This window comes from Furipterus horrens, unplaced genomic scaffold (genome assembly GCF_987537825.1).
Source record: "Furipterus horrens unplaced genomic scaffold, mFurHor1.1.pri manual_scaffold_8, whole genome shotgun sequence".
Taxonomy (NCBI): Eukaryota; Metazoa; Chordata; class Mammalia; order Chiroptera; family Furipteridae; genus Furipterus; species Furipterus horrens.
The window spans coordinates 91534851-91590351 of NW_028327178.1; the positions used below are offsets into that span (position 1 = coordinate 91534851).

The window sequence follows — 55501 nt, forward strand, 5'->3', positions numbered from 1 at the left end:
ATGGGTTGATATTGAATCAGAAATCCTTGGATGTTGGGTTAAGGAATTTGGACTTTATTCTCTACATAATGGATGAGTCATGGAAGGCATTAAACATTTTAAAAATTGTGATATTAAAGGAAATGTTAAAAAAACACATTTTCATCCTGATACAACTATTTAAATTATATTTCTGCCACTTCCTGTCAGTGTACACATGCATGCACATTTACCAGAATCATGAGGATTACATTTATTAGGCACTTAACGCTGTGCTTGGCATATCCTAAACACTTCGAGGTAGGTGATGTGCTTAATCCCATTTTACAGCTGAGATGAGGCAACAGACTCAGTGAGGTTAAGCAACCCCAAGTCATGAAGCAGTAAGTGACAGAGCCAGGTCATTGAACAGATCAAAATCAGCTTTGATATTTAATAGATGCAGAGCTGGACTACAGGGGAGGAGGCTAGGAAATTTTGGGGTTACCATAGCTGAACCTCTCCTAAGTTGACAGATGGGGATACTGAGGCCCAAGAAGGGAAAGCCCTTAGTCAAGGGTCACTCAGGACCCCATGGTTCCTTATAGAGCTCCGAGGACAGAATATAGTGTAAAAGGGCTTTCCTGGGCATCCAGGGTCCCACAGATTTTGGCATCAGGAAGAGCTAGGTTTGAATCCTGGGTCTGCCCCTTCCTAGCTGTGTGACTGTGGCAAGTCACTTCACCTCTCTGAACCTCCCTGTCCTCATATGTCAAATGGGGAGAATAAATAGTATCTACCCAATGAAGTCGTTACAATTCTGAGAGAGAATTCAGTTAAAGATCACAAAATTGGCAGCTCATAAGTTGATTCAAGCCTACAGAGAAACTTTGTTTAGCTTTCACAGTGTTTTTAAAAATGAGCCAACATTTAGAAATAATGAAATTTGAACCTACTGCAATGGTGAAAAGTGAGATGCATTCTCTGTGTTAGTAACAAGATAGGGATGCCTTCTATCGTGATGTCGCCATTCTGTTGGAGGCCTAGCTAAAGCAGTAAGTCAAGAAAAATAAGTAAATGGTATAAGGATCAGAAAGAGTGATATAATAGCAAGTATGCTGAAATAATAGCAAGATCAATATATAAAAATGTACTGTGTTCCTATGTCCAGAAGCATTTAGAAAATTTAATAAAATCGGGAGATTTTACCTAAAAATCTGGATTTCTGACTTCTAAATGTAAAATTGGGGCATCTCACCGTGGGGCAGCAGTCAGGTGAAGCTGCTAGTCAGGCCCTTTCAGTGGGCACGTATATTCCATATGGCCATAGATCTCATTCTTCACTGTTGTCTCCCATTGCAGCTGAATGTCAATTGCTACTTACTGTACTTATGTTGATGTATTTTAGGGGAGAAAAATATTTCTAATTTCCCATGTCTCTCAAAAGTGAGAAAACAAGATGGCTAGAGAGCATCACATGATTTTTCGTGCTCCTGGACCACTTTACTCAACCATCTTACTGTCTGGACTTTGTGGGTATATGACTTGGGGAACGCTGTAAGGCCTGCTTCCTTTTCTCCCTTCCCTTCCCTGTCCTCTGTGTGCCTCTGCCTCTCAGCTAGCTGGCTTCAGTTTCTCTACCAATAAATGTGGGGAGTTGGGTTGTGGCTAACTTTACTGTCTACTAAGTGCCAAGCCCTGTGTTCCATGCCTTATTTACTGTCACTGAGTCCTCAAGACACCCCTTGGAAGCAAGCCCTTTTGTTCAGTTTACAGATGGGGAAACCAAGACTCAGTGAGGTGTAGCACCTGCCCAAGGACTCATAGCCAGAATGTGTGGAGCTGGGCTTCAAATCCAGGGCTCCAAAGTTCCTACTTTGTCTTAGGATCACTAAAGCTCTCACCTGTTCTCATGATCTGGGGTGTTTTTTTTTTTTAAAATACTTTCTATTGTTAGCTTTTATTATTATTATTTTTTAGATTTTATTTATTTATTTTCAGAGTGAGGGGAAGGGAGGGAGAAAGAGGGGGAAACATCAATGTGTGATTGCCTCTCACACACCCCCAACTGGGACCTGGCATGCAACCCAGGCATGTGCCCTGACTGGGAATTGAACCAGCGACACTTGGCTCACGGGCTGATGCTCAATCCACTGAGCCACAGCAGCCAGGGCCTATGAGCTGGGGTTTTATTTGGAACCACTTCTTTGAGGCTCCAACCCCTGTTTATCTCCTTTGCCACCACTAACCTGTCCAGGCTGCCAACCTCTTTGCATGGGTGATTGTATCAGCCCTCTTTGGTCTCCCTGCTTTCCCCCACCATGATCCATTTTCTTGAAAGGAGCCCAAGGGATCTTTCTAGAGCCTGAATCAGATTGTGCCACTTTCTTGTTTAAAACCCTGTAATGGCTTTTGATCTCTCCCAGAATGAAATACAAAATTTTCCCTGTAGATTTCAAGTTTCTACCTGATGCCACCCTCACGTCCCACCACTCTTCTCTTCTCTCACTCCAGCCACACCTGCCCTCTTGCTGCTCCTCCATTATATAAGCTAGTTCCTACCTTAGGGCCTTTGCACTTGCTGTTCCGTCTAGAATGTTTTTTCCCCTAGATTTTCCTATGGCTGGCTCTCTCATGCCATTCACTTTTGTCCAAAAGTCATTCCCTCTGAGAGGCCTTCCCTGGCCAATCTGTCTAAAATAGCTCTCTCACCCCACCCTCATCACACTCTAGTTCCTTACACTGTTTCATTAAAAAAAATTTTTTTTAAAGATTTTATTCATTTATTTTTAGAGAGAGAGGAAGGGAGGGAGAAAGAGAGGGAGAGAAACATCAATGTGAGAGAAAGATGTTCATCGGTTGCCTCTTGAACGCCCCCAGCCAGGGACCTGGCCCACAACCCAGACATGTGCCCTGACTGGGAATCCAACTGCTTGCAGTACTACACCCAACCCACTGAGCCATGCCTGTCAGTGCTGCTTCATTTTTATTCATTATCTTTGACATTATATTAGATATTTCTTTTTTCTCTTTCTTTCTTTCTTTTTTTTTTTTTTTTTGAGTTTCTGTCCTAATAATCTGGGACTGCTTCGGCTTTCCTTTGGCTGTGTCTGTGGAAAGTCCTTGTCTCTCTCCAGCCAAGTAAATTAACACATCTATACCTCATTTTGATTTCCTGTAAAATACTGGTTTCCCCAAAAGCTGTTGGAAGAATTTATTAGACCATTATTATAAAAGGTTTTGCAAGTCGGATGTAGTAGTTGTGCACTAAGTAATAATGATTACACATGCGGTATCCTACCAAAGAAACTACTCTGAGGTTCATCTGAGAATGACTGAGACTCAGAAACAAACTTTGACTCAAATGTTGTTCAGCAGCTAGGCATGGGGGGTGGGGGGAGTTCTTCTTTACCTCATTTAATTAATTAATTTATTTTCTTTTTCCTTTAAAAATTTTTTTTAACTAAAAAAATTTTTTTTGTTTTATATATATATTTTTATTGTTTTTCTATTACAGTTGTCCCACTTTTCCCCCATTGCTTCCCCCCACCCTGCCCATCCCTTCTTCCACAGTCAGTCCCCACCCCATTATGCCCATGGATCATTTATACTGGTTCCTTGACTAGACCCTTCTTACCCCCCTTTTCTCCATCTCCTCACCCCCCCTTATATTAGGCATTTCTTTATTGTCTGTTTCCCTCATCAAAAACAAAAGGTCCACAAGGACAAGGTCTTTTGTCTGTTTGTACACATATTTTTATAGCACCTAGAACTGCCCAGGAATTGCTCAATCAATATTTATTGAATGAATGAACACCAACAGCACTTTGAGAGAACAAGACCCACTATACACATCTCTTCCTCTTATCCCACAGAAGTCAAGGGTGATATTTTCCCAGTAAGCACCTGCCATGTAGGCCGAGAAATGCTGACCCAAAGCCCTGAAAGTTAATGTCTGATATAAAGGACACTAATTTTAAGAGGGAGCTGAAAATATCTGGGACAAATGACAGAGGCAGTAGCTTGGAAGTCTCAGTTGACAGAGCAAGTATCCTGTGTGGCTCAGGAGAACTGGTTAGGCCAGTTTTGTCTCCCCTGGAGGGAAGGAATGGAGGTGGCAATTACAGGTGCTCCCAAACCCCAAGGCTGCCAGCAAGTGACCCTCACAGATCCTCAAGGACCTGAAGAGCGGTAGTCAGGTTAGCAGATTCCACCTCAGGATTGGGGGTGACCCCCTACTTGCCCAGGGTGGCTGGGTTATAGTTAGGCACAGAACCCTGAGGCAGGAGGCAGTTAGACTCTTGAGCTCTTTGTAGAATCAGAAGAAACAGGCCCAGAAAACGAAAGGGTCTTATCCAAGGTCTCGTCATAGCAAGAATAATTCCAGACCCAGTTCTCTGGCCCTCTCAGGTCATTTCTATCTCACTCCATTAATTTTCATTTTACAAAATTTATTGAGCACCTACTAAATGCTAAGTATATTTCTGGCATTGAAGATACATCATGAGTCAAACAATGATCTGTGGAGATTCCCTGTGGAAGAAGCAGAAGATAAACAACAAAGTAAATAAGCAAATTATATAACATGTTAGAAGGTGATGAGTACTGTAGAAGACGAAGAAAATAGAGGACAGTACAGGTTTTGGAAATGTGGGGTGGGGAGCAAGTTGCAGCATTGTATGGGATGGCCTGGAAAGCCTCACTGAGAAGGAAACAGTTGGCCTTCTAGGGCACAGTGCCTGTTGTGTGGCCTGCACATGCTCTGATGAATGGGTATGGAGTGGGTCCTGTAACTACCCATTAGCTCAAGTTCAGAGACCCCTCCAGTGCACAATCTCCCTCCACTCCCCACTTACCCCTCTTAAGTTCTGCTGGGTTCCTGCTACCCCTATTTCTAAGGGAGGTTATACCTGCTCCCAGGCCCATCACACTGCATTTATTTACGGGTTTGTGTGTATCTCTCCATTCATTCTCAGCACATTGTTACAAGGAGTCCTGATGCAGCTTCAAAATTCTTCTCAACCCAGCAATCCAAGTGACCCACACCAATTTGATGGGGGTTGGTAATTAAGATTAATTCTGAGTGTTCTGCTATCATATCTCCAAGGTGTTTTTCTGACCTCCCAAAGTTACGACAGAGGCTCCACTATCATCCTCAGTTCATGCCCTAGCAATATAAGACTGTTGGTGGTAAGGCTTATGGGGTCTGCCTGTTTATATACCCTTTGAGTCATGGCTCAAGCCCAGCAAGTGATTTGTTACCTGTATGTCTGGTTGTAGAATGACTTAGTTAAGAGGGGAGAGGGCAGATCAATTAGATGCAAAGGGGTCATTGTACCCATAAGGTAGCTTGATTGAAGTCTCTTTGTTTTTTTTCATTTGATAAAAACATAGCAGTGTCTCAATTATACAACAAACACGTGTGACTTACGTTTTACAATTTATGCTCCTATGAATTATTGCATGTTTCTCACATTTGAAAAATTTTTTCAATCCTGGGAAGTTGGATGAAATAAACTCTCTCATCCTCTGAGGATGGCTACCTATGTATGCAGGCTGAGGTTGTGGTAGATTACAAAAACAACAAGATCCTCTCATAGTCTCTGGAGAGGAGACAAGACTCGTATGTGAAATAACAGAAAAAGTTCAGCTAAGCTGTCATTTATTTGAAACTCTGTTCCCAAGCAACTTCACATATTCGAGAGGTTTGAGAAGGAATGAAAATTGCCTCTATTGGCAATTGGAAGCAGCAAGTTAGAATGGTGGGTTTTGGGAAAGTATTGGCTGTTATTCACGGCCTCACTGCTGTTGATGGTAAAGTGATTCTTGACAGCCAAGAAAAAGGGAAAACGATGACATGTGGCCCCACATCCAGCTGGGCCTGTGTCATAGGGATGGGGGGGGTTTCAATACTTCTGCTATTTTTTGAAAGTTCTGGGTCTCCTGCTGAATTAATTATTGTGCATAATGGTGACCCCAAATATGTAGAAATGAATACACATTTTTGAGCACCTATGCTAAGTAAGCATCTGACATTCCCAAGCTTACATAAGCTTAAAGGTGGTCCTGTTTTCTCCTCTGGTTTACAGTTTCCGCAAGGGAGGTACACAGAGTAGAGGTGGCAACTTGCCCAAGAAAGTATTCAAAGTGCGTTTTGAACCTTTGCAATCTAACTCCAGTTCCAAGGCTACTATCCTCTACTAGGTTTCGAAGAACCTATTATGTGAATTTAAAGTACAAAGGCATTCCAGGTAGAGGGAACAGCAAGTGCAAAGATGGGGGATAGTAAGTTATGTTAATCACTCAATTTCTCAGTCTTGGTTACTCACCTACAAAACAGGTGTATCATCTATCATAGGATTATGAGAATTAAATGTGATAATGTATATAAAACACTTATCACGATGCCTGTATCATAGTATGTTCAAAATGTTAATTAATTACTGTTTTAAGTACTGTTCCTTCTTTCTGTCTTTCCCCTAGAGAGCGTGTTCCCAAGAACACTACATTTCCCAGCATGCCACCTTACCCTTTGACTCTAGACAGACCAAAAATAGCACCGCCCAGTGCCTCAAGCCGGAAGACTATAGCCTCCCGGCATGCCGCGCGCCTCTCTCCATTAGATTTGAGGCACAGTCAGCGCGTTGCCCACCGGGAGTTGTAGTAGGCGACGCGTTGCCCTGACGCCGGCCGGGCCGGGCGTGGGGGCCTGTGGGAGGTGGGGCGACGAGGCTCAGCTGCGGGGTGAAGGCGGCGGAGAGGCCTGCGGCGGCTGCGACAGGCTGGGCCGGGAGCGGGTGCTGGAGCCGAGCCGAGCCGGAGCGGACGGCGCAGGCCGGCGCGGCGAGCAGCAACCATGTCGGTGTTCGGGAAGCTGTTCGGGGCCGGAGGGGGTAAGGCTGGCAAGGGCGGCCCGACCCCCCAAGAGGCCATCCAGCGGCTGCGGGACACGGAGGAGATGCTAAGTAAGAAGCAAGAATTCCTGGAGAAGAAGATCGAGCAGGAGCTGACGGCCGCCAAGAAGCACGGCACCAAAAACAAGCGCGGTGAGTCGGCCCGGCCCCCTCATAGTCCCTTCAGCGCCCGAGCCCGGACTCCACCTTCGTCAGACTCGCACCAGGGTCTGTTCGGGTCCGGGAAATCTCCTCCGTCAGACTCCCTTGCCTTTCCTCCTATGGGGCTCTCCCAGTCTGACTCCCTTCAGTGTCTGCCCGAGCCTTGGACTCCTCCACCATCAGACTGTTATGCCAAGCTCTCTCCCCCTCAGGCTTTCCCCACTCTACAAGGCCCCTTCAGACCCTGTTTTCACAACGCTTCCCTCTGCCCTCACTCTGTTCCTTTTTCTTCCGCCTTTTTCTCCTCCCTCTGGCCGGCCCTCACCCACCTTTCCAGGTACTTCCTCCTTCTTGGATCATTTCTGGCCCCCATCCTAACACTTGCTATTTCCTGGTCCCACCCTTACCCCTCTGTGGAGTCCATGAGCTGGCCCTGACCTCTTTCCACTCCCTGACTCAGAATTTTCCTTGAGAAGCCTCCTCGATGGAGTGAAAAGGGGGCTCGGGGAGAGGAGACCCCTGCTTCCAGCTCTGCTCACTTGCTGAGTGAACTTGAGCGGATTACTTTTCCTCTCGTCTCATTTTCCCCTATCTATCAGCCAGGGTTTGGCCTCCATGAGGCCTAAAATGCCTTCCAATTCAGTGATTCACTTCTTGTTGCTTCAGAGTCAGGTCTTATCGGAGTTTTCAGAGTCCAAGCCGTCACCCTGTGACTCACTTGCTTCCCATCCCTCTAATACCAGAAGTAAGTTTCCTTTCTTCCATTGGCTGCGACTCTTCCCCAGTCCTCACTGCTGTGCTTGAGGATGGGGATAGTGAGCCTTGAGGCACTTTACTTCTTGTTGTATGGCTTTCTGAGTCCTTTATATTCTTAAGTGAGGTGAATGTGAAAATGCTTTAATAAATGTAAAGTAATTTAGACATATTTTATTCTTTCTTGTTATGGTAATATGAGAGTGAGACCCTCCTCCTAAGAAGGACAAAGGTGAGTGGGGTTGAGGAGCTGTACAGATAAGTTATTTATCTCAGAAGTTTGTTAGTTCCTAGCCCTGTGACCTTGAACTGCGTAATGTACCTCTCCGAAAGGAGGGTCATGGACTTACAGTGGCCAGTGCATAGTAGGGGCCAAGTAGATGTTTTTCTTTGTTCTAACAGAAGAACAAAATAGCCCATCCTGAGGACGCCTCCTTTCTTGATGGTCAGCAAATCCTCTGGAAATTCTATGTGCTTACTGCATGCATTGTATTCATAGGATGAACAAAACACAGCTTCCACACTAATGAAGGAGAAGGCAGAGACAGGAAAGTAAATGAAGAAAATATTGTCTAGTTGTGATGTGCTAGGAAAAAAAATGATGGAGAGTGATGGGGTGGAAGGGGTGCCACTTTAGATAGAGTGGTCAGGGAAGTCCTCTTTGAAAAGGTAAGTTTGTTCCCTGGGGAAAAACCAACTCTAAAAATCTAGGGGAGGGGCATTCTGGGCAGGGAGAACAGCATAGGAAAAGGCTCAGAGGTTGGCTTGTTTTAAGAAACAGAAGACCTCTGTTTCTGGAATGTAGTGATTGAAGGGGAGAGTGGTAGGAAATAAGGGGGTGGGGAGTGGACCTTGGACTTCCGGGTAAAGAGTATGGATTTTATTTCAAGTGGATGAAAAGCTGTTAGAGGGTGTTATACAGGAGGAGCGTGTACTAATCATTGATAATAGTTTTAAAAACATCTGGCTACTCTTTGGAAAATAGACCCGTGGGGGGCGGGGTATGGGTGGGAGTAGGGAGACCAGCAAGAAGAGGGGTGCAGTCATCTCTTTGTGGCCTGGACTTCAGCTGTAGCTCTGGACGTGGAGAGCAGGGTCAGATTTTGCTGTCTCTAGCTTTTTTCTTGGATGACTCGAAGTTAGGATCCTCTGATGTTCATAGTAACTAGTCATTGTTTTTATCAGTCTGTATTTGGAATACTTTGCTCATGGCAGGTTGATTGAGAAAGGCATCATTTTACCTCATCTCCCATCAGAGGGCAATTCTCCTGTGGTTTTTTGGTCTGGAGCTAGTTTAGTATGTGCAGTTTTAGAGGTGATTGAATTTGGCTTTCAAGAGGCTTGGAGAGAGGCTTCCAACAGACTACGGAGGACCAATCTCAGTTGTAATACCTTTGTGAAAGCAGTCTATCTTCTTGAGTTTGCCTGGACCTAGAGAATCAGAGATGAAAATACACTGTGCCTGCCCTCCAGGGTCTCAGGATTGAAAGTGTATAGTTTCTTTTGTTTTGTTTTATTTTTTGACTTTATGTGAGTGTGTGTGTGTGTGTGTGTGTGTGTGAGAGAGAGAGAGAGAGAGAGAGAGAGAGAGAGAGAGAGAGAGAGAGAGAGAGAGAGAGGGAGAGGGAGAGGAGGGAGGGAGGGGAGAAGGAAGGAAGCATTCTAGTTAGTGTTGAAACATAAGTGTGTACTTGGGGCCAAGGCTAAAGAGGAGAAGGTTCCTATCTGGAGAGCAAAGACAAAGGAGGCTTAGCAGAGGAGGGCTATATGAGGTGGATCAGGAAAGAGTTAAGGGGGCTGTGAGATAGATAACATGGGAACTGCCTGTAGCCTTTAGGCCTTGAACTGGAAATGGTAAGGAGCCACTGGCTGTCTTAAAGCAGAAGAGAGAGATCAACTTGGATTTTTGAAAGAACACTCCAGCAGCAGAAAAAGGAAGGAGGGTAGCCAGCCAGGAAGGGACTGGAGGCAGGGATCCAGTAACAGTTAAGGAAGGGTAGAATCTCAGAGATATGGATTTGAGCCATAGCTTTGTCACTAGCCTTGTGTGCCTTGGGCAGGTTCCTCTGCACCACAGATTGCTCCTCTATAAATAAGGGTACTAGTATCTACGTTATTGGGTTAAATTATGTTATGTGTGCAAAGTTCTTAGTACAATGCATGCCATATGGTAAATGATCAATAAATGCTTGCCGTTATCTTTATTACAAGGAGACTTGTAATTATTCAGGTGGGAACAAGGTGCCCAGAGTAGAAGCATGGAAAACTAGATGAGAAGTAGTGCCTGTCAGAGATGTTGCTGGGTGATGGATTAGAACTGTGTGCAGGATGCAGGAGAAGGAATTGAGGACAGTTCCCAAGTTTACAGCTTGGACAGTGGTTGTGATGCCATTAACCAAGTTTAGGAACACAGAGGAGGAGCAATACTTTGTAATGGTGTAGTTTTATGAAGTTTATAGAAGTCCTTTGTCATACAAGTTTCACAGCATCCACTGATACTGTGAGGTCCATGAGGCAGGATGTGATAACCATGTTCATCACTGTGTCCCCAGCACCTAACAGACTGCCAGGCATGTGGTTAATGCTTAGTAAATATTTACTAAGTGATTGAAAACAATCTTGTGAGTATGTTCTGTTGTTATTCCCATTGTATAGAGAGGAAAATGAAGCTGGAGAGAGGATGTAATGACTCAGACCAGTTCTTCTGGTGGCTGTGGGCATCTTGTGTTCTATTTACTCCCTGATGGCTGAAGGTATCATCATGGCCTTTGTCATTGCTCAACTCATTAAACGCCCACCTGTGCAAGGTGTGGTGCTGAGTGGGAGAAAAAGAGGTAAAATAGAATCAGGCCCTGCCCTGTAGAGTATATAGCCTAATGTGGTTGCTGTCTTTGTGGCATACACTTTGGAAAGACAGTAAATTGTCCTTTGAAACAAACCTCTGAAGGTCGAGTAGATTATTTGCAGTGTGTAGGTATATTCTAGGCAGTGGTTTCAGTTTGAGGATTAGAGCAGAATTTGGACTGCATATTTTTTCCAAATTTCTATTCCTTTCCCCTAGTCATACATTCATTCTTCAGCATGTGGTAGGCTCTTAAACTGTGTCCTAGGCCGTGTGCTCAGTGCTGGGAGCTCAGTGCTAAGAATGCAGAGACACCAGACGTGGTCCCTGCCATCCAGGAAACTTAACACGTTGCGTACGGCTGGCGAGAATTCTCGTCATTTCTAAAAGGCATTTAAATACCCTGGTATGCAACGTGTTAAATATTGTCACTTTCCTTTTCTTTAAAGTCGATATTATATTCATCTCACATGAGTATATGGTGAGGATTTGCTAAGATAATGTATGGAAGAGTGTGGTACAATGTGAATATTGAGTAAGTATACTTTTCTGATAAAGCTATTGTTGATAACTTCTTTGGTTTGATTGTCAGAATGGAAAAAGTTTTTTCACTGAGAACTAGATGTAAACTAGAATTGTAGTCTAGGTGAAATGACAAAATCACCCAAACTTAGGTCTTTTTTGGTCCCTTTCTAAATAAATAGTGTCCTGTTGGTTTTCTTCCTAAGAAGGATGATCAGATATCAGAGATTCTTTTCTTCTTAAGGCATTGTAACTAGTTATGAAGTATCTACCCTAGGTGGTTCAGATTTCCCTTTTGTCTTGTTTTAATAAAAATGAAAACAGTTTATAGAAAGGATCATAATTTAGTTTAACAAGAGAATCGTATGAGATTGGGAAATGGAGACTGAGTATCTCAAACACCCCACACTGGTACATTTCTTTTGGATTTATGGATGCAAATCAGTTCATTTACAGGTTAATTTAGGTTCAGCTGAAAATGTCTGATTGATGCAGAGAGGCCAGGAGCTCACAGGAAATATGTCTTCATTAAGTCCTGCTCATTGCTGGAGCCAGGGTGACTCTCTTGTGTTTAATAAAGTTGCTGTAAAACATTAGCATGTGGGAAGACAGCTTAATAAGTTAAATTTATAGTGAACGTGGCTTTTTGGTTCTCTGGAATCAAGGTATCAGGTTGAAAATCACAGCATCTTAATGGTGCATGTGCCAACAGGATCTCCTCTCCCAGAGGCCCAGGGATGGAAAACCTGAAAACCCCCCCAGAGTACTGAGCAGTGGCAATTTCCCTTGGTGACACTTACGCTTCTTGTTTGAAGAAATGGTTGGCTAGGTTGGATTTGGTTTACTTCTTAAGACAGATGGAATGTCAGAGAAGCCTTACGTGTTGGCTGTCCAAACAGGCTGGTGCCTTTCATTCAAATGACAAAACCTTTTTTTGCCCCATTTGGCAGGGAGATTAAATATTTTAAAGTGCCTGCCAGTAGGTTTGTAATGTGATTTGAAATTCAGGATAGATTTTGTTTGGAACTTTAGCTGAATGTGAGAACCTTTGAACTGGACTGTTTTGCTCAAGGAAGTTTTGAGTTGTCCTGAGTCGGGTTTGAGTGTGGAGAACGAGGCCTGTGAGGATGTGTGTGAGCGTACATCTCTCTGAAGCTGAAAGTCAGGAGCTGCTTTGTTTACAGTGGTCCAGAGCCCCCAGATGGAGCCAGGGAGGACTGGGAGAAGGCGCAGGGCCCTTGGGGCCTTGAGGAGTTCCTTTGGGTAGGAGAAGTTTATGAAAACGTGGTGCTCTTGCCCAGGATTGTTTTGTGCTATGCCACTGTCTTTTAAAAAATGAGAGAGAGGGTGTTCAAAAACAACAACTTTAGATTGGTTATTTTGAGGGTGGATGACTGTATTTAGAAGGAAAGTTTAAGCATAGGAATGGGAAACAACTACAGACCTAGCTAGATTTAGTACTACTCTGTTTTTAAGGTGTTTGTCTCAAGCCAACAGATGTTTATTGAGTTCTTCTAGGAGGGAGGCAGAATGATGTATGGTATAGGCAAAGATTTCTCAATTTGAATGCCAGCTTAACCACTCACCAGCAATACCTTGGCAGGTACTTATCTACTCTGAGTTTCAATTTTCCCATCTATAAGAACGGAATAATAATTCTTAGGTTCTTTAGAGGCTGTGAAATAAGTTGATATATGTAAACTGCCTAGCAGCATGCCTGGCACATAGGAGGGACATGAATGTTTCCTTGGTTTCCCAGGTATAGTCTTAGGCACAGTAAGGGATTTAAGGGTGGCTAAGACATTCCCTTCTCCCCATAAGAGCTCACATTCAGTGAGGAACACACACATGTACTAGTAAGTGATAAAAGGCAAGTTGTGGTAAGTGTACAAATGAAGTGCTAGAGGAAAATGCAGCAGGAAGAGATTAATTCATCTCTGAGGGCTGGCAGGTTCATCTCACTCAGTCACCCATCCAATGCCCAAGTTCTCTATGCAGTATTCCTGAGAAGCGATTAACCTCTGATTGAACCTCTCTGCTGACGAGATTTATATTAGACACTCTATCCTTCCACTCTATAGCATAGTCTGTCCTTGGGCAGCTCTGACTATAAAATCGCCTTTCTTTTTGGAACTGAGATCTGTCTTCCTGTAGTGCCTACCTCTGGTACAGATTGGGATGGTAGCTCCATAGGGAAGCAGCTTGGGGTGGTAGAGAGAAGGTGACATCTGGAGTTAGAAGGCATGGGGGCAAATCTGAGCTCTGAGAGAGTGAACTATTTCTCCTGTTGGAAAAAGAGATTGCTCGTTCTGCTTCTTGGGGCCTCAGAACAGGTCTAACATTCTTTTGACAAAACAAGTGAAAGGAGATGGTGCTTATGTCTCAAGCCTGCACTTCCCTAGAACAGGTTTCCTGTCTTCCATTGACTGTTCTTTTGCCTGGTGTTTCCATTCCTTCCTTACTGCCCTCCCCTGGATGTTGTCCTGCTCATCAGTGTTGCCCTTAAGATGTGGAGTGGGCAGAGCAGAATACTCTTTAATATTCAAGCCAAGGTCTGAGCAGCACAGCCAAGAACCTGCAGGACTATTAGGATTTAATTTTGTTTTGTGTGCTTTATGGCCCTGGTAATTCCCGTATCGCTGAGACAGTTTTTGTTTGTTTGCTTGTTTGCTTTTGTTTTTGTTTTTTTTTTTTGGAAAAGCAGTTATACTTTGCTGTGGCCTATCCTTAGTAAAGGAATGAGCATCTAGCAGCCTCAAAAGTTTGTTTGTTTCTTCTTCAAGAGTCTTAGCTGAGGGATTGAAGGATTTAAGTTCTTAACAAGAGCATCTGGCTGGCTCGATTCTCCCGTAGCTGGTATTTCGAGCTCTGTCTTCTCCCTCTTCCTTACAGGGCAAAGCTGGCTGGAAGGCTTATTTGAAGGATCCACAAAAGCTATACATCTCTGTGGTTATGGCTGTTTAGTTCAAAAGGTTAGTGTATGGTATGTAGAAAAGGCGCTGGGTTTAGGATCAGAAGACCTGAGTTTACATTTCATCTCTGCCACTTACTAGTTTTGTGATCTGGGGCAAGTCTCCTATTTCTGAGCATCAGCTTCTTCAGCTGCAAAAACAGGATACTGTACAACTTTGCAATTCAAAATGTGGTCTTTGGAAACATTTGGGAAATTGTTAGAAATGCCGATTGTCAGGCCCCACCCAGACCTTCTGAAGCAGAACATGCATTTTTATGAGATTCTCAGGTAATTTGTATGCACATTAAAGTTTGAGAGACACTTTTTTATAGTTATTGTGGGGATTAAATGAGAATGTTGGGCACTTTTCATATGTCCAGGCCAGTATGCATTCCTGGACGCTCAGGGATGCTGTCTCTCTGGTTCATACGCACATTTTTTTTTTTCTGGTCAAAGATTAAGCTCTTCCCCAGCTCACCCTATTCCTAAATACCTTCAGTTACGTCCAAATCCAATGAGGCCTCAGAACATGGATGGTTTAGTAGAAGTTCGTCTTCTCCTCCTTGAAAAAGAACCTGAAGCACACATCCTGCTGCTAGGGTAACAGCCTTTTCATGAAAGGCAATAGTCATTTGGGTAACTGACAGACATTCTATCAAGCTTTCTGTCACGAGGACCCACTGGTTGTCATGCACTGGCAACCCTGGTATTAAGTTAGAGGAAGTTCCCATCTTCAGGAAACACCACTCTCTGGTTGGAGGGACCAGTTAGTAGAGGAAGAATTTCCACCCAGTGAGGCTTGTGTAGAATGCCATAAGAACCACAGGTCTTGAAGAGGAACTAATGCCCCTCGGGTTGGGGGTGGGGGCTGGGAAATGCTTTTCTTTAAGTTATATATGTATTTTTTTTACCATAAAGATTTTTTTATGAGTTCTGATTTCCTTGTTCAGTGGCTTTATGGCTGTTTCCTATTCTGTTTATATGACATCAATACTGTCCTGATCCACCTGTTTTCTACATCAGGAGGGACAGGTGTTCTTTTGAGTGCCTATTCTGTGTTAGGAGCCATCTGAGGTGCAATGTGGATTTCCTGGCAGTGAAAAAGACCTGGCCCAATGGATCCTACAGTTGAACAGATCTGTGGCTCTCTCAGAGAAAAAAGTTATCACAACTACATAGCCCATGTGTTTTCTTACTGGAGTCTTACAGTCATTGAAGTGTTACTTCCAGAAGCTTAGGGAGAAAGTAAAACTAGGAAATGCAAATAGCTCTCAGATAGGGGAGTGTGAATATGTCAGATGATGAAAAAGGACACTCCATCACACTTGCCCTGTTCAATTCTGTAAGATGATATTTTGTCTGGATTTTGGGGTGATAGTGAATTTTTGAGAAGGGGTTCCTAATTGGGTTAAAACCCAGCAAAGAGCATTATCTTCTTTTCAGTCTTAAAAAGAACCAAGAATCAAACACACACACAGAAAGAAAGAAAGAAAGAAAGAAAGAAAGAAAGAAAGAAAGAAAGAAAACCATCATCAAGCACCAAGTTGCTCAGGGGGTTTGGCCTGGGGCTTGGCACAGGCTGTTGATCAAATTCCCTCCCATTGAACACACAGAGCAGTTGAGTTTGCTCAGAGCTAGGAGGCCCTGAGTCCCAAGCATACCCAAGTGTAAAGCCCTGCCTCAGAATCCTGCTCTCAGGAGGCTCAAACTCTTGGTGGGGGGATAAACCTAGGAAGGAAGTAATTAAAGTACAAAATTGGCTCTAAGTGCCACCCACAGGAGGACCCTAAATGGAGCTTGGTGGAGATTTGAGGAAAGGAGCAGTTGCCACACTTCAGGGTTGGGGGTGACAGTGTGATCCTTACTGTTAGTTCTTAAAGTAGTAGGCAGCTATGGGGTGGGGTGGGGGTTGGGTGTAAACACTCATGTTGGTATATGACATCACCTCAGATCTAGGGTTACAACTGGAAGTTGCAGAAGAATGTTTGCTTTCGTCTAGCTGTGTTGTGTAAAGAGTAGTGTATTTGAGAAAAGGAAACTAGGGGTTTTGAGATGGATGTGGATATTATGTACTGTTTAGGGACTGTGATGTTGAGATCCCCAATTATTTTGGTCTTAGTGCTGCATAGATAGACATTTGCATTTCATTTCAGATGGTCCATTTTAAAAGAAGGTAGCTAGAAACTTGCTTCATTCATGAGTTGATTGATAAGTATATATTAACTTGAGCTGTGTGCCAGATACTGTTCTAGTTTACTGGATAATTGCAGATGAAAACAGGTCATTGTCTTTGAGATGCTCACAATCTAGCTAGAGTGACAGACAAGTAAACAGATGCAATCAAGATACAGTGTGATCTGTTTTAGAAGCATATTCAGAATTCAGAGTATAGGATATACAATGGGGTGTATGTATGTGTGTATTGCTTGAATCTCTGTTTTATTAAATAGTTATTTTGGAGAGTACTAGAATACTAGAGCATAAGGGAACTCAAAATGTATGAGTGCTTGAAGCTAAATTAATCGGAAAAGTTATTGAGAAAGAAAAACCAGGAACATGGAAATACACTCAGTACTTTTTATATTTTTTACTCCTCACCCGAAGATATGCTTAGTGATTTGAGAGAGACAGACAGAGACAGAGAGACAGAGAAACATTGATTGTTGCCTCCCATATGCACCCTAACGGGGGATTGAACCTGCAACCTGGGTATGTGCTCTGACTGGGAATTGAACCCGCAATCCTTTGGTCTACAGGACGAGGCTCCAACCAACTGAGCCACACTGGCTGGGGCCAGGGCACAGTACTTTTAAAGAGTACTTTATTTGAATCAGAAGCCCCTTTGGGAAGACATAAGACTGGATAAATGTTTGGCTTTAGTCATAAAATAATTGGCTTTGGAATACTAAGTTTAAAGTACATCTTCTGCCCTGGCTGGTGTGGCTCAGTGGGTTGAGCACTGGCCTGCAAGTCAAAGGATTGCTGGTTCAGTTCCGGGTTGGGGCATGTGCCTGGGTTGTGGGCCAGGGCCCTGGTTGGGGTGTCTTGCACAGAAACATAGATGTTTCTCTCACTCTCTTTCTTCCTCCCTTCCCCTCGCTCTAAAAAAATAAATAAAATCTTTTTTAAAAAGTACAGCCTATTACAATTTTCTTCTTTTGGCAAAAAAAAAAAAAAAATAGGGACTAATAAACCTGAGAAGTGGATTCTTTATTATCTGCATATGCATGAACTGTAAGTCCCTTGTTTGTAATCTTTATAAAAGCAAAAATAAGACTTGTATATGTGTGTAGCCTGGCTGCTGTTCTATGCAGAGGTTTGAAGACAGGGGTTACTACTCAGATGAGGCCACCTCAAAGACTCCACATTAGGGTGAGGAGTTTAATCACCTCAGTGTCCCCAGAATTCATTAGACTTGGAAATGCTGAATGACAGAGGAAACACTTAAATCTCAAATGATTGCTAGTTTCTTAATGCTCCATCAGCTGGATCACTTGCTTTCACTTCTTTAGAGCATTTTCTCCCTTTAGAATCTTGGATACTGGGCAGTAGGTGGTTGCAGATTGCTTAGCAAGTCTGGAGCAGATTTGGTTGTTGAGTTGTCATGGACTCTGATAGCCTTCTGGCTGTGTCCAAGGAAGGAGCTGGTGTCAGCCTGACATTCCGCTTTTGCTCTTGGCAGACAGGGCTGAAGGGCTGGTGGCTGCAGGCAGCTCTTCTCATGCTTAGATTTAGAGGTAATTTTGGAGGTATAAAGGACAGGTAACAGTGTAGGAAGGAGCACCTTTTCTTAAGTTACTTTCATCATTATAAAAAAGTAACATTTCAAAGTAAAAAGAAATTTTTTTTTTCCAGGAGAAAAATCTTCAGAGAATGAAAGCATTCCTTCATCTTTGGTAAATGCCATGCACTTTGCAAACTTGATCACATTTTATCTTTTCAACAACCCCATGCATTAAGTGGTATCTCCCCCCAACTCCCCCCCCCCCACACACACACATACACACCTTTAGAGATGAGAAAGCCAGATTACATGAGTCACAATGATGACCCAGGAGCCTTGGGCATCTTGAGCTTGGCTGCATCACAGTGGGTTTTGGTATCTTTGGTTTTCTCATAGGGCCAGGACTCTATAGCCTTTAGTGCTTATAGCTTATCAATGGACAAAATCCTGTCATTGTAAATACATTTTTATAATATTCCCTTCACAATGTGAATACCTGTTATTCTGCAGGGAAATACTTCACATTTGTAAAGCATTTTATGGCTTCCAAAGCACTTCACGTATGTGATCTTATTTTGAAACTCAGAAAGGCTTTATAAGGTAGGTAGGGCAGGGTGTGAGTTTAACCTTATTTTGCGGGGAGAAAACTTAAGGCTCAAAGCATTTAAGTGGTTTTCCTAGGGATTGTGTCAAAGCTAGGGATTGTGTCAAAGCTAGAACCCTTCCTTAGGCTCCAAGTCTAGTACTTCCCTGTACTGTTCTGCCTCTCTCTTAATGCTCAATCTCAGACTCCCTTGCCAGCTTCAGCAAGGCTATGTGTCAATAATGGGTGTGGGTCGGGTTAACGGGGACAAGGCTGAGGGTCCTTAGACTGACTGGCTCATTTTATACACAGTGGGACTAGTGCCAGAGAGAAGATGAAGTGGAGACTGTATGTGTCCAGAATGGTTTGAGAACCTTTATTCACTGTATTCATGTATTTATAGTCTGCTACAACATTAGCATTATGTATTTCCCAGTCTGGTTTCCATTTCTTTTACCACAATAAACTAGTTTTCTCAATGGCCTCTAGAGCAGTGTTTCTTAACCTTGGCCCTATTGACATTTTGCATTGGATAATTTTTTTTGTTGAGGGGGCTGTCCTGTACATTGTAGGATGCTGAGCAGCATCCTTGGCCTCTCCCCACTACATGTCCATAGCACCCTCTCTTCAGTGTTTTTCTTCTTATTTATGCATACAGTGGTTGCTTCTTGTATGTGCCCTGACCTGGGATCGAAACTGCAACCTTGGTGTATCCGGACGACACTCTCACCAACTGACCTACTTGGCCAGGGCCACCTCTTCAGTTTTGACAATTACAAATGTCTCTAAACACTGCTTATTGTCCCCTAGAGAGCAAGAGCTCCAAGGATTGAGAACTACTGTTCTAGGGCTGGTGAAGACCCACAAGTGCAGCTGTAGAGCTTTAGAGGCTGGCCTGCAGGTAAAGGGTCTTAAAGATCCAAGCTGGGAGGACCCAGGAGAGTACTTTTAATTCTACCTTTTTATTGTTCTGCTGAGCAGACCAAAGTCTAGAGATATCTCAGGGCCTCCTGGCTGTACTTTCTAGGAGTAGGGCTAGGACTCAGACCCAGACCTGAATTTCTCCCAGTCAGGACTCTCATCAACCCAGAGGTCCTGAGTCTTTTCCAGATTGAAGAATCCTTTTCTAATTCCAAAAAATATCAGGGATGGCCATGTGATAATAGTTGTACTTTTGGTACCTATTAACTGAGAAGATTAAATAATTCCTTTCAGCCAGTATTTACTGAATACCCACTATTTGTATCTCTATCCTAGGACTGTATCTGACATGAATAGTAGGTGGTCACATGGTTGTTGCTTTTATTATTGTGTGATAAATATACAGTATTCGTCATGTGATGCATAGGCAGTGCACTGGATGGCAACATTCACAGAGCAGTGAATACCATGAGATTTTAGAGAGGAGTAGGCCTGAAAACTCTGGGCTTTTCTTGAAACCATGAATTATCCACATTTGAGATGGGAATCTCCGTACTCTGGAAATGAAAAGCCAATAGGCTACCTGAAGTCCTCAGTGTGGCTCTCTCAACAGCTATACACTAGGACATTTGTGATAAAAGAAGAGGCGTTTGGCTGGAGACAAGCTTTAAGTTCCTAGCACTAGTTGGTAACTTGGTGCATGGGTCTAAGGGGAGTTTAAAATAGTGGCATTGAACTTGAGAATCTGTGTTTCCAGAGCCTCTCATCTCAAAGCACTCAGCTTCTCCGACAGATACTATTACTCTTATTTCGGAGGTAAGGGGCAGAGAGGCCAGGCCATACAAATTATCCCTGAAGGAGGGCCATCTACTCCCAGGTTTAGAAGCTGGAACTCTGGTTGGCATTCCAGGTGGGGTGTTTGTTTCTGTCAGATGATGGTGGGAAAAGGAAAAAGGTTCTATATTAAGTTTTACCCAATTCAGCCAACATTTGAGTGCCCACTGTGAAAGACTGTGTGCGAAGAGACTGTATGGGACATAGATGATGGGACGCAGATGAGCTGGGCTGTTCCAGGCAGGGGGATTACAGGGGCCAAGATCAGCATATGCAGGGGGGAGCAGATTACCGGGCATGGGTGAGGAGTAGTGGTTGCTCAGGTGCAGTGAGAGTTGGAAAGGTTAGGCTGTGGCTTCTCTGAGGAGGCCCTGGATGCCGCGCTGAGGAGCCTATGTTAGGTTGAATCTTCCTGCAGCGCCCTGGTGAAGTTCTCCTTTACTAGGCGTTCTACTCAGAGAATGACGTGGGTAGAGGGGCTCTTCCCTTATAAGAGAGGACCCATGGGCTTACCACCTTTTCTCTAGTTACTTCTACCTGGTTCCCCTTCTGCTTTATTTGAAGCCCAAAGCCCAGCACATCCTGGTAAGCTGGTTAGGAACAGAATAGCAACTTTTCTCTACTTGAGAGTATCTCAGGTTACTTGCTGAAGGTAAGCAGGCATATCTTCCCTATTTAAAGTAGCTTGACCCAGCCTCATTTATTTATCAGGTCCTTGGCTGCCTCATACTGTGCATTCACTCGCAGTGCCTGACTGGCTCACTCAGTTAGTTGTGATCTTTGAGATTATTTCATCTTCCTTTCATGTTTATCTTTGTTCCAAGAGAGAGAGAGAGCTAGATAATTCCCTCGGCTGATGACAAGGACCTGTGTTTTGAGGCCATACATTATGTTCAGCCCAGACTCTCTGCTTGCTATCTTAATCACAAAAATCTGAAATGAACCATATCCCCCTTTCCGGAGCTCCCAGTTTTCTGTTAGCTTTCCTATTCTCTGGGTGTTCCTCCATCACCAGGATGATTAAGCGGAGCTCTAGGACTTAGAGACACTGCATCCTGGTTCTGTTCTAACTCTGTCCAACTGGTATCTTTGGGCAAGTGTCCTCCCAACTCTGGGCCATTGTTTTCTTGACAGTAAAATGAAAAGGATGGATTAAATGAAGGCTGAGTTTCATTTCTGCTCTAACATTATCTGAATCAACAAGTGCCCACTTTAAAGTAACCCCCCAGAGAACCAGGTGTTGCTCCAAGTAGTTTTGCTGCACAAAAAGATGGAGGAGCTCAGCATTAATTTTGTCTGTTAACAGCTTGAGTACATCCCTGCTCTTTGTAAAAGCTAAGAGCCACAGACTGTTTTGTAGGAGGTGCTGGACATTTTTCCATTTTGATTTCCCAGTTCAGAGGCCAGAGTGGAATAATGGTTTTTAGCTGCTCCCCAGAGTCTTTGTCCAGGCAAGCAGTACAAATGCTAGAGGGCATCTGTCCTGGTGTCTGAGCCTCCTTTGGATCAGTAGCCTGCTTCTGACTTGACTGCCAGACTCTGGGCAAATCAGAGCCACCGATTTCTGTTGGGGCTGAGTAGGCTCAAGCTCTGCTGGACAAAAACCCAGTACTGACCAGTTAAACATACTGGGGTTGTTTCCTTGTGGCAGGACTTGACTTCCTCACTGACCCACCTTTGGGCCACAGGACGCAGGTGATTTGTCCCCAGTGTGAGGGGACTGGAGAAAGAAACCAACAGCTAAGGGCTGGTCTGACTTGTGTCATTTTAATTAAATCTGCTCCTTAGTATGGCGACTGAAGATGACGTTGGGAGTCTTGGGAGAGCATTGGGCTTCTCTGAAAGGCCTTTTGTGCGTAGTGTAAATCCTGGTGCCACCATGAGCAACTAAGCCGTTTAGGAATATGGAAGACATTTACCCACCTGGTTCTAAATTAAGGTCTTTAAAACCTCAAGTCCCTACTAGTGCTCATTAAAACAGTTCTCTCCCTTTTAGTCACGTTCACAGTACATTCCTGTCTCCTAAGCAATTCTGGAAAAATCACACAACTTTAGACCTCATCTTGCCCATGCAGGGGGACATCCCAGGCCCAGAGAGGTTAGGTGACCTGTTAAAAATGACACAACGCACAAAGGCAAACCTGGGTCTAGACCCATGGTTTCCACCTCTTCATTCCAGTGAGTTCTGCTGCCTCATTCCCAGTCCTGCCAGAATGGTTTTGAAAATAAAATTAAAGTTACCATGCAAAAAACCAGCTGACAGGAGAGATGGAGCAAGCAGTTGCTATTTTAGGGGGTTGTTTTCTTTTGAGTCATAACTGGCTGTTGGTGGTTTGGCAGACTAGCACAGCTTAGGTGGAGGATCACACACTCCAAGGTCTTGTTGTTGCTACAGTTGTGATCCTCTTTACCAGACTGTTTTTCCTGCACCTGAGGGCTTCCTGTACCAGGGTTCAGATAATTCCCACTCTTAACCCTTGTTTTAGGACTCTGGGGAGGATTAGGAAGTCTGTAAAAAGACCTGGGAAAGTGGTCTATAAATATCAAATTTTGGTGCTTCTTGTTTTTGTTTTTTTTATTGAGGTGTAACTTACTTATTTTAAAAATTTTACTTATTTTTAAAGAGAAGACAAGGGAGTGAGAGAGGGAGAGAAACATGGATGTGTGAGAGAAACATCAATCGGGTGCCTCTCACACTCCCTCAACTGGGGCCCTGGCCCGGAACCCAGGCACGTGCCCTGACTGGGAATTGAACTGGCAATCTTTCAATTCGTGGGACAGTGCCCAACCCACTGAGCCAAACCAGTCAGGGCTGAGGTGTAACTTACTTAGTAAAGCAGACAAGTCTTAAGTGTATAGCTCAGTGAATTTTTACAAATGTATATACCTACATAACCAACACCCATATCAGTATATAGAACATTTTCAGCACTCTACCAGCCTTGATGATTCTTATAGTAAGTAGTTCAGGACTTGAGAAGAAAGCAGTTTTATTTACAGTGACCCCTTTAAGAATCACAGAGGTCATTAAATTATCCTTCTGTTACTCATTTAACATATGTTTCCCAGACACTTAGCAGTGCAGGGCTCTGTGTTACTCATAACTAGGAGGATAGAAACTGATCATTGTTGGTCTCTGTCTCAGTCTTACAGCCCATTAGGGATTATGACTCGTGTCCAAGGGAGAAAGTGAAAAGGGCTGTGAGAGGCAGCTTGGAGGAAGGAGTCTGCTCTTGCAGGGAGAAGAGAGGGTATATGTATTTATGTAGACATCGAATTTTCCCCAGTCTGTTTACTGTCTTTAAATATAGGAAATAGGCCAGATTATGGATTTTCAGTCCCTTCTCAGCCAGTTGTTTGAATTCTCAGACCATGTTGGGTACTTGGAGAGGTGCAAACCCCACTGAAAATCCACGTCTGTAGTATTTGCTGTCTCACCTTCTCTGTTGGGAAGTAGGAGAGAACACAGGCGGTGTGGAGGAAAGCAAAAACAAGAGGCGCTTTCCTCCTCTTCTTTGCCCACCCCACTCCAGGTTCTTAGGAGCTGACTTCCTTCTTTCCTGGGTATTAAGACTCATAAGGCCCATAAGACCACAAATCAGCCTGCTATGAGTTAATTTTGGCCTGAATTTCTCTATGCCCTTTGATCCAATAGTTTAAAACATAATTTTCTGTATCTTTAGTGAAAACAGACCCAAGAAGGAGTTTTCTGATATTTTTCATGTATGAGAAACAAATTTCTGTTTGGTTTTTGTTTTAATTGCTAATAAAGACATATGGCTTTGTGGTTCATAGGAGGGGAAAAAGCCATGTCCAGCGTAGATGCAGAGTGATCCCTTTCTTTAAAGAAATAGTCTCCAAGATAGTGAAGATCAGCACCTGAGATGGTCAGCATGAAGACTGGCTAGGACATCTGTACATTACAGAGCTATATCTTGGTACATGTGTTGACAGTAGATAAAGAAAGAAGGGTGGGCAGCTCAGCCTAGCTGACCTTATTACAGTTCTGATGAGTTACTGTGTCTTGGAAACATAAGAGACTTTGGTCATCTGGGTTCACTCCTATTAGGTGAAAGCCTCAGAAGTCTAAATTCAGGATCGATTCTGAAGAACTGACACGTAGCCTTATTCAAATTCATAAGAGCTTTAATATGAGAAACTTGCACGGGCAAAGCAGCTGCTTCCAGTGTTAGCCGACTGGGGAAAAATCCACACCCCTGCCAGGCCAGGGTCTCTTTTTTTTTATAGGAGGTTAATGGTGAGCAGTCACATAGACCACCAGAAAGAACAATGCATTTCTAAGTTAACAGATAACATCAGGCAGTTATCCACACTATACATTCATTAACCTCCTTCCTGGGGGCCTGACGTTTATCTTTGGATGGCATCTGGCTTTCTGGGTAGTCAGCCAAGCCTGAGGCTACAGAGAGTTAAACAATCACAGAGGTTAAACAGAGTCCCAACATTTCCCAGATGCCTTTACTGCGGACGCCATATTGCATTTCTGACTTCCCCTACAATTCCCCATCCCCATTTTACAGATAAGGAAACTAAGACTTTGATTTGACCAGAGACCTGGAACTAGAACTGGATTTCATGTCTGAACCGGGGTTCAGAGATGGTATGGCAGAGTGCTCAGCAGGATTTGGAAGTGAAACCAGAAAAGCCAGTGTTCACGCTGCCTGTCATCTACCAGACCCAATAAGCAGAGAAAGGGATTGAATCTTTATGGGCGCTTGATTCAGATGGTCAGTGGTCTGAGAAGACAGCAGGTTTGTACCCTAACAGACTGCCTTCAATTCCACTATAAACGGGCCCTTTTTATAAGGAGAAGAAACGTGTAGATAAGAGGTTTGGAATTCAGGGAAAAAGTTAATCAGATAAAAACTTCAGCATTCTTTCACCTGTGTCCTGGGCGGTGGCCCTTGTGCCCTGGGCAGTGGTTTTTGTGTCCTGGGTGGTAGTGTTTGTGTCCTGGGCAGTGGCCCTTGTGCCCTGGAGTACAATGGCTCAGGTACCATCTTGATTGCTTGCAGTCTTCCTAAAGCACAAAGGAGGAACTGCTTACAGTTTTCTGGAATCAAAGTGGGTCATACCTTCAGTTCCTGAAACAATAGCTTTTTACTTATATTGATTACTAAGCTTATTAGCTGTTACCTGGAACTAAGGTTTTCTGACATTTGAGTCCCCCATCAGAAGGAAGCTTGGCTGGGAGAGGGTGGTGGTAAGGCAGAAGGCAGAGGGTGAATGGAGTGGCAGGGAGCATTGGGTGTTTTCCCTCAACTTTTGGAGCCAGGAAAACCAAAATGCCAGTGAAGGCGAGAGTCAGGAGACAAGGAGGACTGAGCCTGCCAGTCATCTGTGGGAGGATCTTAGGGGCCCCACGGTGAGGGGGCTTCTGAGGCCAGGAGAAAGGATTTTAATTGGCTGGAGAATTTTCAGCATTTATCCTTATCTTTTGCTTTTTAATTGACTACATGGGACCCCTGAGGCCTTGGTAGGAAGGCTGCTTTCTGACTTCCTTTACATTCTTTTCTAAACAATCCTATTACTGTTGTGGATTGTTCAAGGGAATATAAATTACTCCCCCCGCCCCCCAGGATTTTGGTTTCTGGTTTTTCTGTGCAGTTATTCTCACATATATGGTTATAAACTACATTGTTCAGCAGGGAAGACCAGATAGCAAACTCATGAAACCAATCTATTGTTTTTTGTCTCTGTGGTAAAATATGTATAAACATAAAATTCACCTTTTAAACCATTTTAAAGTATACAGTTTTGTGGCATTAAGTATATTCACGTTGGTGTGCCCAATCTGTTTTTACTGTTTGGATTTTTTTCTACCAAGATTAATCTTTGAGTAGAAGGGTGTGTAAATTTGATGTCTGCCATTAAGATATGCTATTTGGTCTCTCTGAGTCTGTGCCCTCATTTGTAAAATGGGAATAATAATAACAAGAACTCTGGAATCAGACAAACTGAGTTTAAATTTAGGCTTCATCAATTACTAACTGTAATCTTGGAGAAGTTACTTAACTTTTAAGCTATACTAAAGGGGAAAGGAATGAAGATTTATTAAATGTCTGCTATCAGGTACTATGCTACATAAGTGCCTTGCATATGTTGTGTTGTTCCTCACAGTAGTCCAGTGAGATACAGATATTATTATCCTTATTTCACACATATGGACAGTGAGCCTCAGAGAGGTTAAGTGACTTGCCCAAGGTCACCAAATTAATACTAAGTCTTACCCTGGCCATATAGCTCAGTTAATTAGAGCTTCATCCCGATATGTGAAGGTTGCAAGTTCGATGCCAGGTCAAGGCACATACAAGAATCAACCAATGGCCTTGGCTGGGTGGCTCAGTTGGTTGGAGTGTCATCCTATACACCAAAAGGTAGTAAAGTTTGATTCCTGGTCAGGGCACATACCTAGGTTGTGGGTTTGATTCCCTGGTCAGGGCATGTATGAGAGGCAACTGACTGATATTTCTCCCCTCCCCTCCGCTCCCCTCCTGTCTCCTCTCCTTTCTCTTCCCTTCCTTTTTCCCTTCCCTTCTCCCTTCCCTTTCCTTCCCCCTTCCTTTCACCCTTCCCTTCCCTGACCCCCTTCCTTTTTCCCTCCCCTTCCCTCCCCTCCTCTCCCTCTCTCTCTAAAAATCAATAAGCAGCCCTGGCTGGTATGGCTCAGGGGATTGAGCACCGGCCTGCAAACTGAAGGATTCCCAGTTCCATTCCCAGCCAGGGCACTGCCTGGGTTGCGGGTCAAGTCCCCAGTTGGGAGCGTGCAAGAGGAAACCAATCTATGTTTCTCTCACACATTGATGTTTCTCCCCCTTTCTCCCTCCCTTCCCCTCTCTCTAAAAATAAACATAATCTTAAAAAAAAATCAATAACCATATCCTCAGTTGAAGATTTAAATAAATAAATAAGGAATCACAATGAATGCATAAATAGGCAGAACAACAAATCAATGTTTCTCTCTCTTTCAAATAAATAGATAAATAAATAAAATAACTCTTGGGAAGAGCCTTTTGGGAATGACTGTTATGGAATTTTAAAATAATGTGTATTCTGATTCAGTTAATACTGGGTTGGCCAAAAAGTCTGCTTAGTTTTTTTCCATAAAATAAGACACATTTTTCATTTTCACCAATAACTATTGATCTGTATATTTGTGTTGGCTATCTCCTGCATGGTATAATGTTGATTGTTTTCAACTAATGTCTCAATTTGATCACTGTCAACTTCAACTGGTCTACCTGACTGTGGAGTATTGCCCAGAGAGAAATCTCCAGCATGGAACTTCTCAAACCACTTTTGATATGTTTGATCAGTCACAGCACCTTCTCCATACACTGCCCAAATCCTTTTTTGTGTTTATTTGCAGTTTACCTTTCTTGAAATAATAAAGCATAATATGCTGAAAATGTTGCATATTTTCTTCCATCTTCATAGTAAAATGGCTACACAAAAATTCACCCATTTTGATAAGTGTTTTTTTAATGCACGCTGATATGACAGCTGTCACAATGCAACCTAACAGAATTGTTTCAAATGAAATTAAAGACAACTAAGCGCTACTAGAGCCATCTAACAGAAAAAAGCAAATGAACTTTTTGGCCGTCCCAATATTTGCAGAACCTTTCCTGGGTGATAAGACATTGTATTTCTGGGTAGGATTATTTTATTGTCTTATTACCATTTTACAAACAAGGAAATTAAAGCTCAAGGGTCACCCAAGATCACCCAGATTGGAAATGATATAGCCAAGATATAGGCCCACGTCTGCCTAACTCCCACCTTATTGGACCTCAGGATTATCTGACTATGACCCAGTTGTTTCAGGCAATTGATAAAAATGAATTTCATTCCAGCATTAGTATTTGGCTAGTTCTAGGAAATTAACCGCAGTGCGATTTGACCTAAATTACAAAATAATAAAAGGTTTGTGGGGGGAGTGTAAGGAAGGGGTCTTCCCAACCGTTAGTAGCATGTCTTCTCAAAAGCTTTGCAAAGAACAGAAATAGAAACCTGCCATAACTTTTTCTATTATATTTCCAAGAGGATGGAGCCAGGAACATACTCCTTATTTCTTCTCTCATGACTCTGGGAAGTAGACCAGTGGGGTCTTGTGATTTCATAAACAGAGTGAGAACTGGCAAGGTTAAAAAATCTTGTTAGAGCTCTCTTCCAAAGTTATGAGGATCTCAGGCTGTTTTGGGGGGTTTTAGTCCATGGAGGTAATTTTAATGCCAGATGTGGTTCAAGTAAACTCGTATGTGGAGAAGCAATGACGGCTGGTCCTTGGGCAGTTTAAATCCTTCTGGCTTGGTAGAAAATGCTTGTTGGTTGAAGAACTTCTAGAACATTTTCCCTAAGCCCCAGGATCCTTGAAAACCACTGGTTGAGGCAGAGCGATTGACCAGACTGTAGGCGTTGCTTCCTCATTATTCATTCCAATGTGGGCTTGAACACCTTTTCTATGCCAGGAGTGTCCTCAGGAAGCTCACTGCGCTGTCTACGGGGACAGCATTAGTGCTTTAAGGCAGCCTTCAGCAAGGGTGGTGCAGGAGCATGCAGAAGGGTCTTAGCCCAGCCTGGGGTATAGGATGATTGAGAAGCTGCTGCCTGGTCAGCTCTGCGAGACCAGTGGGAGCTAGCCAGGTGAAGAGTGAGGAGAACACCTGGGAAGAACTAGCCTGATGAAGCTTAGAGAATGAAAGCCAGTGCAGGATTTTCTAGGCAGCGGAGTGGAACATTAAGGTATATGTTTAGAAAAACACTGGTGACAAGTAGAGACAGGACCAGCAAAGGTAACTCCCAAACAAATCCACATACACCCTCTCCTGTCCCTCCCTTCCCCAGCTCATATAGACCAACCCACAACCTTGTGAGCAAGCACCCAAAACAATCCCCTTGCCCCCAAGAGCACATACCCAGCTGACTCCACACAAGGCCCTATGGTCCTTGGACACAGTCCTCTTGCTCTTGGGTCCTGATTGCTCCAGCTGCTGAAGGGGCCTGCCCTCGGTATGCTGAAGAGCTGGGAGCTGCGGCATTGGCTGATGATCTGTAGGAAGAGAGGCTTTTCCAGCCCCTAAGAAGGGAGAGGCTGAAGCTGCTGCCTTCCTTGTTCCAGCCCTGATTGAGATCCGCTGTAATTGGGAGGGGTGACAAAGGCTATGGGAGAAGAGGTGGGAATTGTTAACACCTGGCGCCTCAGTTTGGGAGGGTAAGTGTAGAAATAAGAGGCAAGTTCCCCCAAAGATGGGGTGGGGGGTGTGGGGGGAGAGTGTATGTGTGTGTGTGTACAGGAGTTTAGCCAAACTCCCACCTTATCCCTCTTAGGTGGAATGGCAGGGTACTTTTTTTATTCTTTTTTAACATCACAAACAGGATTTTATTTGTCACTATTAAAAGTCTGAATTTTAAACAGATTCTTAGACTGGGTGGGTAGAGGGCTCAGAGCCATCAGCGTATTCAATTGTAGCACCTGTCTCACTCCCAGTAGCTTTCCCAGAACTGCTGCCTTCACCGTGAAGTTCCATGAGTTTTCCCAATTCATACTTCAGCTTCTTCAGCATTTTGACTTTTCTAGAAAAAATGTCATGGAAAATGTCATGGAGTGGATAGATTGGCAAGCCTTTTCTATGTCTTTTCCAATGCTATCTGGAATCAATTTATTGACCACTTCTTTCAAGTCATTTATCTGCACCTCTCAGGTCATGATTTCCATCACCTTCTTCTGGATTTGGTTGACTTGTTGAATGCTGAGCATAAGAGGTCTTCTGAATCTTACTGTGTTTTTTTTTTTTTTTTTAGTAAAGCCAACACAAAATAGGCAAGTGAATAGCCATTGGTTAGTCTTGATATCAACATGAACTTCAATCAAGGTCTGCCATTTTTTGACCACGGAGCACATTTAATCACAGGTAAAATCCATGGCATAGAAATTCGGCAGTTTTTCCCCTGAACATCCTCAATAATTAGCTTGAATTTTCCAAATATGGCTTCATCATTCTGCAGATCAGCTAGGCTCATTTCAAAAACCTGACCCTTGAGACCATCAGATACAATTTTGCTTCCTTAGGTTCCCATGACTAGTGCTTTTCCAATATTTCTTATATTGGTCATAGCTGGTGCTTTCACATCACACCAATCTTTCTTAGAAAATGGGTCAACCACTTTTTCTTTGCTCCCTTTTTGCCCCCTTTCGTAAGGCACTTGTTTTTGCCGACTGCCATGGTGCTACTCTGAGATCCAAAGTGCCACCCTGTCCTCTTGAAATGCCCTTTTGCCCTTAGATCCCCAGAACCTTTGCTGTGTGTACCTCCTCACCACAGGACATGATCTGTGGCTAGAAAGAAAAGGGGAGAGGGAGGTTTTCATGATTCCTGGGAGGTAGGGTGACTCTATCATTCAAATCAGGATACTTATGCAAATGAAAAGGGGTGCCATTAATAATTACTCTGGTATAGCAGGTATCAACTGGGACTGTCCCAGGAAAACCAGGATGTATGGTTACCCTACTCAGAACTTGGGGTAAAAACCCAGCACAAAAGTTGCCAAGGGCGGAGAGTAGCTAGAAGAAGATAGTAACTCTTGTTTTTATCTATGCAGAGGCTGTGGCAGAGGGAACTGTATAAGGGAAGTTGAACCATATAAAGGAAGTTGAGGCAGAAGGATTGGGAAATGGCATTACTGAGAAGGTAGACCTACAGAACGTGGTTGACTAGAGGAGGACTCTTGGGAGATACTCATCAGGAGGCCATCTTTTGGAATGTCTATATCTCCTTTTTCTCTAGCTTCCTCATTTTTAACTCCACAGGAGATCGTTCACTTTTACAAATCCTAAGTGCTGTTTTCTCAGAAAACATGTTGACATTTTGCATGTTGTATTAGGGATCCACAGATCCTCCCAGTTGAGGATCCCTGCTCCAGCTTCTCTCCACTCTCATTTTTTCATTCTACCACATTCCCCACACTGACCAGTTTGTTTGGCAGGAGACAGAATGCCAGCTCATACCAGCTTACTCTGCAGCTTACTGACTCACATGACTGTGGGAAAGGGAAGGGTGGAGCTGTTCTCGCTGCGTGTTAACTCTTTCTTACTGACTTCTCCATGAGTCTGGGCCATGAATGCAGGCTGCTCTGACTTACAGCTTTGGATCCTGGTTGTGGGGGAGTCTCTGTTTCCCTCTACCCCCATTTTTCTCCTAGCACTGTTAGAAAAATCTCAGAGAATGAATCTGATTGGCTGCTTGGGTCATGTGCCATGACTTGATCAATCACCATAATCAAGGAGGAAGCTGTTCTTTGGCCCAGCTTGGATCACAAGCCTACTCCACCTATGGCCAGAGAGGGCAGAGTCTGTTTGTGGGGGCTTGGGGTCTTAAGGGGCTTGATTTTTTAGAAAAACAATTTCTGCCTGCACTTTTCTTCTCCTCACTAATAGAGCTCACTGCTCCTGATCATCCATTCTTTCTCAGTCCCAGCAGGGCTTGTGGGGAAGGGCTGGAGACCTGCACCCTGGTCCTGGGCTCACCCCTCTACCAAGCTTTCATTCAGCTGGGGTTCACTGAGCACCTACTCTGTGCCTGTATCTCCTTGAGCCTTAGTTTTCTCCTCTGTACAAACAAAGTCAGATTTACTCTCCAGGAGTGTGTTTGTCCAGCCAACCATTCCTCTGAGCACCTACTGTGTACTAAGGATACTGAGATGGGGAGACACAGTTTCTTCCTCCAGGAGCCCACATTCTAATTAAATTACAGACAGTGTGAAAATAGAGATTTTCACTAGGCTTCCAGGACTCTGAGATTCTGTGTCCCCGTTTTGGGGGGACCAAGGCAAGACTTCTAAAAGACACCAGTTTCCTGTGGCTCCTCTTGCCCTTTCCCGTGCTGCTGTTTGTTCTAGAAGGGTGATTTGTCTCTGCAACCTGCTCATCATGTCTCTGATTCCCAAAGGAGAAAAGGCTGGTTTGGTTTTCCTCTGGCTTTGAAAAACACTGGACTGGCATTTTGCTTTTCCCCACTTTTCTACAAACGACCCCAGCCCCAGACCTCTGTTGTCATCTCGGTTGCCAGGGTGCTCTCCCGCTTGTTCAGGCCGAAGGGGGCTGAACAAGCCCCCTTGTTGGCATGGATTCAGTTAGAAGTAGAGGAAGAAAAGCCAATCAGAAAAGAAACATTTCATCCCAGTCTGGGAACGGAAACCAAGGGCATGCTGTGCGTCCCCTCTCTCTCTCAGCCAAGAACCTGGCCACCCTGAGTAAGCTAAGAGCATCCACCCTGGGACCTGGTGGGTTGAGGGGCTGCGGAGAGGAGCACAGATCAGTGCCTTACTCCTGGTGGGGCCAGACTACAGCTCCAGTGCCAGGCATAGTTAAGTGGTTCTTAGTTAATGTTTGCAGTTTTAAGTATAACTTCCTTTTCATGTTTAGGGATGGGAAAGAAATTGGCTGTTTTATTTAGGTTACTTTTTTTGTTTGTTTTGATTAGGTGTAGTGTAAATAATAGGTGATTTGCAGTTCTAACCCTGCCCCAGCCAGCCATTGTGTCTCCCAAAGTAACTGATTACAAGGCCCAGAGATAGTGTCTGTAAATTACAAACATTTACCTATATATTCTGACACACACATGCATAAATGGTAGCATTCTTTATAGTCTAGTGAGAAATTATTTAGACATGACCCACTCAGAAGTCCCTGAATTTTTCTATTTTCATCATACGAATTTAGAGAATGTTAATTCAGATTTCATTACTAATTTAAATTTTGAAGTCCATAGCCCCTCAGAAAGACCTGGTGAGAATGGTTTTTCCTTTCGTGATCCAACTTCTCTCCTCTAAGCCACTAGTTTCACTGAGAAATGGCATCTCAACCACCCAGGTTCTCCTGCCAGGAACCTAGATGTTGTTCCTGACTCCCTCTCCATTTTCTTACCCTGCACATTCAGAAAGGTTTATGGGTCCGTGGAGTCTTCTTCCTGGTGTCTCTCAAGTTCATCTTCTCCTGCTCAGACCCTCTGCTGTGGCCTTAGTTCAGGCCTTTGAAATCAAACCCTCTGGATTAGTACAGTGGTTGCCAGTCCTTTCTCCCCATAGCAGCCAGAGGACTCTTTCTGAATGCAAATCTGATCACGTTCCTGTCTTGCTCAGCATCTTTCAAAGGCTTCCCTCTACCCTGGGATAAAGTCCAACAGCTCCTTAACAGGACTTACAAGACTGTTCTTGAGTTTCTCTCTGGGGCTTTTATCTTTTCTCGCTCCCTCCCTCATTCTTTCATACCTCTCTGTGCTGCCTGGGATATGTCCCTCTTGTCTATCTTCTATCATTTTTTAAAACGTGTGATAGTTCCAAAGATTAGGTTTTCCTCCTCTAGGCTCCCAGAGTGCCCTGTCATTACTTCTGTCATCATCACATTGTCCTCTCTGCTGGTTAGTGAGCACCTTCAACCTTGGGACTGTATCATTTTTGTCCCTGGTTCCATAGCAAAGTGTCATAAGCAAGGTCTAATTCCTGATGTGGTAGAAGGAGCATGGATTTGAGTCATTCAAGGAATTTGTCAGTTTCATCTAAGTGGTAAGATTTATTGGCATGAAGTTATTCAAAATAGCCCCATTTTTTCCTTTTACTTCACTACCTGTGGAATCTGTAGTGATATTAATTTGTCATTCCTGGTATTGGTAATTTTTCCCCCCTGATCAGCCTGGCTAGAAGTTCGATTTTATTTATCTTCTCAAAGAGTCAGATTTTTATTTCATTGACCTTATGTATTGTTTCTCTTTTGTATCTTATTGATTTTTCACTTTGATCCTAATTCCCTTCTGTTTACTTTGGATTTCACTTGCTCTTCTTTAGTTTCTTAAGGTAGAAGTTTAGGTCATTGATTTGAGGTCTTTTGTCTTCTTTTCTAATAAAGGCATTTAGTACTATAAATGTTCCCCTAAGTACTGCTTTAGTGGAATCCCATAAATCTTGACACATTGTGCTTCCATTTTCATTCAGTTCAAAAATATCTTCTGATTTCTCATTTCATTTCTTTTCTGACCCATGGGTTATTTAGTGGTATGTTATTTAGTTTTCAGATACTTGGGGATTTCCAGAGATCTTCTGTTTATGGTTTTTAATTTTATTACCTTATAGTCAGAGAACATACTTCATATAACTTGAATTCTTTTACATTTGCTGAGATTTGTATCATGACTTAGAATATGGTCTATCATGATAAATGTTTTGTGTACACATCAACAAAATGAGTATTCTTCTGGTGGTGGTAGAGTGTTCTACAAATGTCAATTAGGTCAGGTTCGTTGATTGTGCTGTTCAAGTCTTCTATATCCTTACTGATTTGCTGTCTACTCATTCTGTCAGTTGTTGAAGAGGGTATTAAAATCTGACAGTACTTGTAGATTTGTCTATTTCTCATTGCAGTTCTATCCATTTTTACTTCAGGTATTTTAAAGATCTGTTATTAGGTGTATAAATGTTTATAATTATTATATCCTCCTGATAAATTGACCGCTGTATCATTATGAAATGACCTTCTTTGTCCTTGGTAATATTCTTTGCTCTGAATCTACTTTGTCTAAAATATTAATATAGCCATTCAAGTTATCTTTGATTAGTGTAACTTTGGTGTGTCTTTTCATCCTTTTGCTTTTAATGAATTTATCTGTATATTTGAAGTCTATTGTAGACAGCATGAAATTGGGTCTTTAAATTCAATTGAACAATCTCTATCTTTTAATTGGGGTGTAGGAAAGCTACATTAATATGATTATTTTTATGGTTAGATTAAATCTGTCATGTTGCTCTTTTTTTGTTTCATATGTTCTTTGTTTATGGTTTTTCTCTTTTCCTGCTTTCTTTTGGATTAAGTATGTTTATGATTCCACTTATCTCCTTTGTTGGCTTATTAGTTGTAACACTTATTTTAGTGCTTAGAGTTTATAATATACACCTGTAACTTATTGTAGTCTACTTTCAAGTGATATTATTACCATATCACAGAAAGTATATGAACCTACAACAGTACACTCCCATTTCTCTTCTCCTGACCTATGTGCTATTATTGTCATACATTTTACTCTTACATGTGTTCTAAACTCACTATATTATTATTACTATTGTTGTTGTTGTTTAAAAAAGACATTTAAATAATTAAAAAGCCTTATGTGTTTACCGATGTATTCTCCCTTTTTGATGCTGCTATACCTCTGTGCAGAATTATATTGTCTTTTTTTTTTTTTTAAGATTTTATTTATTTTTACAGAGAAAGGAAGGGAGGGAGAAAGAGAGAGACAGAAACATCAATGTGCGAGAGATACATCATTTGATTGCTTTTTGCATGCCCCCAATGCAGGACCTGGCCCACAACCCAGTCATGTGTCCTGACTGGGAATTGAACCAACAACGACCTTTTGGTTCTCAGTCCAGCACTCAATCCACTGAGCCACACCAGCCAGGGCAAACTACATTTTCATATGGTATCATTTTCCTTCTGCCTGAAGGACTTCCTTTAAAATATTTTGTAATATGAGTCTGCTGGTGATGAATTCTTTTAGCTTTTCCTTGATGACAAAGTCTTTATTTTGCTTTGTTTTTATTTTTGAAATTATATTTTATTTATTATACTGTTACAGTTGTTCTGACTTTTCTCCCTTTGCCCCCTCCACCCAGCACTCCTTTCTCTTCTAAATTATAGCTTCGCTTTGTGGAGCAATCTTGGCTGTAGGTCCTTGCTTTTCATGACTTTGAATATTTCTTGCCAATCCCTTCTAGCCCGCAAAGTTTCCTTTGAGAAATCAGCTGACAGTCTTATTGGAACTTGCCTATAGGTAACTAACATCTTTTCTCTTGCTGCTTTTAAGATTCTCTCTCTATGTCTAACCATTGGCATTTTGATTATGATGTGTCTTGGAGTGTGCCTCTTTGCATCCATCTTATTTGGGCCTCTCAGTGTTTCCTGGACTTGTATGTCTATTTCCTTCACCAAATTAGGGAAGTTTTCTTTCATTATTTTTTAAAAATGAATTTATTGTTATATTATAGTTGTCCCATTTTTTCCCCCATTGCTCTACCCTGCCCCGCCCACCCCTTCCATTCTCCCACAGTCAATCCCCACCCTGTTATCTATATCCATGGTTCATTCATACTAGTTCCTTCACTAATCTCTTCCCCTTCTTTTTTTCAAATAGATTTCCAATTTCTTGCTCTTTATCTTCTCCTGACACCCCTATGATGCAAATGTTGGAACACTTGAAGTTGTCACAGAGACTGCTTACACCATCTTTGGTTTTTTGTTTTTGTTTTTTGCTTTTTAAATTTTTTTTCTTCTTGTTCTGATTGCTTATTTTTTGCTTCCTTATGTTCCAAATCATTGATTTGATTCTCAGCTTCATCTCCTCTACTGTTGTTTCCCTGTAAGTTGTTCTTTATTTCAATTAGCGTATCCTTCATTTCTGACGATCTTTTTTATGCTGTTGAGATCCTCACTAAGTTCCTTGGGCGTCCTTATAACTATTGTTTTGAACTCTGCATCTGATAGATTGCTTATCTCTATTTTGTGTAGCTCTTTTTCTGGAGATTTGATCTGTTCTTTCATTTGGGCTGTGTTTCTTTGTCTCCTTGTTTTGGCAGCCTCCCTGTGTTTGTTTCTGTGTATTAGGTAGAGCTTCTTTGACTCCATGTCTTGGTAATGTGGCCTAATGTCGAAGGTGTCTCGTAGGGTCCAGTGGCACAGCCTCCCCTATCACCCAAGCTGGGTACTGGAGGCATGCCCTTCATGTGGGCTGAGTACACCCTCCTCTTGTAGTTGAGCCTGAGTTGCTGTTGGCAGATCAATGGGAGGGATTTACCCAGGCCAGTCAGCTGCAAGGACTGGCTGTGACTGCTAATCACCAACTTCCACCCTCCATGGAGGGTCAGCTGTGCAGGGGCAGGGTGGTGGTGTTCCAGTGTAGTCTGTAGCTGTCCACTGGGTGCACTGGCCCTGGGATTTCCCAGGTGGTGCAAGCCAAGGTCAGCCCCTACCTGTGTTTTGCCTGGGGCTACCCTGCCTGAGCTATAAAGCTGTCTGAGATGGCTGTTACTTGTGTTGAGCTTGGGGATTCCTAGGCAAAGCCAAGCTGTGAATCTAGGCTGGCTGCCGCTAATGCTGGACCTGGGGCTCACTGAGGTCAGCTGTTATTTGTTTGATAGAATTTGGAAAATTGTGAAGCACTAGTCAAGACCAGCCATTCATATGGAAAAGCAGCTTCCATGGGCCCTTAAATTGGGTGGGGCAGAGTCTCTGGGGATCTCAAAATAGTGTTAACCAGGTTGATGGAGTCTCAGATATGGCATCAGCCTGTCAGCTCAGTGGTTCTGTAGGGCAGGGGGAGTTTAGAAAGAGGACAATGGCCTTCGCTCGCCTTGTTGTCAGGCACTTCAGTTTCTCCCTGTATAGCACTGGTGCCTTTCAATCTGCTACCCTGGTGCTGGAGCTCAGAGGGAGTGAGTCTGAGTAGGTGAGTTCATGTGTGGGTTCTTTAAGAGGAACTGTTTGGGGCTCCTGTAGTTTCTTCCACCAACTCAATCCCTACTGGTTTCTGCAGTCAGAAATTATGGGGACTTATCTTCCTGGTACTGGAACCCTGGGGTTGGGGGCCTGGTGGGGGGCTGAGACTCCACACTCCTGACATCTCCCTCCCGAATTTTTATCCACCACACGTGGATGAGAGACCAGCCTGTTCCACGTCTGCACCCTTCCTACCCTACTGGATGGATGTGGTTTCTTTAATTCCGTAGTTGTCAGACTTCCATTCCACTCAATTTCTGATGGTTCTGAGTGATGTTTGTTCTATATTTTAGCTGTAATTTTGATGCGGTTGTGTGGAGGCGAGCCATGTCTGCCTATACCACCATCTTGACTAGAAGTCTGATCATATTTCCTTGCCTTTGTTTTTAGAAGATTTCACATTTTAGGTTGACTTTTTTTTCCTTTGGGTACTTAGTATTCCACTAATAATGTTCCAGTGTCTTGCCAGCATTGTTTTCTATGAGAAATCTCTGTTTTTCTTTGTTGCTCTGTTGTAATGTGTGTGGGGTGTGTGTTTGTGTGTGTGTGTGTATTTTCTGGTTACTTTTAAGATTTTGTCACTGGTTTTGAGCTGTTTTATTATTATGTGCTTTGGTGTAGTTTTCTTCATGTTTCTTTTTTTTAAAAGATTTTATTCATGTTTAAAGAGAGGGGAAGGGAGGGAGAGAGAGAGGGAGAGAAACATCAATGTGTGATTGCCTCTCGAGCACCCCCAGCTGGGGACCTGGCCCACAACCCAGGTACGTGCCCTGACTAGGAATGGAACCCGCGACGCTTTGGTTTGCAGGCCAGTGCTCAATCCTCTGAGCCACACCAGCCAGAGCCTTTTTTCATGTTTCTTATGCTCAGAGTTCATTGAGCTTCTTGAACCTGTGGGTTTATACTTTTTCTCCAATTTGGAAAAATATCAGTCATTATTGTTTGAAATATTTTGTTTATCTACTGCTCTTCTTGAAGGACTCCAATTATACTTACATAGGCTGCTTAGATCCTCTGTTTATTTTTAAAATTCTTTTTTCTCTCTATTTTTTTTTTTTTAAGAGGGGAAGAGGAACATCAATGTGTGAGGGATGCATCAATCAGTGTGTTGCTTCTTGCATGCCCCCAACTAGGTACCTGGCCCGCAACTGAGGCATATGTCTTGACTGGGAATCGAACTGGGGACTTTTTGGTTTGCAGGCCAGCACTTAATCCACTGAGCCACACCAGCCAGGGCTTTATGTCTTATTTTGGGTAGTTTCTATTGCTATGTCTTCAAGTTTACAAATTTTCTGCAATGTCTCATCTGCCATTGATCCCATCCCCATCCCGTAATTTTACTCTCCAGAAGCTCAATTTATTTATTTTTTTAAATATCTTTTGTGTGCTTCCTAAACATTAGTCTTTGCTAATTAGTTCTGGGTTACTTTACAGTTGATTGATTTTTTTGCATAGTAACTTTTGATTAGATGTTTAATGTAAATTTTACCATGTTAGGTACTGGGTAGTTTTGTATTTCTATAAATGTTCTTAAGCTTTGTTTGGGAATATTTAATTTCCTCAGTAACAACTTGCCCTTTTTGGTCTTGTTTTTAAGATTTGTTAGGTGGGCGCAGAGTGATGTTTATTTAGTATAGGGCTAGTTATTCCCTAGTATTGAGACGAGATTCTTCTAAATACTCCAAGCCCATGAATTAAGAGATTTTCCAGTGTGGCTGAGGAGCAGGCCCTGTAACTAACTGGTCCCCGGTACTGCTCTCTCATTGTTCCCAGTGGTTCTTTCCCTGGCCTCAGTAGTTTCTTTATACACATGCACTAATTAGTGTTCGTGATCTCTATAGAGTTTCCTTCTCACATGTGCTCTTGCTCTCGCTCTCTCCAGCTCTCCTCTCGCTGGTACTCTGTCCTGTGAACCCTAGCTGCTTTGGTCTCCTCACACGTGTGCCAGAGATACAGCAAATTTCATTTGCTGGAAAAACTTGATTATGTGAAATATTCAGGAAATGTATTGATATTAATATCATTTTCAAGATCATGCAGAATCGGTTAAAAAAAAGCCTTTTGTGTTTGTTTCAGTTATGGAAATCTTAGAACTGTTTAGGTTTACATATTGTTAGAGCTGGAGGAAGACCTTAGAGGGAGCATCTAATCCACCCTTCTCATCTTTGTTCTTGTTAAACAGATAAGGGGCTTCTTTCTTTGTCTCTAGAATTTTCCCTTGCAGCTAGGACTGTACTTAGTTGGTGAAGTCAGCTGGGTTTCAAATTCCACTTTCCTGGTCATATACAAGTACTTATTTTCCCATCTCTAAATGGAGTGCATTAGCTCCAGGCCTCGGAGAGGGAGTTAGAGGAACAGGAAGATACATAACAGAGACAGAGAAGGAGGCTGCTCTGAAGTATGGTTTCTGCACCTCTAGCCGGCCCTCCCCAGCTGTGTGGGAATAAATACCGCAGTGTGAAGGGTAGTGTTCCTCCCGCAGGAGGAGGCCCTCATTTCCACAGGTCAGCCTGGGACACTGAGCAACAGTGGACACAAAAACAGCCTCTTTCTGGGCTTAAAATTGCATTTTGGTTTCTGCGACCTTTCCGCAGACCCACACTGTTCCCGCCACCTTTTCACAGAGTAGAGAAATGAGAGCTCAGCCCTGCCCTCTTCTTCTGAAACTGGGCAGGAACAACAGCACCAATTGGGGGAAAGCACTCCGGAACCAGGCAGACTAGCACCTCTTTTCCATTTTTTCTTTTTCTTTTTCTTCTAACAGGGACTTAGGAGAGCATTTCAGGTAGCTTTCTGGTTCTTTCATGTATCAGCATGAGCTTTTAAATGGGATTCCCAAAGGGGGGGGGGGGGAGTGTGTGGGGGGGGGGGCTACGGTTAATTTATAGCAACTTAATTTTGAAGATAACAAGCATTGAGGTGGTAAAAAGAACCCTGGGCTAGAGACCTGGGTTCTAGTCCTGGTTCTTCCTCTAACTCACTGCAGAATCTCACAAGCTATGTCACCCTTTTTTTAGTTGTTTAATGAGCCAGGTTGGTCTTCAGTATCTTCAAGAGTATTTTAAGCCCCCTCTGCTTCCAACATTGTAACTCTTGTTTGGTCAAGGTTTGGTGGCATATCTGCTGCCTGTGGTGCAGAGATGGTTACTAATAACTGCCCCTCCATTATTAATTCTTTGACATTGGTGGGTAACTTAGTTGTTTTGACTTTGGGTCTTTCTTGCCCATATACACAGGACAAATGACAGGTGACCCCAGTGAAGTGATTAGTGAGTGGCTTAAGGGCCAAGTGTGGCTCTCTTGGCTGAGGGTACCCGAACATCTGAAGTTTATTTATGGGCATAATGAGCAAGGAGCATCTGAATAATTGTTCCCTCAGCTTAACTCAGCTCCCTGCCTGCCAGCAGCCTGCCATGACCGGCTGCTGAAGGGTTCTTCAGAATTCTCACTTAATGTTGCATTTGTGTGTAAGTATCCTCTGGAGTATGTTCGTGTTTTCTATGTAGTTCATGCTGAGAGTGAGAGAGAAGCAGTACTCTTCCTTCCCTCTCAGCCCTTGTACCTTCTGCTATATGAATTCAGATATAGAACCTCAGGTCTCTGAAAGAATTGTAGACCCCAACATTCATTTCGTGAGTGGGTATGGTATTCCTGGGCCTTCCTTCCCACTGATGCCCAGATCTTTCTATATACAAGTAATGAGTGTACAGTTATGACTTCTTAGCATCTGTTGGGCTAATGGCCCTATACTGAATGCCCCCAACTTAGGGCAAGCAAACTTGCACACCTCAGAAACTCTTGAAAGAGAAGTCAAGTCTGTATTTGCCTAGAAGAAAGGATCATCCTGTCTAGTTGTACTGAACTGATGCATTCTCTGAAAATGGTTCTGTAGAGTCACTAACAGATGCCTTGCAGAAGGAGTTTCTGGTCCTGGGTGAAAGACTTCCATGGGTCTCTGATTCTTAGGGTATCTCTTCTCTACTTTTTTCTGCAAATAGCTGTTTAGAGTGTCTAATGAAGCAACTGTCTGGAGACCAATGTTTATTTCAACATGTTTGGAGTTGTTTTTGCTTCAGCTTTCAGAGCCAATAAAGCTGGTTATTAGATTCTGTAATTGCTGCTGTAATTACTCTCTTGGAACCAGCAAAGGCATAATTAAATATGGAGATTCCAAAGACTATTTTTTTTCCATCTAAAAGCAACCTCCTAAACTTCTATTGGCCTGGGTTAGATTTCAGTTTTTAGTGCCATTGTGCTTATGAATGACACTGAGGTTCTTTGGCAGAAAGGACATCTCTTTGTATGCCCCTTCTTTGAATATTTGGTTTAGATAAACTCTTTGTTAACCCTACTTTTTTTTCTATTTGCCTCCAGTTTTATTGAGATATAATTGACATATAATATTGTTTTAGTTTTAGGTGTGTAACAGTGATTTGATATATGTATATAGTATTACAGCATGATTACTACAGTAAGTTTAGTTAACATCCATCACTTTACATAGTTATGATTTTTTTTTCTTGTGATGACTGTTTTTTTAACCAACTATCAGGAATTTGGAGAAATATAACATTGGGTTTGGTCCTTTAGACTTTGGCTACATATAGAAGCAGATTTTGTTGGTCAGAAATCAGGTTGGGATGGGGGATGTTTTGTTTTAAGTGTAACAGTATGCAGGGAAATGGCATTTTCCTCATTTAGTTTACCTTAAGTTATGCTTCACCATGATGCCACACATTTTGTAAGTTACAAAGTAGTTCAAGTGCTGTGAATATATTGGCACATATTCTTGCAGTCCAAATGCTGACCCTGTGTCTAATTATAACGCTTCTGTACCCATGAACCAGACATGAAGGGGAAAATTAATCATGTACCCTTTCTCTTTGGAGTTCTCAATTAATTGAGAAATAGGCACAGGAGTTAAATTAGGGTAACAGATCAACTATCCCTGTCAGGCACCATCCTGGAGAGTTAACTGCAAGGAGAGGAAGAGACTGTGACTCTGCAGGCGGGATGGGGAGCTCTGGATGACGGCTCTTTTGCTCAGGACCTTTGCCTAGTCTCAGAGAGGGCACACCTTATCGTGAGGATAGAAAGGACAGGTGCTCGCAGAAGCTCCTGTTTTATGAAACAGGAGAAATGCAGGGACAGAATCTCGCCAAGTCATTGTTTTAGCCAGTGTTTCAATGAAACTTTATTTCTCCTTTGAGTCAGTGGTACCCAGGAGATAAAATATGGGTGCACCCCATAGAGGAGCCCTGCTTAGGATTATATGAAAAACTTAAAAACAGATGAAATTGGAGACACAACTTAATATATAATAACCACTTACTGTGGAGTAAGTCATTGTGTTAGATATTGGTCTGCAAAAATGAGTAATATAAACATTTAATTCATTGGAGAGAGTCTTTTGCTTACCTATGTGATATGTTTGGATATTTGTTTCCTGTTTTGTTTATTTAAGAGGGAGGAAGAGAAAGAGAGAAACACTGATTTATTTTTCCACTTGTGCAGTCATTGGTTGATTCTTGTATGTGCCCTGACCAGGGATTGAACCTGCAAACCTTGGTATATCGGGACAACACTCCAACTGAGCTATCTGGCCAGGGCCCAGATCGTTTATTGCTTGGGTGATTTTTAGAAGTAGGGTGGAGATCAGAGAAATGCAGGCTTGGCATACAAGGACATGTATTCGAGAGAAAGTTAAAGCACTTCTAAATCTGTGATGTTTTAGGGAAAGAGTAAATTGGGTTCCTGCTACATTCAGGACCCTGAAAAGCAAGGCATGTGCATCATCTTAATTGTTTGTTCTTGAGAACTGTCCCAGAGTCACTTGCCATCATTCTGAGCCTGTGCAGGAAGAGCAGAGGCTTGGGGGTTTTACACAGACCAGTGGTTGACCCCTCCCCTCCCCACCTGACAGCAGGGTGACTCGAATGAACTGCTTCAACTTTCTGGTCCCCAGTATGGACAGAGGACCTCTGCCCTGTGACTGGGTGTGGGAAGATTAAACGAGGAGGCGGACAGGACTGCCGCAGCCTCCGGGCTTGCTGACCACGCAGAAAGCTCTCTGAACACCTTGTTGAATCTTGACTGGTGAACACGTTGTTACAGGCTGAGCTATGCTGTGGGTGAGGGGGATGGCTAGAGAGGACCTGGGAAAGGGGCACCTGTGGGACATTGGGATGTGTTTGAGTTGGTTTCTATGGAAAAGCAACACAGCACCAAGTTAGTCACAAGGAAGCAGCCCCAGGCCCAGAGCACTTATCTGCCAGGGCTCGCCCAAAATATCTTCCCTCCGTCATGATGGTCAATGGCAAAAGGGATTCAGACCTGGTGCTGGGGCTCCCAGGACCTGGCTTGTGGTGACAACTTCAGCCCCTTGCCTTCTTGCAGGCCACATTAAACCACATGGTTGGATTTGCACTTCCCTCTTCTGTGTTCCCATAGTCCCCTCCACCCTCCCTCCAGCACAGGATCGTACCTTTTTCGTGAAGTGAGAGGCATAACAGTTAGAATGACTTTGGAGGTCCACACTGGCTTAATACCCTTTCTGTTGCTTGCCACCTGGTGACCTTAGTTATATCACCTCTCTGAATCTCAGATTCCTCATCTGCTAAAAAGGGTGTTTATTTCTACTTCAAAGGGTTGCTGTTGTGGGGTACTTACATAGCATGTATGACTTAGTACTAGCAGAAGATGAAGATGTTTAGTAAGGGGTCTTGTGGGCCCCTGGGTGTGACTGCAAGTTGGATTTCGTGAAGTCATCGGCCATTCACACCAGAATCAAGGGAGGTAACGGAATGGCTTTTCAGCATTTAATAAGGCACATTTCATTGTTACTCAGATTTTTTACAATTTCCGTTTAGCCTGCTTTATCCTTTGGCTGGTGGAATTTTCCTGGTGGTTTTATCTGCTGCTTTTGAAGGAACCATGGACTACTTACATGCAGGCCAAGCTCGTTTTCCCTTGGCAACTGGTTTTCAAGGAGCATGGAAACTATTCATGTGACTGTGGAGAAACCGCAGCCCTGCAGGGGAGGTGATTGACTGTCACCTCCAGCCTGCCGGAGATGGCTCTGGCCTGGAGCCGGGAGACGTGGGAGCAGCGTGTCTGTATATATGTGAGACTAGTGCTGTCCAGGCCAAGGCAGCAGCTTTCCCGACTCAAGCCCTTCCTTCTGCCTGAGTGTGCTGAGCCTCCTTCCTGGCCTTGATGCCCAGCTAGCATGTTTGCTGAAGATCGTTTTCTTTTTTTATCCTCACCCTTGGACATGCTTATTCATTTTAGAGAAAGGGGAAGGGAGGGAGGAAGAGAGAGAGGCAGAGAAACACTGATGTGAGAGAGAAACATCGATTGGCTGCCTCTTGTACATGCCCCAACCGGGGACTGAACCCGTAACCTAGGCATGTGCCCTGACTAGGAATCAAACCCACAACCTTTTGGTTTATGGGATGATGTTCCAACAAACTAGCCATACCAGCCAGGGCTAAAGATCATTTTTAGTGTAAAGAGGGACTTGAGACAGTGAGGGGAAGGAAGGCCGGGTTGTGAATAGGGAAATATAGTTTTGGCCACTGATCTGCCACAAATTCACCACGTGCTGACTGGACCTTAAAACAAGGTGATCTCTACAGCCTTGATGTGTCAGCAGCCAAGATAGATGATGACACTGACTTGACCAAATGATTAGACTCTAGATTTGTCCCTGACAGGAAGTTCTGTCTTCATTCTGTTGTTTTTCCCTGATAGGGAATGCTGTAGTAACCATATTCAGGCATGGGGCTTTCTGCTTTTGTTGAATTCATTTCTGGAAGGAAATACTGGGTCAGAAGGCAGGAGTGTCATTATGGTTGGTGCTGTGTGTTGCCATGTTACTTTTCAGAAGCATTATAACAATTTACAGTTGTCAGCTAGGTACAGTGAGATAGCATTTAAATGCCAACTGATCCATTACCAGGTATAAATATTTTTTTTGTAATTTAGTTGGCATAAAATGATACCTTAAAATTGCTTTATCGTACTTAGAGCTTTATCACAATTAAACAGTGTCCACTGATTAATGTTATACTAGGTGTTTACATATCTTATCTCATTCTCTCCTCACAGTGAACCTGCCTAAGTATGTGAGCTGGGTTTTGAACTTAAGGCAGTTTGACCTCAAAGCACATTCTTTCTCTGGGTGCCTCTGTATGTGTTTGTGTTTGTGCGTGTACGTGCGTGTGTGTGTGTATGTTTGCCAGAGAATGTGAACTTTTGCTTGTGTGCTTGGTTACATGTGAATTTTGTATAGTTTTCTCAGGAAACTGAATGTGTTCTTTGTGTTTTAGTGAAAGCAACAACTGAGGTGCATTCATTAAAATTAGAGTGAAGACTCAAGTGAACTCCAGGACATCATCCTGTGTCTGGACTCTCTGAACCCCTGTTTTCTCCCCGTGCAGCGGCCCTCCAGGCACTGAAGCGCAAGAAGAGGTATGAAAAGCAGTTGGCGCAGATTGACGGCACACTGTCAACCATCGAGTTCCAGCGAGAAGCCCTGGAGAATGCCAACACTAACACCGAGGTGCTCAAGAACATGGGCTATGCCGCCAAGGCTATGAAAGCTGCCCACGACAACATGTATGTGACTACCCGCTGGTGGAGGGATGCGCTGCATGGCAGGGTGGTCCTGACCCCAGGGTGCCTCCAGCTCAGGCCATGGCCTTGGGTGGTCCCCTTGACTTATCCACTCAAGCATCTGAGTTTGTTTTCATTTGTATTCTTCTTGGAACATTTTCTAAAATGAATTATGTACCTTGCTGCTTTTGGAAGCAGATCTCATAGAATGAAACAGTATTTTCTGAGTAATGCAGTTATTGTGATGAGAATAGAGTTTCAAGCTGGAAAGGTCCTTAGAAGGTCCTCGCACCCAGGCCCCTGATTGTATCAAGGTGGGGAAGCCATATATCAGAGAGGGGAAGTGACTTGCTCTGGGTCATGTATGTATGAGCGTGGATTAGAACCAATGTCCATGAGCTTTTCCTGATGCTCCCAGGGGCCCTGAAAAGTGGTACATCCAAGGGCTTTGGAGCTCCGTTCTTACAAATGCTTTTGATGGAAGTTTCTGCCTCCCTCTCGCTCTCGGGCTTTGGCTTATCTTATTGACAATGTTCTTGACCTCAGCAGCCCCTCCTTTATGTGGCTACTCCTTATATACAGTGGCCTAAGAAATAGATAATCACATTTGTTACAATTGTAATTAAAGGCCCAGGTAACACTAGACTTCAGATGAGGGCCTCTCCCACGAATAAAATTCTGCATTTGTTTTGGTGCTTGTACTCAGTAGCATATATTGGGGGTGCTTAGGACCCCTTGTTGCTTCCTTTTGGGTACTCAGTCATGCTATAGAACAGCAGTTGGCAAAATGTAGCCTATGGGCCTATCACGTATTTTTGTAAATATTGAAATACAGCTGTGCCCATTAATTTTAATGTTGTCTATGGCTGTTTTTTGTGCCACACAGTAAGAGTAAGTATTTGCAACAGAGAATGGCCCACAAATTCTAAAATGTTTACTGTTTTGGCCCTTTACAGGAAAAGTTTGCTGCTCTTTGCTCTAGAAATGTGGGATTGCAGGAAAAGTAGCTTTCAAAGAAGTGAGGTGTTGTCTGAGGGTGGATGTTCATTGGACTGCACTACCTGAGTGTGGTCCACGTCTGCGTCATTTCTATGTTCCCCAAGATGCCTAGCACAGAGCACATCTCAGTAAATACTGTGCACACTTAAGTATATGTGTACGTAGTATGTTGATTAATTGTATGTTTACATAATTGAGATTGACAGTGTATAGAAAATAATTCTGCGTGTTTACCTTTCCTTTGAAAAGGTCTAGTAGAGGATCCATAAGCGGGATTTGAGTAGATGGGAAGGGCCTGTCAAGTGGCATGGCTACATGTGATGATTTGTGATTTTGTGCTTCCACTGTAACACAAAGAGCACATTTTCCCTGTACAGAGTTTCCCTTGAGCTTGAAGAAGGGCTATTGACCCAGGACTTAAAGTTGTGTGGTCTCATCTGACATGTTCGCTGGCTTGCATGAGAGACCATGACTGTGGCCCCTAACTTGGCTAAGCCTTATTTCCTTAGGGTGTTGGACTAGGTGGTATCTAAGAACACTCCCATTCTCTTGATTCTGTGATTCTCTATTTTAAAGGGGAGAAGGAAGAAAATAAAGACAAAAAAGTCCTTACAGGGAATAATTATCTCTCACAGACTCTCTTTACACAGACTGATTGTCGATATGACATCTGTCCATTTCATTTAAAGGGACATCGATAAAGTTGATGAGTTAATGCAGGACATTGCTGACCAGCAAGAACTTGCAGAGGAGATTTCAACAGCTATTTCAAAACCTGTAGGATTTGGAGAAGAGTTTGACGAGGTGAGTGTTTTCCTGCAGAGCACACAAACTTCACGAATGACACTGGCTGCCTTTTGATCTGCTGTTGAAGGCTCTGGCAGGCAGTATGGGGTTTGGATATCACCACTTTTCACCCTTGCAAAGATTTGCACATACATTTAACCCTCCCTAACTCTCGAATTTGATGGATGTTTTCACTTTGGGGGGTAGAAGGTTAGGTTTGGGACCCTACAGCAGGCTTTAGGTCAATAATTGGTTTCAGCAAGTAGTTACCCGACACCTCTGTGGTAGGCCCTAGGCTCAGAGCTGAGGCAGCTGAGGTGACCATGCTCTGGAGATGTTTACAGGAGTTGCCTTCAGACAGCTGTGACACAGGTGAAGGTGAAGCCAAGGAAGGAGCATTTACATCTGACTCCTGAGGGAATCATCTGGAACTCGGCCACCCACCAGTTTCTGCTGTAGCACGTAGGACTCTGTGTCTCTTAGGTTTTTAAAATTCAGTAACAGAGCCTGTTGAAGGTACTTCATTCTGCCTTAGATTTGAGTTCACTGAAGGTCAGGCGCTCTCCATCGAACCTGATTTTTTGTGTTGTCTGATTCCCAGGACATAGCTGATAAAACAGCCTGTGGTTCTTACCCTTGGCTGCCAGTACCAGGGTTTTCGTGGTTTCTAACTGGAATTTGATGGACCGGTCAAGTTAATTTCAATTCAGCAAACATTCTTGCACATTCACTTAGTGCATCCACTTCTAAGATAGAGAAATAGGATGAAAATATACAAGCATTTTCTTAAGACGCACACAGCCTAGTGCAGAACGCAGGCACAGAAATCAATATTGCTTGAGCGAGTTTAGGATATTTTAGTCACAGAGTGTGACTAAAGGTCCATCTCCCATGTGACCTTCTCAGAAGGGGTGTGTATCCCCTCAACCATCAGGAAGAGGTATTGCTGTGGGGCCTGGGATTCCCAGGGGTGTCTCATTCTTGTGCTTCTTTTTACCAGGATGAGCTCATGGCAGAATTAGAAGAACTAGAACAAGAGGAACTAGATAAGAATTTGCTGGAAATCAGTGGACCTGAAACAGTCCCTCTACCAAATGTTCCCTCTATAGCTCTACCATCAAAACCCAGTGAGTACTTCTTATCCATGTGGTGGGTGCTCTCGTGGTCAGTTACCCAGGGTTGAGAACCAGGTGGGATCTGTTGCGACGGCCCCAGAACCCATGTCACCTGCCCTTTCCTATTTTCTCTCTAGAACAGGGTTTCTTAACCTCGGCACTATTAACGTAGTTAGATCGTCCTTTGGGCTGGGGCTGGGTGGGAGGCCTGCCCTATGCACTGTGGATGTTGAGCAGCATCCCTGGCCTCTCTCTACCCACTAGATGCCAATAGCATCTTTTTCCCAAGGTGCAACAACCAAAAATGTCTCCAGTGATTGCCAGGTGTCCCTTTGGGGGTGTGGGGATGGGGAATCACCCCCACCCCCACCCCCAATTGAGAACCAGTACTCCAGAATGATTTTCCTGTGTCACCAAAGAAGAGAAGGTTCTAGGCACTGGGAGAAGGTATGAGAGTTTTAATTCCAGGATAGCACTTGCTCCCTGTCTAGAATCCTGTGCTGAGCACACCTATAAAAGCCTGGGGCCTCGGAGGCAGTCACTGTGGGGAGGAAACAGCTTGGCTTTTTTAAAGACCTGGTTCTTTAAAACCTTCATTCCCTTCTGCCTGCTCCTTCCTCCCCTCACCCCCTCCCTTACCCCATTATTTTACGCTTGGGCAAAAGTATTCCATACACAACTGGAAAAGGTGGAGCAGTTTGATTTGGCATAGAGAGAGCACCCAGGGAGCAGAGTGTGATCAGGCTATATTCACCCTACTTTCCCAGTTTCAAGGAGTTGAGTCAGCTGCTCAGTAGGGCCAAGGAGGTCCAAACATTGTCTAGCATTTTCCTACGGGTGTGGAGAGGTGGTTCAAGTCACTTGAGGGGCTGGCAGGAGGGTGGGGTGGATAGTGAGGATTTGATCCCTTCTGGTTATTCCCTTCTCTCCCCCATGGTGGGTACTCTGGGACTGGGGCCTTGCCTGAATCCTGACTCAGTGCAGAATCCTTGTTTTGTCTGTCCCTGGTGCTGGTGGAGGGGAGGTGCTGGGGAAAGTGTGCGTGGTTATCTGGAGTTGTACATTGCAGCTCCTTAGGCCCAGAATCCACCTGCTGATAACCTGCAGATGAGGCAGCTGCAAGGGCAGGGCTGTTCCTGCAGACACCAGCCGTTAGCACCGCCCTGGCCCCCAGCCAGAGTGCCTTGGGAGGACTGCAGCCAGCCCTCCTAAACTGCCTTTTCTCTCATCACACAGCCAAGAAGAAGGAAGAGGAAGATGAAGACATGAAGGAATTGGAGGACTGGGCCGGAACCATTAATTAACTGGTCCAGTGCAAGCTGGGCCCAGACAGACTCTGGTGTCCTGCAAGCGGGCAGGCGTGTGCGTGTGCAGGGAAGGCAGGACGTGGTGCAGGCAGGTTCCAGCGCTCTCAAACCTCCCTCCAAAGCAGTAGGGCCGCATCACTGCTCACTCTGCATAGCATGGTCTGCACCCAGCGGGGCGGGCGGGGGGTGGGGGCGGGGCGGGGTGGGAGGTGCCTGCTGTTTATAATGTTGAATTTCTGTAAAATAAACTGTATTTGCAAATCCAACACTGAGCTTCTGGACTACGCTAACTCCACTGCTGAACCTCAATGGAAAGGGTCGACCGTTTGCAAGTTGAAATGATCTGAAAATGTAGCCTCTGTCCTTTTTAAGTCAGTTGACTTGTCGCACTTCTCTTTGTAAGACTTGTATGGTACTGGCAGGAAAGTCGTTTTTTAAAAGCCATAGGCTTTTCCTTGTCCTTAGCTGTAATAATGCATCTGATTTTGGTTCCCTTGAGAGCTGTATTCTGTCCATGACCTGTGTACTAGCCCCTGTGTTTCCTATTCTAGCCCATTCCTCACTCCCACTCCCTAGGTCTTTTGGAGTTTGTGACATTCTTTCGAAATGGATGATATTCTCTTGAGAGCAAGTGAGATTGTTATAGTTAAATTCCAGCTATATGTTTTTCTAACATAGCTCTAAGGTCCTTGTTGCTGTTTGTGATAACTGATAGATAACTCATTGGAAACATGTGCATACATTTATATTCAGATGAAATTATGGTTTGCACTGTCTATTAAATATCTCGATTAATTTTCATACTTTGCTGTTGTGTTCAATCAATCTCTCATTTGCTTCGGGAGTTGACCCTTCCCAGGCCTATATGGTCCAGTGGAGCCTGTGGAAACATAGGGAAGACTGAGCGTGACATAAATCAACAATTTTGACTAAAGAGCAAAGTCAGCCTTGCTAGAAGTGTGCTCAGGCTCTGAGAGCCATGGATCTGTGGCATTCACTTTGCTTGGGGGCCTTCTGGGAACAGTTTAGGAGTGAATTGGCTCTTTGTACCTCCGGGGTCTTCCATGTCTGTCCATGGGCAATGCCAGCAGGACAACAGAGTCTCCACCCGTTGGAAACCATGGTGTTACTACTGACGAGACCTATCAGGTGCATCAAAGAAAATGGCCTTTCCCATGAGAAGGAAGTGTAGGGCAGTGGCTGAGAATCTAGGAAAACAAATGGTCATCTCAGGTCTGCTGTGACTTGCTGTGTGACTGGCCTGGACTCTTCCAAACTCTACTTTTCTTTAGTCTTGTACCCCCCTGAGAATTTGATGAATGCTATGGACCTTCTCCCTCATAAAAGTGGATCTGTGCATGGTCACTCAATTCTGCTGCAAATTGGCCACTTTTTGCTGCAAGGAAGTCTGGGAAAGTGGAGACCATTTGAAAAAGGGGGTCCAATCAGGATTCTTCCCTAAGGCTGGGGGTGGGGCCTCCTTTCCCTGAGCCCATTACCATCTACTTGATACCAGGACCAAACGGGTTTCTGTTAGGAAGAAGGCGTTGCTGAGTAGGTGGTATCAATTGGCCGCTGTGGAGGCAGACACCAAAATCAGACAAATGTGAGAATAGAGCTACCAGTTTCTTCTAAAAAGCAAATCAGATCACGACGCGTTCCTTTCAAACCTCTCAGTCCTCAGCCTGTCTCCACCCTCTCCCTCTCCCATAGTTGGGAAACTAAAGGTGAACTGGAATTACCCAGGGAGCTTGTTAAAAATTCAGTGTCCTGGGCCTCATCCCCAGAGCTGCGTGGGGACCCATAAATTTGCAAATGAGAAAACTCCATGGATTACACTTTGGAACACTCAAGTGGACTGGGTCAAGACCTCAGAATGGCTTCCATGTGCCCTTCATAACCTGGCTTTCATTTAACCTCCTCCTGTCCTCCCCCCGCCCTCACCTCCTCTCTTCCTCCCCCTGTTATGCAGAATTCCCCACCTCTGGAGCATGTGCTCTTGGCCTCCCGGCCCTTATGTGGGCGAGGCTTTGGCCCCTTGGCCTTCCTCTCCTAGACACAGCCTGTCTCATCCTGCGAAGTTACTGCTCCCTCCTCTGCTCCCCAACTCCCCACAGTTATCATGATTTCCCAGTCCCTTAACAGACAGTGAGGTCATCACATTTCCTGGTTCCTAGATCTGCTTGGCACAAATTCGGTCCTCAAGGGTGTTGGCAAATGCATGTGTGTGGTCAGAGGGCAGTGTTGCTGACTAGGTGTTCCAAGAGGAGGTGGAATTTGAACTTGGGCAAGATGGAACGGGTTTTTTACATGTGACTGTGAGGGATGGGGCATTCTAGACCAAGGGAACCTTGTGAGGGGAGACAGGGAGGCAGGGAAGTGAGGGGCTGCTTCAGGAGGATCTGACTGGAGAAAGGGCTTGCTTGGGAAGAAGTGGGAGGTACAACCAGAGGCAGGTTGGGGGCTAGACTGGGCTATTGAGCGTGAGACTAAGGAGAGTACAGGGTCATTAAGAATGGGGAAAGGGGCCCTGGCTGCGGTGGCTCAGTGGATTGAACGTCGGCCTGCAAGCCAAGAGCCAAGTGTCGCTGGTTCGATTCCCAGTCAGGGCACATGACTAGATTGCATGTCAGGTCCCTAGTTGGGGGTGAGTGAGAGGCAACAACACAGTGATGTTTCTCTCCCTCTCTTTCTCCTTTCCCCTCTCTCTAAAAATAAATAAACAAATTTTTTTTAAAAATGGGGAAAGGAGGGAAGGAAAGAAAAGGAAAGAAAATCAGTTGCTCAGGCAATAATGTGGGGGCTGGGGAGGGTAGAGATGAAGCTTTTTAGGCTGCCTCCCACTTCCCTCAGTGAAGTGAAAGTGACATTTTTAGAAGCAGTGGAATTGTTGAGTAAAATCCTGCTTCAAGTCGAGACTGGACTGTGGGCAGGTGTGTGGGCCGGCCACTACGGCAGCAGGCCAAGGTGTAAATGCCGAGAGCACAGGGCTCTGGGGTCTGGTGCATGAGGTCCAGATCCTGCCTCTGCAGCCTCTGTGGGCCTGGGGACGTGACTTCGTGCCTCAGCCTCAGATGCAGGTAATAACACACCTGCCTGTATTCGTTTACTAGGGTTGCTGTAACAAACACCCATAAACTTGGTGCCTTAAAACAACAGAAATGTATTCTCTCACAGTTCAAGGGATCGGGAGTCCAAGATTGAGTTGTCAGCAAAGCCACAGTCCCTCTAGAGGCCCTACAGAAGGTCCTTCCTTGCCTCTTCCGGCTTCCAGTTGCTCCTGGCATTCATTGGCTTATAGCTGCATCACTTTAATCTCTGCCTCAGCCTTCACATGGCCTTCTTTCCTGTGTCTCAGTGTGTCCTTTTCTGTCTCTTATATGGACACTCATCACTGTTAGGGCCCACCCTAAATTAAGATTATCTCATCTTTATCTTCACCTGAATTATATCTGCAAAGACTCTATTTCCAAATAAGGTTGCATATTGAGGTTCCAAATGGACATGAATTTTGGGGGACACTATTTAACCCCCTCTGCTGCCTCATATAGCTGTAAGGTCATGGCTTATAAAGCATCCAACAGGGTTTAGAAAGCTCTGAGATGGAGGCAGGAAACAGGTATTATGGGCCTCACTGGTTATATGGGAAAACCAAAGCTTAGAAAAGCTTTGAGTCCCACTGCTAATAAGTGACAGAAAGAAGAAAATGCATTTCTTGTTTCATGAAGGTCATTATTCAATAACTGTATTTTGGGAACCTTTGTGCCAGTTCTTGCAAAGCTCATGGTTTGGTGGGAAAATTAGGCCATGGTCATCCTCCCCTTCATCATCATTGCCACCACACACTGGGTAATCAATGTAGTACCATCCACTGAGAAGAGGACCCAGAGAGGCTTGTGGGAGGAAGCACTGGCTTATCCAAGATTAAGAGGTGCTAAGGACTCAGCAAGGGAAAAGCTGGGAAAGACAGATAGGATAATTTTTAACAGCATGTGCAAGAGCCGGGGGGACCACTCGGCATCCTTGTGGGCCTAAGCTGGACACTTGACAGTCGATAGACCTTTGGTAAGTATTTATGAAGTGAATTATAGGCAGGGAAACTGAGGCACCAAGATGCTTCAAATTCTGTAGCAAGTAGTGGCAGAGCTAAGACATGAACTCAACTCTCCTGTTGACGTCCAGGTGTCTTCCTGTCTGCACTGGGTGCCCGCCCTGCAGAAACAGCTTGCTTGCTTCCTGCTAAGCTGCATCCTGGCCTTACTCAGGTGAGACAGGTGGAACTGGGACAGAAGCACAGACCTTTGGTTCCTGCAGCCCAGACTCTGCACCAGTCCCAGGCTCGATTTCTGTGAGGCTCTGGCTAAACTGGGCCTGAATTCCCACAGGGAGACTTGGGCTGAAGAAGAAATGTTCTTGTGCTCACAGTGGCGTTACTTGTGTGGACTTTTTGGTTTTCAATAAGAACAACGGTCCCAAAAGAATGGCAAACGTTAAGGGGAGCCCTTACTAAAACCACCAGGCACTTACTCTGCTTCATTTCCTTTAATCTACCCAGGAACCGTTTTAGGGCAGGACCACTCACTGCCCGATTTTACAGCTGAGAAAACTCAGGCTCAGAAGGATAAAGTCACTTGCTCCAGATCACAGAGCTGGTGAACAGTGGAGTCACAAAGATCCAGTCCTGGAAGCACTTCCCTGCCACAGCAGTGGGGGAGGGGCAGGCTCACAGAGACTTCCCTTTCCTCCTTAGAAGGTGCCAACTTCTGAATGTGACCAAATATTGGGGTCCAAAAAAGAGGACAATCCTCATGGAAATCCTGCTAAGGGTAAAAAGGCCACAGGCAACAGGATCTGGAATGGAGTGATGGGGTCAGAACCATACAGTGAGCTCCTTCCACAAGGGGCTTTGAAGTGGAACCCTTCTGGGGCTGGTTTGCCCTCCCCACCCAGAGGGCCCACCTCTTCTTCCC

General features: G+C 44.0%; 1 protein-coding gene and 1 pseudogene across 1 annotated transcript; one reads left to right on the forward strand and one right to left on the reverse strand.

The window, feature by feature from the left end:
* Positions 1-6668: 6668 nt before the first annotated feature.
* On the forward strand, positions 6669-50712 carry CHMP4B (charged multivesicular body protein 4B). Its single transcript, XM_090286254.1, has 5 exons — positions 6669-7004; positions 46150-46327; positions 48013-48127; positions 49110-49236; positions 50461-50712. The coding sequence occupies exons 1-5, from the start codon at positions 6815-6817 to the stop codon at positions 50526-50528; spliced, it is 678 nt and encodes a 225-aa protein (XP_090142380.1). The 5' UTR covers positions 6669-6814; the 3' UTR covers positions 50529-50712.
* LOC150003448 (small ribosomal subunit protein eS1 pseudogene) lies at positions 29577-30392 on the reverse strand (annotated as a pseudogene).
* Positions 50713-55501: the final 4789 nt, after the last annotated feature.

Bases quoted from the DNA above. Each gene is read 5' to 3' on its own strand.
- CHMP4B (XM_090286254.1), top strand. From the start codon at position 6,815: ATGTCGGTGTTCGGGAAGCTGTTCGGGGCCGGAGGGGGTAAGGCTGGC. The intron at 7,005-46,149 runs GTGAGTCGGCCC...CTCCCCGTGCAG, and splicing joins CGGCACCAAAAACAAGCGCG to CGGCCCTCCAGGCACTGAAG. The intron at 48,128-49,109 runs GTGAGTGTTTTC...TCTTTTTACCAG, and splicing joins TTGGAGAAGAGTTTGACGAG to GATGAGCTCATGGCAGAATT.